The following is a 72,089-nucleotide window of genomic DNA, read 5'->3' on the forward strand; positions in this document are numbered from 1 at the left end:
GCGATGATGGTCGGAGTTCGCGTGTTGGTGTCTGCTCCCTTGACGAGATCGGCGAGGTAATTGCGGTTCATTTGTGGCAAGCACGTTGTGTGTAACGAGCGCGACCTTATAATTCCGCTGCTGCTGCTGCCGGGCGATATTTGGGTAACAGCGACCACAGTCCAGACACAGGAGGGAGGGGAGGGGGTCTCCTTAAAGCGGCCAATTTCTTATTTTACGAGCGGACTCCCGCTGGAGGCGGCTTGGCACGCAAATATCCATACTCTCCCGGGGAGTCCCGGATGAGGGCCTTGTGCTTCTGTTACGTTATCTAAGCCGCAACTCGAAACCTGTAAACAGCAACGGCATTTTCCGTCCGGGCCGCTCGCTCCGTGACCACATCAATCAGCTCCGGAGAGAAAAGAGCCACCCTTGGTGGCCAAGCGAAAGGTGGTAAAGGGCAAAAAAATGCAACCGCTGCTGGAAAGGAAAAAAACCTAAAACCCATTTTGTCCCAAAGGCTTATACAGATTGATGGACGATAAATATATTGTTTTAACCGGCTGAACCAGACCACGATATTTGCCACTACATTGCAGTGTGCGTGGGTCCGCTTGGCAGGAGCTCTCACTACGTGCATATGGCGCGACCAAAGAAGTGACAGCGTTGTATCAGAGGTGGCCAACGGGGTAAAGGTGCAGACCCTGCAACTGCCTGCTCACACGCCGCTGCCGGCGAGAGGGCCTCCCAACTCCAAAGGGTGCTTGGCCTACAGATGTCTTGGACGACATGGGAGTCGTTGTAGGTGAAACCTCACCGCACGCCGGCCCTCCCGATCGGCTAGCCGCGGTGTCACCCACGATTTAGACGCTGGCGGGGTTGAGGTAGCAGGCAGGGTGGACATCTCTGTCAAAGAGCTTTATAGCTCATCGGATTCCTCCAGTATAAATTAATGTTCTGGTTCTGGCCGGAGCGGGGGGGGGGGTGCAGAAACTCGCACCGGTGTTCCAATTGCCGCCCCAGAGGGCGTCGCGTGTGCTATCAAAGATTCGGAAGTTCCAGTGTTCTACCAAACACATCACGGCAGCATCCGCGAAATGTTTTTTTTTTCAAACCATAAAAAATCTACACACTCTATAACTGCATAACATGTACATTAACTACTGAAACATGGACAACACAATAGGATTGAATAAACTGTGGCGTTTCAGAGTTAACGCTTGTGATAATAATAATAATAACCCAATTTGTAATGGGCACACACATGTCGCGAAACGTACAAAACGCACTTCGCTCGCGATCAACGATTTGTGATATAAAATTGTCATCGTCGCCATCATCATCATCATCGGCCATGGTCGATCCACTGCTGGATGAAGGTCTCCCGAAGCCACCAACCATCTCTCACGGCCCTGCGATGCACTCATTAACGTTGCATAAACATACCACGTGAAACGCAACACTAGGAGCAAAAACCCCTCCTTTAATGAAATCAACAACAAAATATAATTCGAGCGCGTGACATGACGTTTCCGGCTTAGGCTTGTTAGCAAAAACAATTAGATTAAAGTGTCAGCTAAATTAATTATACCTTATTTATTTCGTACTGATATGTGCATGGTTCATAATTGGCCATCATCATCGTCATCGTAATCAGCCATGTCTATCCACTGCTAGATGAAGACCTCCCCCAAACTCCATCATCTACCATTCTTGATTTGAAGCTTTCGTGACTGCAGGAATCCATACTTTTTGGTTCTTTCGGTAAAGTCACGTAGGTATAAAATAAAATACAATAGATCACGACGTTTCGGGCGCAACACAAGCGTCCTTCATCAGGTGGGAAAGCATGGTCTGCTGATGCAGACTGTTTGGGGGAGGTCTGTTTTAAAAGTCTGCATCAGCAGCAGACCATGCTTTCCCACCTGATGAAGGACGCTTGTGTTGCGCCCGAAACGTCGTGATCCATCGACCATCTGTCTCTCGTGAACCTTGCGGTGCACCTGTAACCACGCGTTGACCGCACTTTTACTTCCCTTCAGAGGCAACGCGATCGGCGTGCTCCTCATTGCAAATGCGAAGCAAGCGCGACGCGCTGGAAAGGCATTTTGTGCGTTTCAGATTTTGTTCCATTCGCCCCGTCGACGTCCAGACTTCTGATCCCCAAGGGTCGCAACGGGGCTACGCGCGATGGCTGAAAACGCTCTGCTGCGGGCGCGTTGCGACTGACTCAAATAAGCGTTGATGCGTGATGGTATGACATTCATCTTCTTGGTTCTTTCGGTAAAATCACGTAGAAGGGAAGTAATGAAATAATAAAAATAAAACATAATAAAATAATTCTCACGACGTTTCGGCCACAACGAAAGCAGCCGTCCTCAGGTGAAGACCATGACATTCATGAGCCCTTTCTGGGATCTGATTGAGAGGCTGTATATGGTCCGCGGTGTAAAAATATATTTTAAAATCGTAAATCCAACTTGCTCACGTCATTGGCTGGCCTCGAAAGTGCCCTTCACGTGTGTCCCTGTGATCTCTGCGCGAGAGATTTTCGCGAGCAATGCGCGCCGTGCCGATACATCGATCCTTCTTCATCGTCGGCTGCTTGTCTCACTTTCGGAATTTGAGAATGGCAGATACTTGTAGCATATTTTAATTTCCGCACAGAACACTTCGTGAGTAGGTCCATTAACTCGTTTGACAGGCGAATCGGGCTGCGTTGACGATGTCCAAAATCGTTACATCCTACCTGCGTGGGAGCTTTCCCTGCCCTTCCACACTGAGAAGGGCAGGGCAGTGGCTTGCTCCTTCGCCTGTGACATCTGGGGGACCTCCTATTTCTCTGAAACACGATGGGTATGATGTTTCATGCGTGCAGAGATCTGCAGCTACGCGCACTTTTCAAGAATTCCCGTGACAATTATTGGCTTTTCAACCCATTGTTTGACGGCCCAAAGCTCACATTCTTCACACACACCCCAGTCCCTTTAGAGACAGGCAAAACTTATTAGCAGTGCCAGCGGCATCAAACGCACATCGTAAATAATAAATGACGGCTGTGACGATCACGGAACCGAGTGGACCTTACTTCACATGCACGCGGAATATATATATGCGTGTGTACGGACACTCAAAACCTTGCCAAACACCGGATCGTGTTTGTAAAGCACCATCTATTCTCGCTACACTTTACCATCTACTGGAATGTGTTGTAATAAATAGCAGTTTTCATCGCCTACAATGGCGACGAGCCTTTAAAGGCCCGTATCGTGTAGACAGACGGCGTTGCGCCAACATCTTCCGCCGCTGTCGCTAAACTAAACTATTTTCATTTGACCAGGTAAGGCCCCACTGACCTATTTAGCTCTTTTTTTTTTTCAGAAACGACCTGGCCATCGCAAATTATAGCTCAACAAAGTGGCTATATCACATGGACATTAAGAGCAGCCGAATACTCGAAACGCCGTGACGTTGATTCTAAATGTGGAGGGCAAAACCGGAGGACCCGCAGAAAAATCCACGCGACCACGGGGGGGAGAGAGAGAGAGAGACACGCAAACTCCAGATACACAGCAGCAGGCGTCAGGGGTCGGGGTCGAACCCACGACCTCCTGTGTACCAGGCGAGAGATCTCCCCTAGGTCAAGGCTGCCCCGGTGTGTCCTAACCGACCATGGTGATGGTAGCACGGACCCCTTAGGCCGGATTAATCATTGATAGTCGCAGGTACCCACGACATCACTTTTTCCACTCGCCGTGGCCCCTGCTCTTTGTTGCCGCTGCCTCTCCCCTCTCTCCTTCACCTGGCTGAACCCAACCCGATCCGCGGAAACCAGACGCCGCCTCCGGCCCGCGAGCGGAGCGAACGAGCGAGCGAGCGAGCTCCCACCCCCACCACCTCCACGCGTGCGTGCGGCAGAGCGCCTGTGGATAAACGAGCGCGAGCGCCGGGCCCGTGTGAAAGAGGTGGTTTTCGATTTCTCACCACGAGCGAGAATATGCCCTCTGGTCCCTCCAGTATACTGGAAGCCAGCAGTTGACAACCTACATCTCGTGACTTTGTTTCACGTGGCACGTGACCTCGTTTCATGTGGCCCATGAACCTGCTTCATGTGGCCCATGACCGTGTTCCATGTGTCCCATGACCGTGTTTCATGTGTCCCATGACCGTGTTTCACGTGGCCCGTGACCGTGTTTCACGTGACCCATGACCATATTTAATGTGGCCCATGACCGTGTCTCATGTGGCTCATGACAATGCTTCGTGTGGCCCGTGACTTTGCTTCATATATATTTGGACCTGGAATATATTGAACCTGGCTACACTGAGTTTTGGGGCAGTTATGTGGCCCACCAATAGCACGTTCGCCACTTGTTGCAGAGGTTCGCAACATGCGGCCGCCCTGGTTACTACTGCGGGTGTATTTACCATGATATCCTGTGGTCAAATTTTTTCCAAAATTGAAAAATGATTTAAAAATTACTTCATTGGGAAACGTGTAGCAATCATCGCCCACTACTGTTAAAACCTTAGAAGGAACCTCCTAAAAATAATCGTGAGACTCAATTAATCTTCCGACGTGAACGATCATTATTTCAGTGGCACGCTCAATTACTTATGTCAATGCAAGGGGCCTCATCCAGTGACAGGAGCGGCGGATGTGTGTGTGTTAATGCGTGACCCGCTAAAGCAGTGTTCTTCACTCATTTTCAGAGGGGCCCACTTTCGGAATTTGACAGGACGTCGTGTATTGTGGGGGGGGGGGGGGCGCACGTCAAGGGCCGCACCAAAAGCCACCAGAGACCACCAATGGCCCGCGAGGCTTTGCAATGAAGAACACCGCGCTAAAGGTAATGGATAGTCCTGTTCGGGCCCCGAGCGAGGAAAGCATTCCCCACCCCTTCCCCATACACGGCACAAACGCGCGCGCGAGTACACAGGCCAATGTCAAGGTGCCCTCGTGCTCGAATCAAACCTTTGCCCATCCTTAATAGGAACCCTATTAGGTTTGGGGAGAGCTTAAAATTCAACTTCCCTACAGCCTAGACGAGTCTCTCCGTTGTGACAACAACCTCTTGGCGCTCGATGGGCGTCGCGGTCGTTTTACGGACCCCCCTGGGAGGGATCACGGGTTGAGCCCACCCTGGCTGCGAGTTTAGTTCCGTGATCCCATGATACACGGAGCACCCCCCCCCCCCCCCCCAATGTTTAATTTGCTTGAGCCGTATTTTAGCCGTATTTTTCACCTGTGCACAGCGATAAACACACACGTACGTTGCGCTTGTTTCACACCGTGCGTAGCCAACCGCAAGGTGCAAAGATAAAATATCGCTAAATGTTATATTACGGGCAGAGTCGTTTGACACGTAGCACGCTTTCGACACCAATATTATGATCCGTAGTTGATTTTTCGGAGCGGGGGGGTCGGGTCGCGTGAGTAAAACGTGTGTCGTGGTACCCTCCTCCACGTGACGCAACCAGCTAATAAAGCCGTCGCTTCAACAAGCGTGCCAATGTATATGACTGCTTCGGTGTGTTGGAGAGAGAGGCGATCCACACATTTAACAATTGCGTGTGACGTTTCACTAGTAGTTACAACAAGCATCATCAGACAGTTGCCAGATATCTGAAAATGCCCTTCAGTCTTGGGCGGGAATATTGTTGTTAAAATGTGACAATTTTTTTGTGTTGGGCAAAGTATTAATTTCTGCTATTGAGTGAATACAATTTTCGCGATACACATTGTATACATTGTGTGAATAAATAGATGCAATTCAGTGACACAAGTGCCATTTTTTACTGAATCAGAGCCAATCTCCCATTTCTGTACCATAAAACATTGTTAATTCAGGTTTCACAAACGTAACTAAGATCGCTGGTGAATTGATAAAAGAGACCACGTGCCTGCCTGATGGTTCGAATCAACATGTGACAATTGGGTGTTGAAGATACAGGTCTATGCTATTTATTCAGCCATAGTCATCAAATTACAGAATATATAAAATGGCTACGGTGCTTGGTGGGCCAATCAAAATGAGCAACCGGTGTCACGTGACCAGGCGTGTCACAATATATATTTTTATAATTACCACGTGCTCCAACACCGGGTCACGGCAACAATCACATTTTCCAAGCGCTGATAATTTTCACGAATACAAATGAACAAGTTGTTTAGTCACAACATGGGCTTCACCAAAAAAAGACATCCAAACGTATGTCGTTTAAAAACGTTCAATGAAGTAAATAGGTGCACGCAGCACAAACCTTATACTTTAACGAGGTTTCTCCAAAATCGTGCAAATTCCAAAATCCACCGATTGATGTTGGAAGTTCCCAGAAATGTTCCACATAACAGAGAGCCAATGTGGGTTGTCCCGAGCACATAAAAAAAGATGTTATTACCCGCTTGGTCAAAACGGCAAACTTTCTACTCAACAATGGCCATCGATCAAGACTCGCCTGTACCTCCGCGAGAAAGTTAAGCGACGCTGTTCGTGCCATCAAGACTAGAGGGTAGGGAGGGTCACTGCTCGGGGAGGGAGAGATTGACGATGTCAGTTCTATCTTAAGACCACCTGGCTACACTCGGCAGATTGTGGAGAAAACTCTACGGCCACGGCTCACGATTTAGCCAGCTGTCACATCCACGTTTGGATCATCACGCACTCACGGAACAGATTTCGATTTCACGCGAAACTCCCTGGCTGGCGCTAAGCACCTCGCCCTGGAAACCTACGGTGTTTAACGGCAACTGTAAACTGAAAACGGTAGCGGCCCAGTGGCACCAGGAATGTCCCTTTTTGTCGTTCGTCGACTGACCTGGCTGCTGTAGTAATAATGACTGCATGTTATGGAGAATTCTGGAAGAACTTCTCGCAAGTTTTTACGTAAACCACGATTTTAGGCCTCGGAACTGGGCACGATTTACAGCCGCAACTGCACCGCAGTGGCGAGATGTTAACTACCTCGCCTGGTATACAGGAGGTTGTGGGTCCGATTCCGACCGTTGACCCGTGTGTATTTGGAGTTTACATGTTCTCACCATGGTCGCGTGGATTTTTATCCAGTCTTCCGGTGTCTCCCTGCATATTTAGAAACATGCGCTTACAGTATTTGGCTGCTAGAAATTTCCACGTGATGATGATAAGCCACTTCGTTGAGCTATCGTTGGTCGGCAAGGTTGCTTCTGAAAAAGAGCTGCATAGCTCAGTGGGGCCTTGCCTCGTGAAATAAAATTATAAAGTAAAATAATATTTTTTCCTTCTTTAATCCCGAACTTAAGTTCGACTCGGATTGGCCAAGTAAACAAAGTTCACGTGCTCTGTGGCCAATTGTGGGCCTCTGCGCGTCATGATAGAATTGCTGCAAATGCCTGGGGGATATGGGCTTCAGTCACGTGTTCCCTCTGAAGTAATGAGAGGCATTGCATTTCCGGCGGAGCAAATGTACAGACGCTTTCACAACTCAATGTGGAGCCACGTTGCACAATTTCAAGAGAGTATTTGTTAAAAAAAAAAAGCAAAACAAAGCTTGCTGACCCAAAATAGCCTGTTGTGTGTTAGTGTTGTCGGACGGACAATATATCAACAATTAATACAAAGTCTAAAATTATATCTTACCCTTTTTCCCAGTTGTATTCAAATTATGCTATTTGTGTCACACTATCAGAGTGGTCAAGTCAGAACTCTTGCAGAAAGTTGCATCACCCCGTGTGTTTGAAAACAGCCAGTGGACGTAGATAACGCAGAACTACTTGTGATATGCCCTGACGAAATCTTTACATCCACAGACTAGGGGGGGGGGATGCACTGTCTCAACACCCCGTTACATAAACAGATGAATGTTTGCCGCACGGCAGTCAAAGCAGTATTTGTAATTTTCAGAGCTGGAGTTTTGACAAATAAGTATGAGGCTGAGACCATCAACTCGTTACTGCCAACATTTAAACCCAGGATTTCGGTAACGATGGCTCAGTGTTATGACCCCTGCTCTCTCCCCAAACACCACAGTAGTTTTAAAGGTCAAGGTGTGCCCGGTCCACAGGGGATCACGAATATAGAATTACTCGATTTAATGAGGAGGGCCACAGCGGGGTCTAAAATACTCGTCTCCAGGAAGATCCCACATTGGGTTAGTTGACCAATACTAATGCCATCGTAGGGGTCGATTTTAGTATCATGGGATGACACCATATAACCTGGAAGGAAGCCATGACAACACCGGAGGAGAGCGTACAAAGCTCCACGCACACGATGGTCCTGCTTGCTGCGAGTATTACGAGTGGGGGCGCAGCGGTGACGAGATGTTAACTCCCTCGCCTTGTACGCAGGAGATCGTGGATTCGATCCCGACCGCTGACGCCTGCTGCTGTATATTTGGAGTGTTCGTTTCTCTCTCCCCCCGTGGTCGCGTGGATTTTTTTCTCGGGGTCCTCCGGTGTTTCCCTCCACATTTAGAAACAAAGTACGTTGAGAGTATTTGGCTGCTGCTATGCCATTTCCACGTGATCAGCCACTTCGTTGAGCTATAATTTGTGATTGCCATGTCGCTTCTGAAAAAGAGCAAAATAGCTGTGGGCCATAACCTGATAAAATAAAATAAAAAGTTTAGTTTAATAGTTTCATTGTTAACCGGCTCTCCCTCTACATAGCAGACATGAACAATATTCCCACGGACCACGCAAGGGGGCTCTAGAAAATAGCTCCTCTACAGCATATTTGGCTTTCACTTCCACGATGGCTCGGACGTCTTGGAATAAATGAATAGAATATCACCCGCACTTTAACCCACCACACGCGGACCTGCCTTGCAACTCGCATCGCACCCATTCACACCGTTTTGGTTGGGCAGAGGCGGCTTTCAACCGCCACGCCAGGACATCGTACTGTGCTGTATCCACAAGTCCGGGTTGCGCTATTCTTGCGTTCGGCGTCTTGCGTTAGAATTAACGACGTCCATTTCGGCCAGATGACAGGGTGGCATTAAGTCTCGCGTTCAACGCGTGGCACGAAAACACCGTGACAGGTGGAGACCACCGCGAGGAGGGGGACCCAACCGTCTCCCATATTCTTAGGTTTTTTCGGTAAAGTCACGTAGGTAAAAAATTAAAATTAATAAAAGTAAAAGAAAAAGAAAAAAGAAAAACGTCGTAATTTTTATTTTTATTTTACTTTTATTAATTTAAATGTTTTACCTACGTGACTTTACCGAAAAAACCTAAGAATATGAATCCTTGCAGTCACGAAAGCTTCAAATCTAGAATCAACCGTCTCCCGCCGCACCGAGATATAAACACGGGGGTGGGATGGGTGGGATGGGTGGTGGTGGTGGTGGTGGCCCTTGTGAAAGGCGGGCGGGCGGGCGGGGGGGCGGTGCAGCGAGCAGGGGACGTGGCGTCGAGTCTCTCTAAAGACGTCAACTCAGCCGCTGTCCGCTGAGCGAGTTGCTCGCCGCAGAATGCGAGCACAGAGGGCAGCACCACGTGACGGGTATCCGCCGTCTCAAGGTTGTCGGCTTAACGGAACGGGCTATTTTTTTAATTTTAACCAGGTACGCTACCGCTGAGCTATGGAGCGCTCTTCTTTTCGTTCTTTAGAAGTGACATGGCCACGAATGATAGCTTAACGAAGTTGGCTCACCATGTGCACATTTACAGCGGCCAAGGACTCTACATGCGTGACGTTGCGTGTGAGAGCATGCGCATCGTTGCGGTGCAGAAATACCCTCCCGTCTGTGCAAACGCACCTAACCAACTATGTTTCATTTTACCAGGTAAGGCCCACTGAGCCCTTTTTCAGAAGCGACCTGGTCGCAAATGATAGCTCAACGAAGTGGCTTATCACGTTGAAATGTATAGCAGCCAAATACTCTAAACGCACGTTAATTCTAAAACGTGGAGGGATAAAAACTGGAGGACGCGGAGAAAAATTCACGCGACCACAGGGAGAGGCACGCAAACTCCAAATATACAGCAGCAGGCTTCAGGGTCGGGACCGAACCCACGACCTCCTGTATACCAGGCGAGGTAGTTAACATCTCCGAGTCGCCGTTGCACCCGTGACTCCCCACTGTTTTTCAACCTCAGAGTCTCCCGATCTCCGAAGCGATGTGACTATTATACTTAAAATCCATGAAGGGTTATGTCGAGGCAGCTACAATGTATATATGGTTATTTAGATTATTTTCGCTGCTATACATTTTCACGTGATAAGCCACTATGCTGAGCTATTATTTGTGACCAGGTCGTTTCTGAACAATAAGTTAATAGCTCAGTGGGCTTTACCTGGTAAGATAAAAACAATGTTTCTTTTTACTTTAATATTTTTTACGAGTGATTTGTTTACCTTTCCTATACGATGCACTGCTTTCGTCTTCACGTATCGTTTTGTTGTTGTAATTTTTTTTCACCCGCCCCTACTGCTCATCGGATTCCTCCAGCTTAAATATTCTGACATTAATGTTTAGAGAGCGGCGAGTGCGACAACTTTGGCTTTGAACGATGCACGTGGAGCATGGCAGTACCCACGCTTCTCCCCTCCGCCCAATCACTACCCTCCTCAAGATACAATCTTGGCAAGTTTCTGGTTTCTGTCGGAAGATAATCTTTCAAGAAGCGCCTCGCGATTACCGCCAGGGATTTTTTTTGTGTGTCGCTCGCGGAACCAAAGCGCGAGTCGCGAGGACTTGGCGGCGTGCCTCGCGATTGGAGAAGCCGTTGCACAATCCTTCCGACGGTCGGGTGGGCGGGGGCATCTGACGCCTGGTGCCATCGTGCAGATAACAAGGATACGTCGTGAGGCTCAGTGAAAGCGCGGTGGATTAACGTGTACCCTTTTTTTTACTTGACAAACATAAAACTATAAAATAAACTTTTTTTATTTTACCAGGTAAGGCCCCCCCCTCCCCCCGCCGCTGGGCCTATATAGCTCTTTTTTTTCAGAAGCGACCAGGCTATATCGCAAATGATAGCTCAACGAAGTGGCTTATCTCGTGAAAATACATTGCAGCCAAATACTCTAAACGCGTGTTGTTTTTATTAAATGTGGAGAGAAAAATTGGGAGGACTCGAAGCAAAATTCCAAGCGACCACGTGGAGAAACACGCAAACTCCAAATGTACAGGGCGTAATGGTCGGGATCGAACTCACGCCGCCCTCCTGTATACCACGCGAGGTAGTGAACATCTCGCCACGGTGGTGCCCCAAGTGTTGCGGGTGTGGGGAATGCAATGTGGCGACGTGATGGCAGTGCCGAGTGTCACCCCGCTCGTGTGCGCGGGGTTTCTCCCGTGACTCTGGTTTCCGACCACACACCAAAGCCTTCTCTATAACAGACTCGCCAAATATATACTCGAAAGGAGGGCCCACCTAAAAACAAAAAAACCCTCGAGACTCAGCCTTTCCCGAGTAAACAATTGACACCATTACACTTCGGGAGAGAACATGATAGCAGTAATATTTATAGAAACCAAAAAAAACGCAAAGGATTACCAGTGTCCATAATAATTATATTTTTTTTATTCCTGGTTTTATTTTTCTCTTCAAAATGAAATAATCATAAATCACGTGCATTTTGATAAGAGGTTGTTTTTTGTTGCAAAATATGTACTCTCTCTCCGCAAATCTTAAGACCCGGTCGCATTCAATCATTCATGAGCAAAACAAATACGGGTCATAAAAACGAGTCAGAATCCGACTGAAAATACGTTCAATACAGTGTACGTTTGTAACAGTAAGAACTATTGCACAATAGATTACATTACAAAAAAATCACAAATTACAAAAAAAAACAAGACGATAAAGTGAACTAAATGAAAAGCTCTAAAGTGTATAAATAACAATAATTTGCACTTGTAAAAAGGCATCTTTCGCAAAACAGTCTCAAGGCACGGTTAGCAACAATATAATCATTACTTTGAGCTTACGGAGTTAATGTCACACACACACACACGGGCCTTGTTAACAATGTGCAAGCATAGGAAACGATTACAGTTTTCACATCTTGATCGGTCTCGATGGGCCGAGATCACGGACTGATTTTTTTTTCGCTCCCTCTTAAGGCCCCTCCACGCGTTTTCTGACGCGGCCGGTGCCCAGAGAGCCCTTCGCCCCGCCCTGTACCATCGCTCCCAAGGCCACGCAACCCGTTGCCCTGGCAAAACAGCAGCCCGTCCCGTCACTCGGTAGCCCTACCCCACAGAGGGCGTCCAGGTCTGACCTTCAAACCTTCGCTTCGCATTTACGTCACTCTAGACCAGTCGTTCATCTTCTTCTTCTTAACCTGGGGTGGCACGGCCAGATTTATTTTAAGAAGGCAAATCGTCGAAACGCAAATTAAGCAGGGGCACGTATGTAAAAACTTACATTGTTTCACCCAAACCAATCTATGTATTAACATTATAAAAAAAACATCATTAACGATGGGCACGTAAGTAACAACTAACATTGTTTCACCCAAACCAATGCATTTATTAACATTATTTTTAAAAAACATTAAGATTGAGATCGAAAGGGGTGCAAGGCTGCTGCAAAAGTGAAGAACCACTGCTCGAAATCGAAAACTCATTCCTTTAAAACTGCATTTTGTGTCCTGCCCCCCGCGCCTCCAACTTAGCACGATTGGCAACGCGCGGTGCCACGCGAGGTTCGAGGTGCGCGCGTGTCCGTCAACGCTCAACGGTTTCCACTTCTCGCCGCCCGCAGTTTCCGTAAACCCGTGTTGGGCGCCACCCCGCCTATTGCATTTTACCCAAAACGAAGCGCGCAACAAAACGACCCCTTCCCCCCCACCCCACCCCCAACGTCCGATACGCGCGCCGATCGACGCGAGCAAACGTGATTGCACCGGGCAAAAGGGATTCGCGCATCAGGACCGGCGGAAGGTGTTGGTGGGAGGGAGGAGGGGGACGACGAGGGTGGTGGCGGGCACAGCGAAATCCATCATTCTTGTTCTTGGCCCAGGCGTGCGAGCTACATCGGTGTCACACGCTCGGGAGTCAAAGCGGCCTTTATGCCGCGGGTTTCATTCGTGGCGACGCTCGGTCGTAATTACAGACGGCTCGCGTGCGCGCGCACGCACGCGCACACAGACACAGAGGCGGCTTCACTCGGAGTAGAAATAACCACGACCGTAACACGTTACGTCCAAACGAGCGTCTATTTACGTTTTGCACTAAGCTTCATATAGCGGCTGTGAAGGAACCTACTGGGTTCACTCATGGAAAATGTCATCATCGTCATCGTGGTCGTCATCGTCGTATAAGCATCGTGCTTGTCCCAACGTGCACCGAGCGTGGCACAAGCCGCTGTGGCGATTTCACTGCAACTTAGTGGCGAACGGCTGGTGTTGTTATTCCCCAGTATAGACTCCATACGGAGTCTGACATTTGTTGTGTAGCCATTACGGTCAATTCTTCTTGGTTCTTTCGGTAAAGTCACGTAAAATGGAAATAAAAAAATAATAAAAACATAATGTTTTTATTATTTTTAATTTTTTATTATTTGCATTCTACGTGATTCTTTTCGCGACACACAGAGAGAGAGAGATCTTCTTGGTTCTTTCGGTAAAGTCACGTAGAAGGGAAGTAATAAAATAATAAAAATAAAACATAAAAAAAATAGTGAGAATTATTTTATTATGTTTTATTTTTTATTATTTTATTACTTCCCTTCTACGTGACTTTACCGAAAGAACCAAGAAGATGAATCCCTGCAGTCACGAAAGCTTTAAATCGAAAAATAACGGTCAATTGTTTTAAAGTCAGGTTGTTTCACGATGAAAATCAGTTTTCATTTCTATTAATACGATCTAAATTAAACCGTGGTCGATTCCAATCATTTAAATCGATATGCCAACTTCACAACTTTTTGTATCCGTAAAAATACGTTTGCAATCCGTGGGCCTAACTGCCCTTCCGGGTTGAAGTCAATTACAATTCACCGTTTGTAATTGTAAGCAAAGAAAATTGTGGGGGGGGGGGGGGGGGGCACTGAATATGGGGGCGGGGGGGGGCACTGGCTGACTGTCACAAAAACATATCCTTTGGACAAATGCCGATCTCGACCACTCCACGCGATAAACACCCCTGAGTCATCTCGGTCCAGTTTTCCACGCCGAGCGCGAGAACGAGACCCAGCAAAGCAGCAACGCAGCAGGCGACGCTTCAGTGGCCGATAGCAGAAAAACACCGCCGAATGGCCCAAGCCGGCACGGCGGCGCTTAACACCCCCTCTGTGAACACGGCACGACGAATGAGAAATCGTTCTGAAGGCGATCTTCACAAACCCCCCCCCCTCCTCTCCAGCTTTCCCCAGCGCCACGGCAACTTGCCGCATCTCCTCGCAGCCCTTTGGAGGTAGAGGCCGCCACAGGTTTTAGGGTTGTCAGGTGACTCGAGCCTTGCACATCCACTTTCCGGCGCTTTGTTTTTGACATTTTGTTTTACTGCAAGGTTTTTATTTTCTCCACATACCCCCTCGACACACACACACACAGACGTGCGTGCACATACGTGTGTGTGTGTGTGCGCACCAACGGTATCGAGTAGTCACAATGATAACAGCGCCACAGTAACGGGCCATGCGCAGGTTTAAGGCAATCAGCTGTTGTTGTTGGGCGCATTTATTCATTTCATTGCACGTGCTCGAGAACGCCGCATCTTGGAAGACATTCCAACTTCAGTGAAACCTCGTGACAGCGTGCGCGTGTGGAGGGGGGGGGGAGAAGAAATCCTGTATTTTCCTACTCGATAGTGAAATTGCTTGATGTGAAAAGGACAAAAGAACGATGAGAAAAGATGACGAGACACGGATGACGAAAAGTGTCGAATGTTACCGGCCACGGGGGGAGAAGGGGGGGGGGGGTGTCATCGCTTAAAGTCGTCGCAACCCTACAGGACTGACAAACGAAATAAAATCAACCACTTTGGTTTCACTTCATCAAAACAGTCAAGATCACCCCCCCCCCCAACCCCCGATCTCCGCCTCGTTCAGCCCCCGGCTCCAACACCACCCCGAAGACCATCACGACCACCACGAGTTGCATGGCCGGCCCCCTGCCCAGTCCCCCCCAACACGTGGAGGTGGCGACCAACCTGCTGCTTCTGCTGCTAAAACTAAACAATGTTTTTACTTTCGACGCATGATGTTGTTCCGAACTAAACTGTGGAGGGAAAAACCGGAGGACCCGGAGAAAAATTCACACGACCACGGGGAGGGAGAGACACACGCAAACTCCACATATACAGCAGGCGTCACGGGGTCGGGATCGAATCCACGACCTCCTGCATACCAGGCGAGGTAGTTAACATCTCGCCACCGTGGCGTCCCCCCTCGGCTTCCTCCTCCAGCCGAGTAGGAACTAAGATTCAGAGCTGCTGCCCCCCCCCCCCACGTTGGGCTGGCCACTCGGAAGAGAGCCACGTGACCATCAAACGGCTCGCGCTGAAGAGGCCTGAGACCCAGTCACCCGAAGCATCTCGATTGTTCGAAGCGAAACAAAAATCAACCCCGTCCGTACCCAAAACAGCAGGACTAGATATCAAATTGTACCCCCCCCCCCTCCCCGATGACGCGTGTTGCAGTGACGTCATATCTGATTGTGACGTCACATCTAGCTGTAGCGTCACAGCGCGACGCGACCCAATGGACTGCGCCGCAGCGTATCCCATTGGCTGCGTGGCCTCGCTGGTACGAAGTGGGGGGGGGGGGGGGAAGAAATACATTGTAGCTAGCGCCAATTACCAAATAACTAGCAAAACTGCAAAGTCACAAGGTTAATATTGAAATGTACGTTGAAAAATGAATGCGTAATTTTGATTTGTGTTTTACATTGTTTTACGTAGTGAATCGCGTGGGTGTGAAGGGTGCGTTGATCCGCTGAACGCCGTGACAGAGATGCGACCTCGTGCAGCACGATACGCAACGTTGACCGGAGAAACAAATCGGCAAAGAGCTAAAGTCGCGTACACTTTTTGTCAGACCTTAAAACAACTCAATTACGCTCTAGAAATATACGCCTTGTTTTTTTTCCATTTCATTCTGTGTACACACACATATACATAGCACAAATTACCCAGTACAGGTCGTATTAAGTTATAAATATGCTGGCCAAACAAAATCTGCCAGCCAAACGTGAGATCGTTGTTGGGTCACAACGTACAGCTCTTAATTGTAATCGTATCGCCCAGTGCGCCAATGCTTTTAGCCGCGACCACCACCACCACCACCACTCAAGTGTGTGAATTAGAGATGGAAAGCTATTTATAACTTCCCCCCCCACCACCACCGTTTCCCCCCCCCCCCGCCCCATGGGGGGTAGGTGGGTGAGGGACGACGCCAATTCGAACTCAGAGTACACCTGGCCCGGACAGCGGAAAGACTTATCACGCTACCGGTCCTACCGTAAAAGGAGAAACGAGCAAAGATTAGGATTTGCGTGCGTGCTCGACAGCAGCTGGTTGCCTCAACGTCTCGAGCGGTGGGGGGGGGTGTCCCCGCACGCGGCTCTCTGTTCGGCTCGATGTCCGACGTTTTGGCACACGTACTGCTGCGGGCCAAAACGTTGAATTCCTGCAGCAGCACGTGGAGCGAAACGTCGAGGGGGGGGGTGTGGTGCTGGGTGGGTGGGTGACCACACATCGCGTGCCGAACGACGCGTGGCGGTACGACCCCCCAAAAGCAACCGCAGCGCCGTTTGACGAAATCTGTTGGCGTTCTGCGCCTGCGTTTGTGTCCGACCGGCGACCACTTGCGGACTCGTGCAAACACCGGCGGTTGAACACGATCCGGCGAACGCACGCGCGCACGCACACACACGTGCACGTGTGTGTTGTGTCACTACGCCGACTGAGTGAGCGAGCGGAGAGCGTGCGTGCCTATTGTGCACGCTCGTGCCACACAGCGAACGGTGGGTTTGACGGGCTCACAAGGGCAACGATGTTGATCAATTGCAATCTAACGCACGGTTTGCTTCTAGTGCCAAGGTTTCGCTGCCCACCCCCCCTCCTCCTCCTCCAACCACCAACACCCGCGAACACAGACGCGACCGTTCGTTCGTTCACTCGTGCGTGTAGAGGTGTGCACGCGAAGGTAAACAAACACGGGCGCAAAGCGCACAAAGACAAAGATCCCCCGCGCGAAGCCTTGGCTGTTGGGGCAAGTGCAAGTTTAGCGAGCACCCTATGAAGGCCGGAACGGCACACGAGTGGGGTGGGTGGCCAGCACCACGCCCGACCGCCTTTGTCTCCCCAGTGGCGATGTTTACACACCGCACCAGGTAATCGTTTGAGTCGACCTCGGGGTGATACGGGACCGGTTCAGATAATCGTCACTGGTGTTGGCCGTGAGCGGGAATTGAACACAGGTTGCCGGGTTCATAGCGCTGCGCGTTAACCACCACACAACCGCTCCCCACACACACACATGCGTGTGCGTGTGCGTAAGCACGACCTCTTTAAAATGAAAATCCAAGATCGTTCCAACGCCCAAAATCGACAAAACAAGAAGGGACAACTTCAGTTTTAAACAGACTTCTCCCACCGGCTCTCTCTTCATCCACACGGGGACAGAATCGTCGTGGATTTGTGTTTTTTTTGCATAAATTGTGCATAGGGAAAACTGAAAAACACAATTGGAGTTTTAATGAACAAATCTAGCAGCCAGCCCTTCACTTGGGTTCATTGCACAGGGCGCGAACGCAAACGAGAGACATGGTTTTATCGGAGCCAAACGTGTCCATGTCATTGCACAGACCCGCGGTGTCCAGTTACATCTGTAAAAAAAATTAAGAGCATTATAGCTCATCGGAATCCTCCAGTATAAATACATATTCTGATTCTGACAAGGGGGGGGGAGGGACGTTTCAAGAGTCGGCTTTTATTTCCCAAACAACTGCCGACAATGAAGATTTACCAAGAAGCCGAGAATTAAAACATACCGACATATCAATTATATATAGCCAAATCGATTATTGAGAGTCTCAGATGTTTAAACGAAGGCAAAGGTAATGCGAGGCGGCCGGGAGGATTGAACTGTACCGGACCCGGCAGCTATTCCCGACCACTGCAGATGGGTGCTCTGTGGATATACTGTGACATTCATAACCGACTGCGTTTGTAACCGTGTACTTCTAGCCAGAGGTAAAAAAAAAACGGTTGTGGGTTTTTTTTTCCGTAGGGCACTCGGGAGGTTGTGGGGTGGGGAGCGGTTATCTTTCTTGTCAGCGTGGATTCGATCTAAATGTAACCCACCTAAGCCTTTAAAACCCCCCTCTTGCTGTATTAGCTGTACCCCCAGAGGGGCGGATGGGAGGGGGGGCATACACACGAGATGATTCCGTGTCATCCCACCGTAATAGAGGCAGTCGATTGGATACGAAATGTCAGCATGTGGTGCCGAAACGCGAACCTTGGCAATCATCACTGTACATTTTTTTTATTGTGTGATGCATCGATTGATAAGGGTACGCTCGCACAAATGCACCCGTGTGAGAAACCGTTATCTGTGGGACCCCCCATTCTCTTGCCAGTATCAATATAAAAAAATGTCCTTAGCACTCACCGGCACTAATAAGATGTTCATACGCCAGATAGACACGTCGATTGCAAGGCATCGAGTCTGCGTCAACCACACATTATGCGTGTGATGAAAACAAACCATGCAATTGAAGGTTTTAAAGTTTAAAACACGTGGGAGGCTTTCGCGACCAACATCATCCATTAGAGGTTTTTGGGTTAGATCGTCTATATATACAAAGGCGTCATTAAGCCCTCCACCAAGCGGCACAGTCAACTAGTAACGTATGTCACGTAATTGCCAATTCGTTACTAAATCAGCACACACCGGTTAGTGCTGTACTACTGACGAATTGGCACGTTCTATTTACGTGCGAAACTTTACTAATTGGCCGTAAGGTGGTGGCGGGTTTAAGGACACATTTATATTTACGCGATCGAACCCAAAAACACTGTTATGGATAAAGTCCATAATGAAGGCCGTCTCTGGTATAGGCCAATCAGTTTCACAGTCAATGTATACATTTGCAAAGCATGTCGCAGTTGCAAGAGGCGTCAATTCGACGTTTCAACATCTTTAAACACCTCCTGTATTATTTCCAGAATGGGCAAAATAAAAATGTTTTTCGAATTGTGTCGTATGCTTGTAATTGGTTAACTTTAACACTACGTACAAAAAAACCTCCACAAGTGAAACTAATTTGTCTCGAAACTGCGTTCTTGCTCTGAAGAACGCTTAAATTATAGCCTTGCCGTGTTCAATGTAGAATGTGAGCTAATGGCGCCCACGCAAGAGATATAAATAAAATGGTGTTGTCCCCATTCGTGTTTGTTGTTTGCACGCTCGGATTTAGAACGCAGCGAGGGGACCCACTGGCAGAGCGCAAACGCAGGGGACTGCTGCATCCTTCCAAGCGGAGAACGGCTGCGTGACAATACGTTGCAAAACCAAGGCACACGGCCATTTGTGCATTACGTAACAACAAGAAACAGCATATCCTGCATTTAAAAAATGGCAGTCGTCCTCTTTGCCTTAGGTCACCATCAGAATACATTTGAGCACGCGTGGCTGACTGACTGGCAGCAGCAGCAGCAGCAGCACCTATGCAGTGGTAGACACCTTGTGGACTGCTGCATCACTGCTGCACTCCCACCACGTCACATTTGGACGTACTGGCGGTACACACCGGTGCAGCAAAACACACCGGTCCTCATTAAAAAAAATTATTAAAAAAAAAAAACACGCAATTTGAACCGACATTCGTCTTCAGGCTGCTTTGACATGACGAGAACGGATTTTGACGCACCACCACCACCACCGAAATGATTATTTCTGACCGGGAGTTGCGAATTGCGAGGAAAATAAATAATTGTGAAAATTTTGCTTAGTTTTTTTTTTTACCGCGCACCACCCGTGTACCTCCAATACGCTCATTTGGTCAAATTGATTTTGATGGTCACCTATGATAAAAAAAGCCCACAATGCACTTCTTCAGGAAATGTCGTTGGGGGGGGGGGGGGGGTTCTTCTCATAATAAAGGTTTTTGGGTTAGATCGTGTAAGTATAAATGTGTCGTAACCCTCCACCACCCGACACAGCCAGTAAAGTTTGTCACGTAAACAACACGCGCCAATTAGTTAACTACTTCAGCCCACAGGCGTGTTGGGAGAATAAATCCACAACATTCACAATTTGAAAACAACGTTTCGCTGCTAATTACATCCAGCATCAATCGGCTGATTCGCCTGAATAGTCACGACAACATTTATACTTATGCAATGCAACCCAAAAACCTTCCTTATGAATAATATTGGTAGCGAAATTCTACGTGGGTTTTTTTGTTGTTTCATGATACACAAATGGCTGGGTTTTTTTCCCCCCAATGACACTTTTTTTGCGTTTCATCTCCAAGTATAGCTATGGCTTGACGACCGTGTGTTTGTTCGCAATGGGTTCACGTGACCGCTTGCAGCCACAAGGGGAAGCTACCCAATCACGGTGACGACGATAGGGGGAGGGGGGTGGGAGCAGGCTGGGAAAAACGACAAGGGCAGTTGTGCCGGATAATGCTTTGACGCATGTATGCAGAACTTCTTTCGCACCGTCCGCAGTCAACCGTGTTCATCGGAGACGCGGATTAGATGTATGACAGAAGAAACGCACCGATCATCCGGAGTGTAGGTTTCTTTAAGAAAACAACGTTGCATTACGTATTACACCATTCCCCCCCCACCCCCCTTTTCACCGCAAACGCTAAACAGCAAAAAATGTACGGAACATTTACGCGCTACTTTCAAAAGTCGAAACGCTTTAATCCACGTGCGTTCAGAGCCGAAGGCGCGCGCATCAACATCCTCGCACAACTTTCACAGCCGCACGCTGGCGGGCAATGCGCGTTTTGATTTAATGCATAAAAATGATCACAGCCGGCAAAAAAACAATACAACGCGGGTCTGCGTGCCAGTGTAGCAGCAGCAGCTGTTTCTGAGGCGCGACCAATGCACGGCAGGTGCACAAGCCCAGGTGAAATGCATTCAATTCGACTGGATATTGGAAATGTTTCCACAAGGGCCGGCACGTGATCAGACCACGCAAATAAGTCTTCTTCCAACTTCAGGCCTTCTCGGAAGGCAGATTTCACCCTGTGCATAAAAACACACAACCTCCACCACACATAACAGTGACATGTGCTCACACACACACAAAACAACGATCCCCTTGTAAGCCTACAAATGAATGTCGATGCAAGGGTTATTAGCGAGCACCTATTAAGGCCAGCACCGTGCACGGTAACATTAATTTTTTCCCCAATTCTAAGGTCTACAAAACCTCACACCAGGTACTCATTTCAGGCTCAGGTCGACCTCTTTGGGGGAGGGAGGGCCCAGGACAGGTTCAGATGTCACTCGGCACCGACATTTACCGTGGCCAGGAATCCAACTCGGGGTCACTTGGATCATAGCGCAGTGTGCCAACCCACTGCACGACCTTTCCCCGCGCACACACACACACACGCAAAGTACATTCAGTGCGTATTTAAACGTGCTTCAGTATTTTTCGAGTATGTAGTTACAAACATGTAGCAGATATAATTTATATTTTCAATAATTTAACTTTTTTTTTTAAACCCCATCATATTTCTGTTCGGACTCTGTGCATTCAGAAATACAGTGAATTGCCGCGTACACTCGCTTTACAGTGACAGAGTGGTGACGCTAAACTTAAACTTAAGACTTTCATATCCTCGGGCTTTTTTGTCAAGTTCCATGGCCTTAGCCTCATGAGACACAGTTTGCACGTACCAAAACATCAAACGCTTCATGGACAATATATGTACTGTACAGTACATAGGCATATGCATTGCCATGTATAAAAACCACACTGAAACTGCACGGAATATTGTTTTTTAAAACACAGATCTCGATTAAGGCACTTAATATCATCAAGTGACTATGTTGGCACAAGAATATATATTTGTTTTAGGTACAAATTACATAACAGCAACAAAGAAATATATTTAAAGCAGGAGAAAAAAAGATATTATTTCTATCGGTTAAAACCCATGTTATTTTCAATCTGCGATTGAAGGGGTAAAGAGGTTCTGTTACACGCTTATTTTTAGAAGCAAAATAAATAAATATTTATAGGGCCGACAAATGCAGGGGGGTGGTCGAAATTATTGGAACTCGTAGAACATAAAGGGCAAAGTCGCATAGCCGGCCTCGCTTGTGGAGGAGGTAACAACACTTCCGATTAGTGCGGCTGGCTACGTACGGTGCGAAAGAAGTTCAACATACACGTGATACATTCGGATCTGTTCACAGCCGTAAGTCCGCTACCCAGCCGTGCGCCAATAGGCTACGGGACACAACAGCCAATCACAAGCCCCTTCGAACACGCTGGAGGTGGAGGGGGGGAAATGCTTGACCGTGCTTTAGAAGTGAACTTGCGTACGCGATATTAATAAACGATTAGCATGGTTGGCTTGCGCACTGTGCGAAAGAAGTTGAACGTACGTGCATGCGTACAAACGCTTGTGCTGCGTCTGTAGGGGTCCAAATTCGTGAACGTCTCGCCTGAGAAAGTGACAGCTTAGACCGTGCAGAAAATACCACACCGGGTGTGGACGCTTAACTGGATTGGGAGATGTGCGGCCGCTCGGTTACGCAACTTTTTTTTTGTCGTTCTGTGCAAAAAAAGATAAAACCTGCCTGTTTTTGGGCATGACAGCCACGTAGAGTGACAGCCAAGTAGCAGTTGTCGTTCAACCCTTCCTCCTCCAATCTCATGAGAATCGCCCGGGGCACTTTATTTAGGTGGGAACGGCTTGATAGTGATGACGGGCAGCCAAGTGCAACAGTATGAGCAGAGGCTGGAATTGAACCGGGGGGGGGGGGGGGGCATGCCGACATTGCCAAGTTCCTTGACCCAGAAATAAAAAAAAATGCCAGGGATGCAAAAAAAACACCAAAAAATTAAATTTGCATTTCACACGGGCATGCCCTATATCGATTTTAAAACCTCTTTCAAGCAGTTTTAACAATAATTGTGAAAAATAGATGTTTGCATGGATAGCACTCTGTATAAAGTATATAAAACCGCCTTCATTAATGTACACGTGCATGCATAACACACATACTTGTAGTGTAATATCTATGACGCCAACTTATATTGCAACAGAATGTGCCCTGTGGACGTTGAGAAACTGCTGGTAAATTTCACAGATTTAACAACACGCGCGTCCGCACACGCGCGCAAAAGGCGTGCTTGCAAGCACTGAACGAACAAAGCTCTTAGGCCTTATCCAGACAAACGTGTAACAGTGTGTGGCCACGTGTCGTCCCTTTAGAACCACCAACTGAAAAAAACCGTTGAGAAAACGTGGCCATCCCAGCGGCGGACAAAATGGCCACCATCGCGGTCAGTTCCTTTTGAGCGGGTGGTCTGGACAACGCCATGCACAGTTCACCTCGCCAAGGGTGTGCCTCTTCATCGACGACAGATTCGAATTTAGAATTCGTATTTCGGTAATTCATCTCCGCAGGCATAACCCATCCCTGCTGACGTAACTTCCTCGACTCCGGGTATTGTTTAGCCCCAGTTTAGATATCAGAGCTGGCTGCCAGATGCCAATGTCCGAAATTAATCTCGGTTGCGTGCTGCTATCGGGTTTTTGGGAAGCGGGGGGGGGGGGCAGTGGGGAGTGCGGAGACACGTTTCACATTCGCACGGGAGCCAGTGTCGGCAAAGAAGCCGCACACACACACACAGGGACCTCTTTGTGCACGAAAAACAACGCGGGGCTTTGTCGAGCCGCGTCGAAAAAGACGCTCTCCCGGAGTGAGAGAGAGAGAAACCGAGTGAGTGAGAGCGTGCGAGTGAAAGAAAGGGAGACTTGCGAGCAAAAACATTTCGCAATGTACACGCGATCGTCGTGAGAAACGAGGTGGTCACGGCGGCGACGGGTAAAAAGAAAACAAAAAACGGACCCACAGGTGAATTGTCCTCTTCGCACAATTTTTTTTTGGACTCCAGCTTGAACACCTTTTTCTTTGTTGCACGAGCTAAAGTACGACAGGGAGTTTATTCCTTTTAAAACAAAAGATCACATCGAAAGTAAAAAGACACGTTTCATAATAATAATAATAGTAGTTAGTAGAGTTTTAAAAAAAATAGCATGCTAGACCAAAGATCTAAAATGTAGCAGCATTTGGCAATAAAAGTACAGATGATCTTCTCCCACGCTGGGGGAGACTTCACCAGGACAGTCAATGTTTTTTTTGCGAATCGCAGGAGGCGACCCCCCCCCCCCTCCCCTTTTCATCCAAGGACGACTAAAAGTGCCCGCTCACGGCGAGCCACCACGAGCCACGGCGAGCCACGGCGGCATCGACAGGACAAGGCACATGCCGCCCCCCCCCCCGCCCAAAAGCCGTCCCCATTCAGCTGTCCGGCCCCGACCTCCTTGCCGAGCTGCAACCCGACTTCAGACCTGATTTGTTTTTTTGTTTGTGTTTTTGTTGAAACACAACCATTCCGTCGCGTTCTGCAAAGAGGTGCGCAATAATTCATTTGCGGGGACCGACTCAGTAGTACTTGGCTCGCGACACTCCCGCCTCGGGCCACAAGGGTCAGGGGGCCCGTGGCGGGTCGGTCACCCTTTGTGCGATGGGACGTGCCCACCACCTGACAGCGGTGGCAAGTCCGCGAGCGGTGGCCTTGACGAACGAGCGTCCGACATCGTCGCGTTGCCCTTCCACAGTGAACCGCGCCGAGCGTTGCGCGCTCAAATCTCCGACTCTCGCCGCTGCTGGGCCTCGTCGAGTTGGACGGTGGCCTGCGACGGCCGCCCCTCGTGCAGGCCTGAAAGTGGCCGCACGAGGCTCTTCTGCTCGGCCACGTCCGGCACCGGCGCGCCACCCCGGCCCAGGTTCAGCTCGTTCTCGTACGAGAAGTCGCCGCACGGCACCACGTATTTGTTCTCGGCGAGGTCCTTGGAGCTGCAGAGCGGCGTCGCCACCTCATAGGTGTCGTGGAACTTTGAGAAGTCCACGCGGTAGTTGTCCTTCTCCTCGGTGAGCAGGGGCTCGAAGCGGTGGCCCCACAGCACCTCGCTGGACAGGTAGGAGGTGCGCGCCTGAGTCGTCATGGCGGTCGCCTCCACCATGCCCTCGAGGATCACCACGATCTCGAAGTCCTCCGCGTCCAGGTCGCGCTTGCTCATCGCGTACAGCGGGCTGTCCTCGTCGATCACGTGCACGATCATCACGGGCGACACCAGGAAGATGCGGTCGAGGCCCTGGTCGTAGCCCACGTTGAGGTCCTGATGGTCGAGCGGGATGTACTCGCCCTCCTCGGTGACGCGCGGCCGGACGAGCTGGGCGCGCACGTGCGCCTCGACCAGGTGGCTGCGCCGCAGGTTGCCCACGCGCCACGCCAGGCACAGCTTGCCGTCGCGCATGGCCACGATGGCGTGGCGGCTGAACACGAGCGTCTGCGCCCGCTTCTTGGGGCGTGCCATCTTCGTCATGATGGCGCCGATGGCGAAGCAGTCGACGATGCAGCCGGCGACCGACTGCAGCACGACGAGCAGCACGGCGGCCGGGCACTCTTCGGTGACGCAGCGGTAGCCGTAGCCGATGGTGGTCTGCGTCTCGAGCGAGAAGAGGAACGCCGACGTGAAGCCGTCCACGTTGGCGACGCACGGCTCGCCGTCGGGGGAGTCGCGGGGGCGCGCCGTGTCGCCGTGCAGCCACGCCAGCAGCCAGAAGCCGAGGCCGAAGGCCAGCCAGGACAGCACGAAGGCGAGCGAGAAAATGAGGAACATCCAGCGCCAGCGCACGTCCACGCACGTCGTGAAGATGTCGGAGAGGAAGCGCCGCGGCCGGTTGTCCACGTTCACGAAGTGCACGTTGCACTGCCCCGTCTTCTTGACGAAGCGGCTGCGCCCCGGCGTGGGCCGCCGGTAGAGTTTGTTGCCGCTCGGGTGGCCGTTCTGCGCGGAGACGCCCTTCAGTGCCATGCCCTCCTCGGCCTCGGAGCGAACGACGCCGTACATCTCTGGACGCAAACTCCTCACCATGCGATCGTACATTGCTGTGGCGTCGCTTCGACACCCTCCGTGGTTCACTACCGATGGAAGCGGCACAAGTTGCGGCGGCTTGGCCCGGTAGATGCCAGGGTGGTGTGTCTCCCCCCCCCCCCCCAGCCGGCTTCCCAAAGCAGTTCAAATTCCAGCCGCTCGCTTAAATTGTCGCGTCGACAGAAACGCGATTGTTAAGAGCGCGCGTTTACCGGCTCCGCTTGCAGGGATCGATCTCCGCGCGCATGCAGATTGAACGTCGCCAAAGTTGGGTTTCTAAGAACAAAAAACAAACAAAAGGGCATTTAAATATGATAAAATATATATATGGTGTATATGGTATAACGGACTTTTAGATAATATTTCAAAACGGGTCAATTGCAGTTCTTTTTTTCAAACACAAATAAAAGACGCTTCACTACATTTCATTGTCAGTGCAAAATACTTTTTTTTTTTTAATATAAATTTGGTAGGATCCCCCTGCCACAAGTGTATGCATGCAGAACTTCTAACTTTCTCACCGTACATAGCCAACAGTCTCCCCATGCAGATTGAACAGATAGATATTAGCAGAATCTGACAGCACTCCCCCCTCCCCCCATGCACCGATTGTAACCGTGTTAAAACACCGTTACAACCCCGTTTTAACGCCGTTATAAACACACCGCCTGCACAGGCACATGGCGGAACACTCCACATCCCCTCGCAGGACAGCGCGCACTCCTGAACGGCTGTATCGCGAGGCGAGGGTCGCGTTACCGACTGACCAATCAACTTCCATCTCAGGTGTGACAGCACCACCCGAGCCTGGGTCAGTCGCTGTTGTTGCTGGACAATCACCATCCATCATCGAGAGGTTCACCTTGACAAGCCCGGAGGTAGCTCCAAATGCCCCCACCCCCGAGTTAAATAAACGATGTCATGGGCGTGGAAGGTGTTGTTGCAGTGAGCTCCAACCCCTCCACCACCACCCTCCGCACTTCAACGGCCAGTTGCCCAGTGTCCGAGCGCCGCGGTCACCCCGAGATTATCGGGCCTCGCCACAATTTCCCACCGCCGTCACATTCCCAGCTCTACTTTACTCGCGAATCGTTAAGATGGCACGGTTCGCGCGCTGGACTTGCAAGTCCAGAGGTCGCCGGGAGAGGGGGAGGGGTGGGGGTCGTTCGGCCTCCCCGTTGCGGCCGCTGTAAATGGCTGCACCGCAGTTGGGTCGAGCGGCAATTAAGTTACAGAAGCATACAAAAAAAACATGTCAGTGGATTATTGCAATCGTATGCAAACAGACAAGGGTACGGGTCGGGGATTGGTACGGTTCGCAAATGTGCACGATCCACCGACCCCGCGAGGTGCTAGATTGACAGCATGTGGTGCGCCACCACGCACTGGGCTGTGTGGTATCGCACAGGCCTACGACGACCACGAGTAGCAAAGAAGCCAGGCCAGTGGTGGGCAACCTGGAGCCCCCCCCCCTCTCCACCCCTCCTCGTGATGGCCTCGACTCAGTGTGTCTCGAGGGTGATGCGTGGGGGTCACGTGGCGAGTGCACGAGCCCACCGATGTGACGGAGGCGGCCGCACGTGTGGGCCACACTAACCCAGCGTTCTTCACCGCAACGCCCTCCACCCCCCCGGCTATACACAAGTGTAAAAAAAACACCACCTATCGTCGTGCCGTCAAAACTCAATGGGTTTCAAATGTGTCCAAATAAATATTCAGATTCTGCAAGTGCCCCCGCCCCGCCCCTGAGAAATCGTGAAGGACGCCGCACGAACTAGTCGACGTTTGCCCATCACTGGGCCTAACCGTGCGAGAAGCCGCAGGTCGTTTTAGATACAGTGCGATGCAGACAGATACTGTACCCCGCTGGGATTTCTAATGACCCTCTTTAGCTCCTTTCTGCCCATGTGGCCCTCTTGCAAAGTGGAAAGTCAAATAAAAGAGCTGCAAGCTTTCTTCTCTCTCCCTCTCTGACTAGGTAACACTGTTTGCTCACCAGTCCACTCGTCTCCACGCTTGAGGTTTACAATCCGATCCACCATCATATTCACACCCACCTCCTACAACCACCCCACACCCCCCAAAGCCATGCGTGTAATAATCTATTCCTTCCGAGGAGTAAAAATTAAATGCCGGTGTAAAAAAAAATGTATTCATTGCACAAACACAAGTGTACAAAAATAATACAGACGTGAACAAAAAGAAAATTCTCGAAAAACCGAGACAAAAGGATCGAATCCTTTTCCAGAATCGAATTGTGACCCCGACAAATTTGTACAACCACCGAGGGAGCAGCGAACCTCGGAAACGAACTCGAAACATCCGAAACCTCCGATTAGCACGATTGGCTACGTCAAGCGCGAATCAAGCTCACCACACAGTGACATACCCGAGTGACCTCGCAACGAGGTTCCAGTGTTACAGGTTCGATACGGGGGGGGGGGGCGGCATCGTCGAAATATCACAACCGGCGAACACGACGCTCCGAAAATAACACCGCTCCTTGCACACCAGCCACGCGGGGGCTTCCACACACCTGCACCGCACTGGGATGAATCTCTCTTTTGTCAAACCCCGCCACCCCACCACTGCCCCAAGGCAATAATTAACATTCAAAAACTGTACAAAATGCATACTTGGCGCATTAAGCCAGTGTAAACGGAGGTGTGCGTGAGGTTATCACCTCTTGCAGATACCAAACGAAAAAAAACACATCATGGGAAGAATATCTCTCGGCACTGGAAAAGGGCAGAGAACCGCCTTGTTGATTTCCCAGGAAAGGCTAGCGACCACCACGGTGAGGACGTCCTGGGGAAAGAGACAACAACAACAACAAAAAACCCCAGAACAGGTGGCAACAGCCCTGTGCTGGCAATGTTGTCATGGTACCACGTCGTGACACCGCAGCCGCGCCGTTCCGGCGGGTGGCACCGTTCGTACCGCGGCGGCAGGCGGGGAGGGCCACTACATCCATGATGAGCCCGAAAGTCTCCACTGCCACCAAAATAATGCTGGCGTGTCCCAGCCTCTCGTCCTTGGGTTTAATTGTGGGTGGGGGGGGGATGTCCATAAAAGGCATCTTCCATTTTTTTCAGCTCGGTTGATGAAACAAAAACAAGGATCGCCTGTATAGTCTTAACAGACTGTTGGGGCAAGTGCTGTTAGCGAGCACCTATGAAGGCCGGCACGGCACACGAGGGGGTGGGTGGCCAGCACTACCCCCGGCCGCCTTTGTCTCCACAGTGGCGATGTTTGCACATCGCACCAGGTACTCATTTGAGGCCGAGTCGACTTGGGGGAGGCCCAGGACCGTGAGCAGGAATTGAATCCGGGTTGCCAGGTTCGTAGTGCAGCTCACTAACCGTTACACTACCGCTTAGCGCTAAACTAAAACTGAACAAGCACAAATGCATGGTAGTATGTAGATTTTATCATGATAGTTTCATCCATTGTGACTTCAAATGCAAATTGGGGGGTTGACTCAGGTCATCATCCCTTCGAGGTTGATAAAGTGAGTACCCGCTTTGTGGGAAAGTCAACAGCAGTTGTGCCGAACTAGTAACTAATTGGCAAGTTTTGTTTACGTCACAAACCTTGCCAATTGGCTTTGTCGGGTGGTGGTGGGTTTAACGACACATTTACACTTACGCGACCTAACCCAAAAAAAACCCCCCTCTGTTATGGATATAACTGGTCACTGTACGTACACTCACTCGCGCGAGAGATATCACTTCGATTTTCATGAAGTTACAACAATCGATGCGATCGGCGCCCATGGGAGGGGGGGGGAGTCGTCACGTGTTCGCTTTGTAAGCATTTCGTCGTGTGGGGCATGTAAACTGCCCTACAACAGGTTGTCAACGGGCGCCTCCAACACGAACGAAACCCGCACTTCGCTACTGACGCCGCACAAAGAAGAGCAACCATCGCAGTCCGCACCTGCGAAGTGAACGTCTCTCCTCTCAGCTCTACAGAAGCATCACCCCCGCACCTCCTATTAACACTGTTGGCTACGTACGGTGCGGAAGAGGTTCACACGTACATGCTTTTCGCACACCTTTCATGATTAAACCACCGCATGTGCTATTGTACAGGCGCAGATCACGCCCGCTTAAACACTTTACTAATTGGCAATTAAAGCCAAGGTTGACGCATTTCAGCAAAGGGTCAGACCGATGCGCTGCACGCAAACGTGCCCTGGCCGTCGGCCAGATGAACGGCACGACCAATGAGCTGGGGCTGAGACGTCAACAGGCGCGGTGGGTCCCGTGGGGCTGTTTGTGCTGCAAGGTGGAAGGAAAATTTGCGGTGCCGTTTTCAACGAAGCGCAGCAGTACAGTACAACGTCGCATATCCGTCTCGGCTGGGCAAGGAGGTAGATTCGGGTCGGGCGTTTGCGTGGAAAAGTCGGATTCGTGGTCATCGATGGAGAACGACCGTTACGCCAGATACCACTGCACTGCATGGCTAAACGGTTCTTTGGTCAGGTCGGATATGTGACGGTCGGATATGTGACGTCGTTTTTGTGCTCCCATCTCAATGGAGACGTGCACAGACCACGTGACGTTTTCAAGGCGAGGGTCGTTGTCCAGGCCCGTAAACGAAAATGAGCCCGCAAAACGTGTTGAATCCATAATACCGCAAGCTTTCACGTGTTGAATCTCCCGTTTCTGGGCTGTAGCAAGCACTAGAAATTCCACGTTCCTATGGCAGAATTAACGCTTTGTCTATTGGATGGCCACCGTAGAATTTCCACAACAATAACAATGATCGTCTCTACCAACCTCCTGCCGTCTCGATCTATACCATTGCAAAGGAGATAATGAACTCAAAATATACTCGTGTGTGAAGCATTATATATTTATTTCTAACATTCCCCAAATGATTCACTTCAGTTTCTATCGCATTTAATATGGTAACATTCAGATCTTGCCAAAGTCCAAACATACCCACGTGCACATTTCGTTCAGGAGCTCATCCAAATTCCCCCCGATTCCAAAGCAATTTCATATAGTGGGGCGTGGCATTACAAACGGTCTTCGGTAGATATGACCGCGCATTGTGTCACCGTGAAACTAAAATTTCCGCACGATACGTAGCCAAACATTATCATCATGATCACCGCGTCATTCTTTTTTTTTATCCTTTATATTAAGTTCACTTGCTTGCGCGCTTACGACCGTGCAAATCTTTCGGTCGTTTTTTAACCCACTTCCCGTGATCCAATCGAGCTGACGTTTTGCACACAGACTCGTTGTGCGTGACAATTTATTTTCGTTAAACATTTTTTCCAAAATTTTACACTTTTTAGGAAAAAATGTATTATATTTAATTACCAATTGCTTAATGGTGGCAGGCAATCATCTGACCCATAGGTGGCAGCCATCTCAAGCCAGAGGACGAGAGGACTCTAGCCGCCACACATATAAAGGATTTATAGTGAAAAACTTTGTTTTTACGGGTTAATTTTTTAGTCATCACCACCACCAACTGAGAGGCCACTGGGAACAAGCGAGACCTGGCGCAAGAGACAAGAATCTGCTTGGAAATGTGCACCGTTTTACTAACTTTTGTGTTACTTAGTCGGCAGTTAATCAAATGGGGGTTAATCAAAGGGGGTTAATGCGGTTACCAGGAGCAATCGAAAGACATCCCGGGGCATCAATGTCGAACAAAAGCCACCTTTCTCTGCTTCACGGGAGTTCAATTAAAGCAGGAAACAAACGGGCGTGCCCGTTTTAGCACCGATAAAAATGCAACGCATTCTTTAATAACACCGCGTCTAAATAAATAATTATATACTAATAGGAAACGTTTTGAGCAATGGCGCTTATTCAGAGCACGTCAAGAAGAAGGGAACCACTGCCCAAAACTTGTACCGTTCTTTCTTTTAAGGCCACAGTTTAGCTTTGTTTACGACCGTGTTGACCTTTTCTGCTGCTCCTTTTGTTGTTAACTGTGCACCAGTGACAACGCAACAACGGCACTCACCAAATCATTGTAATCCACAATAGAGGTTTCTGGGTTAGATGGCGCAAATATAAACACGTGTTGTCGTTAAACCCGCCGCCACCCGACTGCTAATTACAGGAAGGTTTGGTCACGTAAACAGAACGTGCCAATTCGTAACTAGTACAGCACACCGGTGTGTTGAAGAGTAAAGCCACAACACTTAGATCCACGAGTGTTTATGTTTGCCGACAGTGGCCAATGGATTTACAATGCCAATTAAGTCTCAACTGCAAGGCTGAATTTCTTACTCTTTGGTTCTTTCGGTAAAGTCACGTAGGTATAAAATAAACTACATTAAATCACGACGTTTCGGGCGCAACACAAGAGTCCGTCATCAGGTGGGACAACCACAGCAAGACAAATTTCTGAAGTGGACAAAAGGGGTGCTGCTTGTATCAAGAGGCTATATAGGTAAGGGGGGGGACCAGGGAGGAGAGATAGAGAGGGTGGGGGTGTGGGGTAGTGCGAATGGGGATGCTGCTTTACCAAAAGAACCAAAGAGTATGGATTCTTGCAGTCACGAAAACTTCAAATCTAGCTTAATTTCTTATTTGAGATTTTCCGGAACGCCGCTAGGCTCCCTTTGAGAAGGGTTCGTCGGTGTAAGGCACTACAACTAGAGCACAAGGCATGCCTATACATAAGTGCTATGCTGTATTACCGTCCCCTATAAACAGATAATCATATTAACAGGTGTATGGGAATATAGGCTACACAATGAGGACAAAATAAGGCGAAAGGGGCATGTGGTGCCAAATGAATTCTAGAAGATTTCCGGCCGAAACGATGCACCGAGGGGTATTTACTCCAACCAGGCGAGAACGCCACGAGGCATCGCATCTACTAGGCACAGGTGACCGAGGTCAACAGGGCGTCAAAGGTCAACAGGGCGTCAGAGGTCAACAGGGCGACCGAGGTTAATGTGCATCCCCCCACCAACGCAAGCCAAGACAACTCCAACAGAGGATACATTTAAACCAGAAAAAACAACGGAGCTAAAGGGAAAAAAAACACTTTCTAAGAGTGCAAAAGCGTATCCAGAAGCAGCTGAAGGAATAATATCATGAAAGAAACGGAACCAAAAATGTAAACGTAACTCTAATACCAAGACAACAATTGGCATTTATTTCACCATCGATCCAAGAGACGACGTTGCTTTCCATCATGGCCACACACACCGAGGGGACGGGGGTGGTTTATTCTCGTTAACCGAATTGAATTCCATTTTTTTTATGCTAGAAACATCCAAGATCACAAAAAAGGAGGGGGGGGGGGAGGAAAATATCTTCCCTTGACACACGGGGGATTTAAAGGCATACGGCCAACACTGACAACGAAAAAAACCTGACGAGATAGAGAGAGAGGGTGTGTGAGGGGCATGAGTAGGACCGTCATCTCTCGTTAGGGCAAATTTGTGTGGAAATTTCCACTGACCGTGTTCGAACGAATAAGTTGGTTGCATTAAATCATTAACACGTCAAGCGCCTTTATATAACTTGACCGCGTTATTAGTTTATTTGTACAGCACAGTCCGTCTGCCCCTTCAGTATCACGACGGTTGTGCTTTGGGATATATATTTTTTTTACCGTAATCGCAGTTCCACGACTGCCTGGTCATTAAATGACCGGCGACTCGCGCAAGCAATTCGCAGTTCGCGCAACTTCCTTGCTAAGGATAAGCAGGGAGAAAACAAATATAAATATACACAGGCCAACGTGTCGGTCAATGAAACCTTGGAAAACGCACTTTGCACCGTGCAGAGGAAGAAACGAGAGGACCGATTCGGAGCGCGCTTATCGCCTCGCCTCGCAACGCTAAGCCGAGGAGGCTTCAATCCAAGCGCGTGCGCTCACCACTGCGCCACCGTTCTCCTGGCACCGCACGTGTGCAAGTGAACCGGCAAATCTTCATTCATAGAAACGTTTTCGTTTTTTTTTTAAAACCTCACAGCCGTCGTGAAGCTCAACACTTTACGTAACTTTCGATTTAAAGCTTTCGTGACTGCAGGGATTCATCTTCTTGGTTCTTTCGGTAAAGGTCACGTAGAAGGGAAGTAATACAATTATAAAAATAAAACATTATAAAATAATTCTCACGACGTTTCGGCCACAACGCAGGCAGCCGTCCTCAGGTGAAGAAACAGGTCTGTCGAGAAGACAGCGTCTGAATGACAGACCTGTTTTTTCACCTGAGGACGGCTGCTTGCGTTGTGGCCAAAAGTCGTGAGAATTATTTTATTATGTTTCATTTTTTTTATTACTTCCCTTCTACGTGACTTTACCGAAAGAACCAAGAAGACTTTACGTAACCGTCACGGGGATATCCACGGCGCTTAATGCGTTTAATAAACAATTGGGCGACACGGCATTTGTGTGCCGTCATGTCGCGATACTGTATACTGCAAATGCTTTGCCTTACGTAAGCACGCAAGGGTATACATGTCCCACCATATATTCATACATACATGATGAATATGCCCGACGCACAGAAGCCAAAGAGATGCATTGTTAATAATTTACGTGTTGAACTTCTTTCGCACCCTACATAGCCAACCGCACCAACCTCATTCACAACACACACAGAGCAGTTATTAATAAGTGAGTTTACGATCTAGACTTAAAAGCGCATGGAGTTCCTGTGGCTTCCGAATATTAAATGTGCAATTGCCCATCAGTGTGCGTGCCCAATAAACTCACGTTATTCAGGGTACGCACAGCCCTCTCTCTCTCTACCTGTTCATTTACACAGCGTTAGACGGCTGAATAGCTGTATGCAGATATACTTACACGAGACACATTCAGGTAACTTTTTTTTACACACGCACAGGTGTGCGATCCACATCCAAACAAAGAGACAAAAATCCCCCCGTATGGATTTAACAGGCTGCTCGGGCAAAGTGGTACATCCAAAAGATAAAGATCCCACGTATATAGTCTTAAGAGGCTGTTGGGGCAAGTTGCTACATCAATCAAACACACGCGCGCGTATGCCAGCCAGCTGATAGGGGACTTCTACCACAGACGCCGCAAACGTTCTTCACTAGACCCGTCGCTCTCGCACGCGCACAAACTCATTCTGGCAAGCCCGACGTGTTGACGACACCCAGAGGACTGAAACATTATTAAATGCTGCTTAATGATATCGCCATAGCTTCCCTTGCACGCGTTCTCTCGGGACAGCTCACAGAGGTTTGAGTAACCATTGGATAAACCTCCCCGCCACAAACCACAACCCACCACCATCTCCCCCCCGCCCCCACCCCCAAATTAAGAGTAGATTTATTTTCTTGTACGCAAAACAAAAGAGAGAATACACGATCTTACCGTCTCTTTTGGTTTGTGGGTTGGGGAAGTGTTATTTATCAGCAGCTTTGTAGATTAAAAAGAAACCCCACACCACCAATACACAACGCTGCTGTACACCCACACACGGACGAAGAATCCTCTAGCGTGTGGATGCGACGCCTTCGCTTTTATAGCCGCGGAGGGTGGGAGGGCGTGGTGTGGCGTGACGTCACGGCGGTGGGCGTGTCCGCCGTGAATGGGCGGTGCCTCTGTCGTGTAGCCCCGCCCCCTTAAAAGTTAAAATAAATCATTTAAGAGGTTGACACACGCAAGGCTGTCTGCTCCGATTATGCTATAGCTGCAATTGCTGGCCAAACGTCGTACTCTACAAGGCACCGGTATGTTGAACTAGTCACGAATTTCGATTTAAAGCTTTCGTGACTGCAGGGATTCATCTTCTTGGTTCTTTCGGTAAAGTCACATAGAAGGGAAGTAATAAAATAATAAAAATAAAAATAAAACATAATAAAATAATATAATAAAATAATATAATATTAATATAATAATATATTAATATTATATATATATTAATGTTGTATTTTTATTATTTTATTACTTCCCTTCTACGTGACTTTACCGAAAGAACTAAGAAGATAGTCACGAATTGGCACGTTTTGTTGACGTGAAGAACCCTGACTAATTGGCTGTGTCGGGTGGTGGTGGCTTTAACGACACATTTATATTTACGCGATCTAACCCCCCCAAAAAACTATATTATGGATAAATAATTAGAGTTTTGCCAGTTGTTTAGTTTTGCCTTACGAGTTTATTGTGTTTGATATTTCTTCAAATAGGAATTATTACCCAATATATAAGCGAAATGTATTTCTGCATGTAAATTATTATTTTTCAGTCCATCAGCCGATTTATTTTGCAGACCAATATTATCAAGCGCCCTTCGTTTAGGCACGAAACGTCTGGATCGCCTTCGAACCTCTGGATCTCATCAGCAGTCAGGCTTATGTGTGAGTACTGCAAAATCTTGGGATTATTCAAGTCAACAGGTGAAATGTCGACTTACATTGCAAGGCGGATTTCCCCTCTCTGCTCTACGTCTCAGAATCCGAATCCGATTCTTTCATTTTTTTAGACTGGAGAAATCCGATAAGCTACGAAATCTCTCTTTTTTTTGTTTACAGATGTCCAGCCTGGGGCGTGAACTCTTACTCGTGCAGTCCACTCTCGCGTCTCGTCTTGACGCGGTCACGTCTCGGCTTGGTTACAACCCAAGTGTTGCCAAATCTCGAAGCATTCCTCCGCTGGCAAAAAGGTGCACTCTCTGCGAAGACTGCAATCCGTGCGTGCACCTCGTAAAACTCACATTTATAATCATCTTTAGGGCATGTGTGCGTGTGTCGGCAGTGGTTAAAATGGCCAGTATACGGCGGTATACCGTGACGGCAACGTCCAACAACGCCAAACAGTCATCGCCAGCCTCCTATTCCTTATCCGCAGAGGGGAAACGGCAGTCAACATCACACATTCTCATTCAGTTCTCTCCTTTCACTCCACTGGACTGGCTCCCCATCACCAGCAGGGCCACTGCACCTCTGCTTTGGGTCGTCCACCCTTTCTCTCTCTCCGCTCTTGTCCACCTGCACTACAGCTTCTGTCACCCTGCACTACAGCTCCTGTCACCCTGCACCACAGCCCCTGTCACCCTGCACTACAGCCCCTGTCACCCTGCACCACAGCCCCTGTCACCCTGCACTACAGCCCCTGTCACCCTGCACCACAGCCCCTGTCACCCTGCACTACAGCTCCTGTCACCCTGCACTACAGCTCCTGTCACCCTGCACCACAGCTCCTGTCCCCCTGCACCACAGCCCCTGTCACCCTGCACTACAGCTCCTGTCCCCCTGCACCACAGCCCCTGTCACCCTGCACCACAGCTCCTGTCACCCTGCACTACAGCTCCTGTCACCCTGCACCACAGCCCCTGTCACCCTGCACTACAGCTCCTGTCACCCTGCACCACAACTCCTGTCACCCTGCACTACAGCTCCTGTCTCCCTGCACCACAGCTCCTGTCTCCCTGCACCACAGCCCCTGTCACCCTGCACTACAGCTCCTGTCACCCTGCACTACAGCTCCTGTCACCCTGCACCACAGCCCCTGTCACCCTGCACCACAGCTCCTGTCACCCTGCACCACAGCTCCTGTCACCCTGCACTACAGCTCCTGTCTCCCTGCACCACAGCTCCTGTCTCCCTGCACCACAGCTCCTGTCTCCCTGCACCACAGCTCCTGTCACCCTGCACTACAGCTCACGGTGGAACTCTAAGCAGCAACAGCGCGACCCACAGCCCCGTGCTCCTCCTCTCTACACCGAGGAGCAGGAGGCCGTGGTCACTGCCCCCGCATCCTTGCTCCGCGGCAGCTCTCGCGCCGTCTGAAAAGAAGCCATAAACCCACTTCACATTCGCGGCAGCATTCACTTTTAAGAGACACTTTAATGCCCCACACACCTCACCCCATATCCACACGTCAGTGAAATATTGCATTATTATTATTGTAATAACATGGACTGAAAGGACGAATAGGCTCCATATCCGGCACTTCAACATTTAAAATTGGACCACTCCGTATTGTGTGTGTGTGTGTACATTGTGTGTATCCATGCGTGTGCGCGTCTGTGTTTTGGTGTCACCACACCTTGTGGTTGCCTGCAATCGCCTTCCTGGCATTTAACATTTTTTTTATTAAACCAGGTGTCCCGGTTGAAAAAAAAAAAGAAAAACTTCTCGAAAAACATGATGTAGGGCTGATGCTTTGCCACTGGCAAATTCCCAAGTGAACATGCTAACAGGTTCTTTGGAATGTGCCTGGTTTTGCGGTAAAGCTCAGTCACTTTGTGCGACGCGTGAACGACATTTCTCAACGCAGTCAATGACAAACTCCACCCATGCCCCTTCAGAATTAAAGAACTACAAGCTAAATAAAAACAAACGTACGGATTTTATCATAGCAAATTTCAATGATCCATATCTTCTGGGTTTTGGTTTGGGCAAGGCCATGTGGTGGTTTTATGCCAACATCCTTGTCATTAACCCTCCACAACCCAACTGGATTATCGCGTTCACATAGATATTACGTACACGTGGCAATGTGTTCATCAATTTAGGAAATAGATGGACAACACAACTGATTAATTACTGGTTTCATCTTTTTCGATACACATCTGAGTACCACAACCGTCATTGTATACTGCTGCCATTCGGCAGAAGTAGAATCAGAATCTGTATTTATACTGGAGGAATCCGATGAGCTATGAAGCTCTTTATTCACAGATGCCCAGTGCCTGGGTTGCTTATATTCAGCAGCCTGCCCACCAAACTGTGGGGCTGACTTCGCCACAGGTTATGGGAAATTCAAGCATCTTGTGTTTTGTGTGTGTGTATATGTATGTTATGTATGTCCAGCGGTGTGTTGCGGTTAGCGCGCTGCGCTACGAACCCAGCGACCCGAGTTCGATTCCCGCTCACGGCCAACACCAGTGATAATTATCTGAACCGGTCCTAGGCATCCCCTAGGTCAACTCAGCCTGGAATGAACACCTGGTGCGGTGTGTAAACATCGCCACTGGGGAGACAAAGGCAGTCGGGCGTGGCGCTGGCCACCCACCCCCTCGTGTACCGTACTGGCCTTCATATGTGCTCGCTAACCGCACTTGTCCCAACAGTCTGTTAAGGCTATACGGGGGATCTTTGTCTTTGTCATGCATGTCCATCCTGCATTGCTTTATTTCTGGCTGCTGAATTGCCTTCGGAAAAAGAAGTGCTTGCGTATGGTGCTGGGCTGCACGTTTAAAATAGGATCTCGGGTGGCCGGGTGGCTCGGAAAAACTGAAGTCCGTGTCGTGACACTGACCCGGGACCTTTTTTCCAGCCTGCGTTCAAGCCCCGTGTTGACCCCTCGGGTAAAAATTATCTCGCGTCCGAGTGGGTTTGATTGTGTGTGGCTACAAATGTACCTCTGCAAACCAGCAAACTGCCTTTAATCTCTGAACACACGGATCAACGGTAAAGTCGGTTAATGAGGATCGCAGTCACACGCTGGGAGCTGGCTCCTGACACCGCCGTGCAACTGAGAGAATTATCGCAGTAGATGCATCACAAAGGCTGGATACAAAGCGACCTGCTGAGCAGTTTGATAAACAGGACAGACCACAAATGGGTGATGCTTGTCAGTTTAGAGGAATTAACCGCCTGGCTGAGAGGAATGAATAATTAGTTTAGAAAGAATGCGCACTTCGGAAGGAGGGGGTTGAACCGGGAGATGTTGATGCGTAAAAAGAAGGCCGATAGGTGTTCACGAGGAGACCTCAAAGCGACTGATGAGCTCTGTGCGTATCGAAGTCAGGGAAGTGGCGATATGTAAACATAGAGCTGCAATTAAAATCTGCAACAAATGATGAGAACCCCCATCACAGGAGAAAAAATAGTGCAAGCCGGAAAAAGAGAAACGCTGGAACAAGACTCACGAAAATGTCCTCTGCGCGCGCGTGTGTGTGAACGAAACGCTCTCAGCCTCAAGCAAAGAAGTGCAATACACATACAAATCGGTTCGAGCGGTTAGAGTCTTTGTGAGATACGTGCGCCTCCGATTAGCACGGTTGGCTACGTACGGTGCGAAAGAAGTTCAACGTACATGGTTCGAGATCACTGAAGAGATGGGAGGAGACGCACCTGTTGTACCATCGCTGAAAAGGAGTGGCTTTAGAGGCACTTGGGTGGAGCGTGCGGAGAGGATCGCGGTTGGATGGGCAGCTGAGCGGCACATTGGTTACACTCGTAGCTGACAGCAAGAAAGAACCCGGGTTCGATTCCCGACTGGGGCACCTTTCTACGTTGAGTTTGCATGGTCTCCCCTGTTTCCTCTGGGCTCTGCGATCTCTTCCTATAACTATAACTATATATACTCGTTGTAACTTACTAATAGGGTTTTCCCCTTTTCTCTGGAAACAAAACTGGGACAAAACACCCTATTAGTATATTTTGGTACTGGCAAAGAAGGTCTCATGATGTAGATGCTTACCCCGAGCTCTCATTACTCTGATAGTGCGTTGTCTTTGAACTGTGCGCCTTTTGGCGTCATCTGGTCGAACACCATATGAGACTAGGCTCTAAGAAAAGCTGTCTCTGGTGTGGACCAATCAGTTTCAAGGACAATGCATAAATTATCAGAGTATTGTTTTTTGTTTGCATTTGACTGCAAGTCTTGTGGTTAATGTTAACTTGATTCCTTGCAAAGGTGTCAGTTTTGTTGCCAGAGAAAAGGGGAAAGACCCTATTAGTATATTTTGGTACTGGCAAAGGAGATCTCATGACGTTGTAACTTTTATTGGCCAAAACATCCCGGTGCTGAAAAATCACTTCCAAATCATCCAATTTACACACAGCAGCAACATCGTCCCCTACTTCGAAAACTTTGGCCAGACCCTACTGAAAAAAAACAGCCTTGGGACTAAGAGTGAAGCTTTTCTGGGTAAACAAGCTACAACAACCAAATGGATGAAGGTGTGGGGCTGCTGTAAACGAGAGCGAGCATTGGACAGACGGGATCAGAGGTTAGACATATCTGTGATGAGACACAAAGCCATCACGTGTTTGTGTAACATGTTTTTAACTCCATGATGCAGTTTTTTTCTGGGTTAGATCGCGTAAATATATAAATGTGCCGTTAAACCCGCCACCACCAAGGTTTGTCACGTAAACAAAACGTTGCCAATTCGTTGCTAGTACAGCACCACCGGTGTATTGGAGAGCAAAGCCACAACATTTACAATCTGAGTACGACGTTACGCCAGTAATTACAACTAGCATCATTAGGCGACAGCCAGATTTGTGGAGAAATCCTCCCGTTTCGTTCCTTAAATAGCGGGGTAGGTGTTATGACGTCACCGCTGAGCACTTCCTGAGTCAATGTGGGTGGGTGGGGGAGATTAACGGCTAATAAACTGCAGCGTAAAGTGTCTCCGTCACTGCGGGGAGGGGGGGGGCAGTGTTTGGCAATTGCTGAGGCTTCAGATTTCCACAGCACCAACAAAAGCCTAGCGAGAAAAACATCATCTTAGAGTCGGCGTTTGCACTGAAGGGCCATTTCCGTAAGGAAGTATTTTTTTGGGGAGGGTGGTTAGATGGCGGAAAATATAAAATGCGTCGTTAAACCCGCCACCGCCCAACGTAGCCAATTAGAAAGGTTTGTCACGTAAACAAAAACGTGCCAGTTCGCTACGACTTTCGGCGCACCGGTGTGTCGGACAGTAAAACGCACGACATTTACCATTCGAGTTACGACGTTTCGATGGGGAGTACAACCAGCCTCGTCAGGCGATTCGCCAGAATTGTGAAGAAGTCGCCCTGTTTCGGCCTTCAATAGAATGGAGGATGATGTCATCGCTGTGAGCCTTTCAGGTGCGAAGACCAGAGGGGTGGGAGGTTAAATATTGGCATATAAATCACAATGGATAGCGTTAACCTGAGAAAATGGGGTAACTTTTTTTTGGTTAAAAATAATGCAATTTGTAACGCGCGCAAATTTGCGGACGGAACGGCCGCATTTCAAAGGCGCGGAGCCAAGCTCAGAGTCACTCGAAAGTCAGGTTGTAGAGGTGAGTTGTTAAGTGTCTCTTGAAGGAGTCGATGGAGGTGATGCTGCGAATGTGCAGAGGGGATGGCGTTCCAGACTGTGGGGGCAGCCACCGAGAAGCGGCGCATAGCCGTGACCGTCCTGGATCTTGGCATCGAGAGGAGGTCATCAGTAGCACTGTGAAGCAATCTGCCGTGCGCTGTGCTGCAAGTAGTCACGAGTGAAGAGAGGTAAGGGGTTGGGTTATTAATTACGCGACCTAGTCCAACACAACCCCCCTTCATCATGGTTATCGGTCGCGAAAGTCTACTCGCGTCTTAAACTCAGGAACATCGTGGGGGGACGGGATTCCTGAGGCGTTTCTCAGTCCGGCGTTATGCTCTGTCAGCGTGCGTGCGTTTCCTTGTTAACGGCAGAATTCCGACGATGCAAATGGTGCCCTGTCAATGACAATGGCGGCCATAATGAGGGAAACGTATCTATGGGCGAAGTCAGTTTTTGTATTAAACTTTTTTGCTTCTCAAAAAACCTCTGCGCGCACAGGTGCGTGCGCGTACGCATGTTTAATGGTATGCACAGCGTTTGATAAAAGACCGGATTTCATTCAAGAAGGCTCTCATGGTACAAACTGTGGAATTTCCATAATTGCCATTGGGGTTCACACACTTTTTCTCGGCACTGTTCGTTGAACTTCTTTCGCACCGTACGTTGCCAACCGTGCTAAGTGGAGGTGCGGGGTTCCCGAGCATCTCGGCTAACCCCACCTGTTACCTTTGCCCCAGAAACGTCTCCTTCTCTGATTGGTTGTTATTTTAACCGTGCCCGTACCCGTGATTCCCTTTCCTGGCCAGCAGGTGTCATCCTGTCATTACAATAGTATAAGACGGTGGTGAGGCCGGTGCTGTTGTATGGGGCCGAGTGCTGGGCCACAAGACAGAGGGAGGACCGAAGCTATGGCAGCCACAAAGATGAGGATGTTGCGGTGGATGTTGGGCTAATCAAGGACGGCGTGAGAAAGGAAGAAGCGAGAGGAAGACTCAAGGTGGTAGAAATCACAGGGAAGGTGAGAGAGAGGAAAGGCTCTGGTGCGGTTCGGTCATGTGGAGGGACAACAGAAAAATTATGTGGGTCAAAAGGTGGCGAGTGATACAGGTGGAAGGAAAGAGTTGAAGAGGAAGGCAGAAGATGTCGGGGTGGGGCGATGTGGTGCGATCGGTGGCCCGAGGAGCGGAAAGAGAGATGGCGCAGCACAGGGCAGCGTGTGGAGAAGGTTGGCAAGGACAGTGGGACAAACGAGTGGAAGATGAAGGCGAATGAACACATTTAAGCGTGCACTATCCTTGTCACATTTCATTCATTGCCTGGCTTCCTCGGGAAACGGGTGAAAACAGTGTTTGTAAACACATTCACTTGCATCATTGTTGTGAGCTGGTGAGAGATTAGGTGTGTGCAATGACGGATGTTGGCACACGAGCTACTCACATTCAACTACTCATAATTCTACACCGTTTTGCCTCGAAACATAAATTACGCTTCAGTGAAAGGGCCTTTTGATTACGGGACAGGCAGATGACATTAAGTAGGGTTGAACGGGCATTTGATGTTTTGGAACCAAAGTAGCGCAACGGATTACATACAGTGACATACAGTGGCAGGATATATGACCAGTGCGCACACATTTTATAAATTTAAGACGACATTTAGAAAATATCTTGTTTTTGAATATTGTATTCAATGTGCACTCGCTTCCTAAAGAAGAATAAAAAAACATGTTAAATAACGTGTAACTCATGCACCTTCGAGATATCTACTGCGTGGCAAGTGCAGTATGAATAATACTTGATGACGACAATGACGTTGCATGACCATTCAAGTATTGCAACGATGCGCTATATATAAATCTCTATATCGATGGCAACGAAGATGGGTCGGATCTCATCGCAGCACCACTCTCACTTGAATGCACGATCCCCGTGGCATTGAGGCAGCTGTTTCACACTCCCCTCTGCTGTCCACTCCGTGATGTTGCGCATTTGGCTGTCTTTGGCCCACGCCCCACCACCGCTCCCCATTGTTCGGGAGAAAGAGAAAATCTCGCCCTGGATGACAACCATGGGCGTGACGTTGAGTCACCCCCACCCACCCCCCACCCACCCACCACCCACCCCAGCCCGATACACGGCAGCTGCGAGACATCCAGGACGTCGCACGTCTTCATCACTTGAACACGCGTTCCAGTCGAGAAGCCGGTGCGTGTGGACTCGTCACGAGTCATGTTGCGAGTTCACACTTGCGGCTTTATATATTTCCACACACGCCCACGCCCCGTGTGTGTGTGTATGTGTGTGTGTATGTGTGTGTGTGTATGTGTGTGTGTATGTGTGTGTGTATGTGTGTATGTGTGTGTGTATGTGTGTGGTAAAGTTCACGAGCGTGAACCACTCCTCGACTGTTAAGGTCGTGCGCTGTGTTTGGTATTTTTGTTTCTGCCGATCAAACGAATCAACACAATGGCCCACAGCGCTCCTCCCGAGTCGTGAATAAGTTCTGGGCGCCGCTTAATTTCTCACTCGATATTTCACAGAACACTGTAAGAGCGGCCAGCTTAGAGGTAGGGATTAGAGTGCAAGTTAAGCCTATCCATAATACAGGAAACCCCCCGATTTACGTCCCCCCCACCTCCCCTTTACGTCGTTTCGCAAATACGTCGTCACTTTATTAATACCACGAACCCGATTTGCGTCGTCTCAACCTCCACACTTACGTCGCTGACTGCGTCGTCGTCCGTCCCGACGTCTCGTTTACCCGTCGCCTCTCAGCCTCCTCCTCCTCCTCCACCGCAGCCTCCCTCCCTACCCTGTACATCGCTTCCACTTATTACGTCGTTTCGATATGCGTCGTCGCTGCCGCACCTTTCAGGAACGCATCTACTGACGTAAACCGGGGATATTACCGTAGTGATCCTATATCGTTGTCACCCTATACTCCTATAAAACATATTCTTAGGTGTTTTCGGTAAAGTCACGTAGGTAAAAAATTAAAATTAATAAAAGTAAAATAAAAAATAAAATAAAAATCACGACGTTTCGGAGGCAACACAAGCTTCCATCTTCAGGTGGAACCGTCACAGCACGATAGCTGTATCAAGTGAAGACGGAAGCTTGTGTTGCCTCCGAAACGTCGTGATTTTTATTTTATTTTTATTTTACTTTTATGAATTTACATTTTTTACCTACGTGGCTTTACCGAAAAAACCTAAGAATATGAATCCTTGCAGTCACGAAAGCTTCAAATCTAGAATCCTATAAAACACTTTGAACAGATCTGTGAAACGACACCAACGCAATATAACGAGGAAAAAAATTAAGGCCGCGAGATGGATGTGGCGTGCCAAAGATTAATTCGTGGAACGGAACAGCGTTCCCCCAAATTCCACGTGTGTCGGGAAGGACCGGCTCCGATGTGCGGGTCAGTGAGTGTTCACACCTTGAACCTCGTTCCGCATTTACACAACAATGACACCTGGAGAATCCGCACATGGATGTCCCGTGGGGCTCTGCGCGTGCCACACCTTGAACACACTCGCGCTGGAATCAACGGCGACTGCAAATTCTTTCGTCGTCGTTGTTGTTTTAAACTAAACTATGTTTTTTTTTACCAGGTAGAATCCACTGAGCCATATATCATAGCTCTTTTCTCAGAAGCGACCTGGCTATCACAAATGATAGCCCAACGAAGTGGCTTATCGTGTGGAAATGTATAGCAGCCAAATACTCTATAAACGCGTGTTTGTTGATTCTAAATGTGGAGGGGGAAAACCTCGGAAGACCCTGAGGAAAATCCACGCGACCACGGGGAGAGAGACACGCACACTCCACATATACAGCAGCATGCATTGTCAGGGGTCTGGATCGAACTCACGACCTCCTGCATAGCAGGCGAGGTAGTTAACATCTCCTAGCCACCGTAATGATGCTGAGAGAGAGACACACATAAACTACAAATATACAGCAGGCGTCAGGGTCGGTATGGAACCCACGACCTCCTGTATACCAGGCGAGGTAGTGAACATCTCCTAGCCACCGTGATGATGCTGAGAGAGAGACACACACACAAGCTCCAAATATACAGCAGCAGGCGTCAGGGTCGGTATCGAACCCACGACCTCCTGTATACCAGGCGAGGTAGTGAACATCTCCTAGCCACCGTGATGATGCTGAGAGAGAGACACACACACAAGCTCCAAATACACAGCAGCAGGCGTCAGGGTCGGTATCGAACCCACGACCTCCTGTATACCAGGCGAGGTAGTGAACATCTCCTAGCCACCGTGGCACCCCAACGGCAGGGTAAGGGGCCCATCGTGTGACGGGCTGATCATCGCGTGACTTGGGAACAATCGCCAAAGGGAGCCGCTGCCCCATGATAGCAGTAGTCTCAAGTGCTGCTAGCGAGCACCTATGAAGGTAGTGTACCGCTTAGCGCGCTGCACTATGAAGCCGGCGACCCGAGGCTGTCTCCTACTCAAGGCCAACAGCCAGTGACGATTATCTGGACCGGTGCTGGGCCTCCCCTAGGTCGACTCAGCCTCAAATGAGTACCTGGTGCAGTGTGTAAAAATCATCGCCGTTGGGGAGACAAAGGTGGTCGGGCGTGGTGCTGGCCACCCACCCCATCGTGTGCCGTGCCGGCCTTCATAGGTGCTCGCTAATAGCACTTGCCCCAATAGCCTGTTACAGGCTATGCGGGAGATCTTCGTCTTTGTTATATGGTACGAACAGGGTTGTGGTGCAAAGTGTTGTATTTACAGCTGGAAGGGCTACAGGAAGAAGCACCTCGAGTGCTCCTCCACGCTGGCGAGACTCGTCTGGGGAGAGGTCGGAATACCCACAACTGTACCCCACCACAGCGATCACACGATCGACTGCGGCATTCTCACGAATACTGCCCATCGACTAACTGTGGCATGTTCACGTACACTGCGGGGTAGACACGTGTGTTAATTGATATACCGCCCCCCCCTATATTACTCATCAGCCATGATCTATCCACTGCTGAGTTCTATATAATATTAAAGAAAAAAATCATTACAAACAGATCACCGCCATCGTCAACTCAACTTATAACACAATTTATTTACCGCGAATTTAGCTTTTTATTTCCCCGTGTTATGTAAAACGAAGACGACTTCCCCATTCCCTTTTTAAATCGTCAAACTTCCTGCGGCTACATGACCAGCGGCGAGGCCGAGGCAATGATATTTCACACCGATGTGCACGTTGCCAAATGTGGCGACACCTCTTGTCATCCTTTGCGAGAGCCGGCGTTGAGTCGACTCTCTACTGAGAGCCAAAACCCCGGCAACTTTTGTCATGGAACACATTTCGTAAACAATATTTTTTTTTTAAACACGTCTACCTATCTGCTGCCAGTTGACAGTAGCTATATGGTTACCGTTTTAGTATTTTCCCATCGAATGATAGTATTGAATTTGTCAGCGTAAATTTATTCATATTCTTGGTTCTTTCGGTAAAGTCACGTAGAAGGGAAATAATCAAATAATAAAAATTAAACAATAAAATTCTCACTACGTTTCGATTGCAACACAAGCAATCATCATTAGGTGTGAAAACCACAGCAAGAAATATTTGAAATTTTCTTTACAGAAAGAACCAAAAATATGAATCCCTGCAGTCACGAAAGCTTTAAATCGAAAAATAAATGTATTCATTAACTTGGTGGACGCATCTTTCTCGGCGCCTCTGGACAGCGTAGACGTTTCAGAACGCCGTGATTTTTATTTTTATTTTATTTTTGTTTTACTTTTATTAATTTTAATTTTAATTTTTTAATCTAAATATACAGCAGGCGCCAGGGTCAGGATAGAACCCACGACCTCCTGCACACCAGGCGAGAGAGTTAACATCTCGCCACCGTGACGCCCACGTAAGTGACCACAGTCTCCGCAAAATGACCGGGCAGTGTTCAATTTTCCATTGTGCGTCATCGCCATCATCATCATCATCATCCGGTATCTGCATCGGCTGCCGCTACTGCAGCCATGGATTGTTGAAGTGGATGCGGTTTCGGGCCCGAGAAGCTTCGTTTGAGTTCGTGGGCGGCTCTTTTCGCGTGGAGGGGTTCGTGCGCGGCTCCGTGCAAGCTCCGTTCGGCAGGCGGTGGTCAATTTTACGCGAAAATGAGACGGACGTCGTGGTCCCTTTGAAAGCTCGCTCGCTGAAGTCCCTGAAATGACCTCTCCGCGAACGCAGATAACGACCTGCGATGGGAGAGAGGTTGGGGGGGCGTGCCCGTTAAATCAAAAGTTCACTTAATCCGGAGACAAAGTTCAGAGGCACGGCTTGCTCTCCTCTAGCAGGTTTCTTTTTTGTTTTACATCGGCAATGCGTGAAGACGACGGTTCCCATCCCCACCCCGCCCCGCATCAGATGCTCGACGCGGTTTTGCTAATCTGATTAGATTTGAAATCTTAGAACAGGACAGCCTCCCTTGCGGCAGTCTTGATTGCCAGGCACAGAACAAACAGTCGTGCATTACCGACGCAAACCAGAACAATTCTCTCTTCCACTTGTGCCGACTGGAATAGAATTGTGGCTCATCAATTACCAACGACACGGCCCCACCATCGAGCAAAAACCTGGCCTGCGAAAGTGTCTCTCTCTCCTCCAAACAAAGATTCTCCCCGTGTAGCCAAAACAGACTGTTGGGGCAAGTGCTGTTAGCGAGCCACCTGTGAAGGCCGGCAAGACACACGAGGGTGGATGGCCAACACCATACAATCACAAAGACCAAGATCCCCCATGTAGCCTAAACAGACTGTTGGGGCAAGTGCTGTTAGCGAGCCACCTATGAAGGCCGGCACGGCACACGAGTGTGGATGGCCAGCACCACACAATCACAAAGACAAAGATCCCCCGTGTAGACTTAATAGACTGAAGGGGCAAGTGCTGTTAGCGAGCCACCTATGAAGGCCGGCACGGCACACGCGGGTGGATGGCCAGCACCACACAATCACGAAGACAAAGATCCCCCGTGTAGACTTAATAGACTGTTGGGGCAAGTGCTGTTAGCGAAACCACCTATGAAGGCCGGCACGGCACACGAGTGTGGATGGCCAGCACCACACAATCACAAAGACAAAGATCCCCCGTGTAGACTTAATAGACTGTTCGGGCAAGTGCTGTTAGCGAAACCACCTATGAAGGCCGGCACGGCACATGCGAGGGGTTGGGTGACCAGCACCACAAAACGCACGTACACGTACACACACATGCCGAAAGGGCCAACATTTCAAGAGTATACATACAGGTGAGTGTCTAGTTTTCACTGGCCTGAACCAGTTGGTATTTACGAGATCTAAGGGGGGATGGGTGGGGGGGGTCACTGCTGGACTCTTTGAAGCGTGTGCTTGTGAGAGTAAGGGCAGATGTCATTAAGTCTCAAACATCCCTGGCAGGACAGATTGAACAACGTATGTACGTTAAACTTCTTTCGCACCGTACGTAGCCAATCGTGCTAAGGGGCCATCCATTTAGTAGGTACGCAAAAATTTGTCAAAACTTGACCCTTCCACCCCCTCCCTGTACGCACGCCGACTTTTACCCCCCCCCCACCACCTGCGTACGTACGATTGATTTCCCCAACCCCCCCCCCCCCCGAATTCGAAAGAACGGCCGATATTTAATCGACGCAAAAACAATAAAGGATTAATAATCTTCTTGGTTCTTTCGGTAAAGCCACGTAGAATGGAAATAATAAAATAATAAAAAATAAAACCTAATAAAATCATATAATATTATAAAATAAAATTATAAATTAATATTTTCATATAATGATATTATAATATTAATAATAATAATATTCACGTGTTTAAGCAAACAGATAGCAGATAGTCCACCGCCGGACTATATAACTCTTTTTAAGACAAATGTAGACAAATTATTATCGAGGCTTCACCCCCGCCCCCCCCCCCCCCGTTTCCTATGCGTTCGCACATTGTCGGTAGACCCCCGAAACCCAAGCGACGCATTGGGGTTAACCCCCCCTCCCCCCTCCATGCGAACCTACTCAATTGATGTCCCCGTAATCGGAGGTGCGCGAGGGAAGGACAACAAACTAACACACACAAAGGCATTTCTAAAGTAAATGAGTTCGTCAATTTAGGTGATGATTTCAAAGTGCACACATCTCCCGTGGCTTCCTAATGTCGGAAGGAAGAGCGTTCCAGACGGCCGCAGGAGCGCAACTGAAGGCGCGCGATGCTGTCCGATTCATAGACGCACAACGTATTTGTTCCGCCGTTCCATAGATTATATTTTTATCACGTGAGCATGCCTCACTTGAATCCAAAACATTAGTCGCTGTCGCACGTACTCTGGGTTCTTGCTGTCACGGAATTGCCTTCAACGCGACGGATCACTGCCGTGTTGCTAAAGTCTCCAGGCGATACTACGATGTTATCATTTCCTGTCGTTGGATACGGGCTCCACAATCATCATGTACTCGGCTGGTTTTACGAAATATAGCTAAACCACGATTATCGCTGCCCATTGATGGGGGGGTGTTCTTCTCTAAAATATGTTATTCCCTCACCAAAAATAGTTGACTAAAAGTCCAAACTCGGTCATTGAAGTAAACAAAAAATAGTATGGTTTTCTTTTTCGGTGTTAAAGTAGTAAAGTAGTACTTATCGAGATGCCTGCCAGGGTATTCGTGACGACATGGTGGTAATTTGAAGTCGGAGAGTCGAGCAAAAACCGAAAACCGAATCTAAGTTACTTTTGTGCGTTCATGAAAATGCACTACGCCGTAACGAATCAAAACAAACCAATTAACATTCCATAACAATTATCAGACTTAGTCGAAGCCATACTTTGACGATTACGCTCTCGGGTGACGCTACCGTTAAACCAGAAAACTAAATTTCCATTTAAAGCTTTCGTGACTGCAGGGATTCATCTTCTTGGTTCTTTCGGTAAAGTCACGTAGAAGGGAAATAATAAAATAATAAAAAATACAACTTTAGAAAATTTAATTCTCACGACGTTTCGGCCACAACACAAGGACGGCTGCTTGTGTTGTGGCCGAAACGTCGTGAGAGTTTTATTTTATTATGTTTTATTTTTATTATTTATTATTTCCTTTCTACGTAACTTTACCGAAAGAACCAAGAAAACAGAAAACTAAAATCGTCATAAATGGCAGGAAAAACAAATTAACGAAGCCTTCACTTACAAATAAATATGTACCTCGGTTTGTCTCTCCGTAGCGGACGGCGCATCGCTCGTGTGAGCACCACGATTTGTGGCAAACCACAATTCAGTCAAACAAAGTCCACCACGTGTTAGCCCCACATGGTAGGCCGCACGAATGAAGGTGACGTGAACATCCTTCGACTGCCATTCACGCCCATGCCTTAAGTCTTTTAAATATCACAACGCGACAATCGATAACGTTTATAGACACTCGAGGCTACATGCATGGGAGCCGGCAATGGAGCTTCTCCACGGGAAGTCTTTGAGTTGCTATTTTTTGAGTGAAGATACGAAATAAAAAAAATTCTTCTTACCAGAAGTTAACCTTTCGAGACCGTTTTGAACCGAGACGATCAGTAAACCGGTTCAAACCGTTTTGGGTTCACCCGAACCGTAACCGACCGTTTCGACTCCGTCTTTGACGCCAGAATATCGGTCGGTTTAGTGTCATTATTTCATTTAGTTGTTGAGCCACTGCAATGCAGAATGTGCCCTGTGAACGTTAGGGGTTGTTGTAGAGGGGTATTGGTCAGGATAAAACGATACAGCAAAAAAATGTGTGGACTCCACCTGTTCCATCCGTATGGGATCTAGCGTTTCCCTCTCGCACGCGTGAGTTTTTCTCCGCGCTCTTCATGTACAAACACTCATTTGATTGGCCCGTAACACCTTCAATGTACAGAGAACCGCAGAACCTTGGTGGCGAGAAGGTGGAGTCAGCTCACCGCGTGGCTGCTGCTGCTACCGCTGCCTTTCCCGCTGATCTGTGGTTCTCTCCTCGTGCCGACTCTGAGTCGCCATTCTCTCTCTACGAGAACACCGTGTGGCGGTGGACGGTGGTGAACGTGGTGGTAGTGGTGGTGGTGGCAAAGCGTTACAACGTTGAAATCATTATTAATCTTCACCTTAAAAACTCATCGAGATGCACAGTGTGATCTCTTGCGTGAAGGAGACCAAGCATCCATCATCAGAATCTGAATCTTTATTTATACTGCAGGAGGAAACCGATGAGCTATACAGTTATTTTTCACAGATGTCCAGTACAAACAGTACAAAAACATGACAGTAGTGCAAAGCACAAAAAAGGTAAACAAATAACGCAAACATAAACGAACACAACTGAACCATCCGCACCCTACTCGGGAAAGCCCACCGAGGTATTCACTTATTTTCAGAAGCGACCTGGCCACAAGTGATAGCCCAACAAAGTGGCTCATCATTTGGACATTTACAGCACCAAAATAATCTAAATGATCCCAATGCATGTTTCTAAATGGGGAGTGAAACCCCGACCACGGGGAGAACATGCAGACTCCAAATACACAGCAGGCGTCAGGGTCGCGATCGAACCCCCGACCTCCTGCATACCTGGCGTGCAAGATAACATCACACCGCCGTGGCTTCCCTTGAATGAATAAATAAAACACATGAGATCAGAGTGCATCATCAGATCCCAGGCTTCGACAAGGAGGTGAAACAAAAACAGGTCCCAGACCACATCAAGACAGCAGACAGTTTCTCAAAAAAAAATGTACATTAAAATTGAGCTCTCAGTACATTCTGCTTCGGAATATTTTTAGAAAGAAACGCTGGCCACAATAATGAAAAAAACCCTAATTCAATCGAGTCACCTTCATTGCAATACCAGTTGTTATTGTTGTATAACCACCGGCGTTGCCTTGTAAGGTTATTGTGAAAGAGGTAGGGGGCAAACCAGTAGTCGTGATTATGTGGCAGTGTGAAAGGTTTTGTCATTTGTACACACGTTACATTTTTCATGCCCAGGGGCCACCATTACTGACGGAATTTAGTGGTTGGAATTAACAACAACAAAAATCCCCTCCACCCATGTCCAGTAAGGTAATTAAAACAAAACAACCTTAACACCTTTGTAATTTCAACGCGTGGCCGAATGCATTAAATGCCAAGCCACGTGGCCCACATTAAAAGTGGTTGGAGAGCTGTTCTGAATGTCCTTCCAGCACAAGGGAAAAGAGTGGCCCCAGGAAAAAAACCCACTCACAAACCTCTTCAGTGGTTTCTTTTTTTACATGGATTACAATTGAGTGAGCTTTGTAACCCCGTATCTCACTCACGATGGGCTTTGTTACGGTTGCATGCTGGGCTAATTTTTGTTTCCATGGAATATTTTACCTGAAACTTGTGCCGGATAGAGGTGGGCTAAACGGGCGTGGCACGGGGTAAAACAAAAATCAATGGGCTGATGGATGGACAGGGCCGTTTATAGTGGCGGGGTGGGGTGGTGCAGGGCCGGGAGCAAACCACACCGTATGGGTCCCGCTCCCCACTGACCCGACGCCTTCAAACTCAATCGGAAATATTGCATCTCATACCGTGACATCGAAGTGTGGGGGGCGCCCCCCAAACCGCGGGGCCCGGGTGGTAACCCAGATTCGCTGTGGTACGCTAGGGGGGAGGACGGCTCTCTGTGTGTGGATTCATCGCGGCTGTGAACGACTATGTTTGATGTGTGTGTGTGTGTACACACGTACGCGCGTGCGTGTACGTAGCCTATACGCCGGCTCGTAATTATGTAACGCGATCGAACTTCACGCCAACTATTCTCAGAGCCAAGGAAAACAAGCCGGGGTTCTCAAGGCCTCGACACAAAACAATAACTGGCCTAGCCAATGGAAAAGCGCCGAATGTTTCGCTGTCCTTGCTGTTAACAAAGTGATGTCAATCAACGTCATGCGAGAGGCAATCGCGAAATCAGGTATTTTAGAATTTAGAAAGAATCGCTTTTCTCCAAGGAGAAAAAAAGCCTCTGTAATTTGCCGATGATGCTCGTGTATTATTAACCCACTGTCAGTCACCCGTGTCTTTCACATTCCCTCCTCGCTGATTCACAAACAAGTTTTGTCTTACGAAAACAATTCCATGCGCCGAATTAAAATAATAATAATTCTGATGAGTATTAGGAGTACTTTACAGCATTTGAGTCAATCCACTGATGGATGATTGCCTCCCCACGCCCCGTGCCAGTCATGTCAGAGGTCGGGGTTGTTTTAACATACTTCACTGCAGGCATCAACTCCCCCAATGATGCCAGGGCCCGGAATTAAACTCGGGTCGCCAGGCTCGAGCACCAACGCGGCGTCCCCCATCCCAAAATCGATCGTGACTCCATTTATGTATCGATTCAAATTATCCCCCAAACAAAGTCAGTGTACGCGTATGGGTCTCGATGTCAGTCTGTGGGTTTCCATGGAAGTCTGTGCATCTCTGTGTTAGTTTGTCTCACTCAATGGATCTGCATCCAAGTCCACGTACGTCTGTGGGCGACGATGCAAGTCCGTGGGTCTCTGTGTAATGCTGTGGATCTCTGTGTGAGTAGGTCGTGTAACCGCTATGGTTATGTTTGTAAGCACACGGGGTCTCTCTATGCTAGTCTAAGGATGGAAACAATAATAATAATAATTGTTATCACTTTTCGCTTTAACACGTAGGCTTTCACGACCAATATTATTCATAATAAAGGTTTTTGGGTTTGGTCGCGTAAGTATAAATGTGTCGAAACCCTCCACCACCCGACACAGCCAATCAGTGAGGGATTTGTCACGTAAACAAAATGCCAAATTAGTTCACTACTTCAGCCCACCGGTTTGTTGGAGAGTGAATCCACAACATTTACAATCTGAGTAGTACGACGTTTCCGCTGGCAATTACATCCAGCATCATCGGGCGATTTGCCCGATGATGCTGGATGTCGTACTCAGATTGTAAACGTTGTGGAGGGTTTCGACACATTTCTACTTACGCGATCTAACCCAAAAAGCTTGATATATGAACGTTTTCGCTTCTCCACGCTGGAGAGTGCGTGTTGTTCAAGTGGCCGAGTGGTAACCAGAACTGGTTCAGATGTCACACTCTCCATTGGCATTAACTAGGGCCACGGACCAAACTCGAGTGGCTGGATTCCCAGCGCGATGCACTGAGCGACCGCTGCATCACAGATAGACACGAACCAGATCAGATTAAAAATCGGAATATGTATTTATACTGGAGGTATCCGATGAGCTTTACATCTATTTGTTTTCACAGATGTCCAATTGGAGCAGGTCAGAACGATAGGAGTCCAAACTATAGGAAATGTCAAATCAAGGTAAAGGCGTAGCTCTAGAGAGCCACCTCCAGAGGGTATTTGGCCTACTCTTCCACGCTTGCCAGACATCTTGGGGGAGGTGGTAGTACCCACACTTAAACCACCCCCACATCTGAATTGAACGCGACTTTGTTATTCGTCAAGGAAATTGATTCCCTAACAAAAAATAGTTTTCAATCGTGGTTCAAACGGGTACAAACCTCTTATTTGCAGAACGAATTCACTAAATGTGCCGACCAACAAAAACACAATTGACCAGAGGGGTTTGCGTGCATGACCGTGGTGAATGCTTGGACATTGAAAAAAAAGAAAGGCACGTGGCTAAGCAATTGTAATGATTAATAAACACGCGTTAGACACACGCACGCGCTGTGCTGAGTGGCAGGAAATACAACAACTCGGTGTTCCATTAACAGAACACGTAAAAGCTGTTAACATTCTACAGCATATTGGTGCCATCTGCATTCGCTATGTCAGCTTGCCGCCACGCGCACCGTCACAGTCCCATAATCAGCGGGTGGGGTGGTGGTGGGGGGTGACAATCATACATTCCCCGAGCACAGTATGTGTAGATTTTTTTATCGAAAGTTTACGATCGGCGTTGGAGACATCGTCGCCATGAATCCCGTCATCTGCAATGTTTCACATTTCACCGAGTCGAGCGGCTGGTTGCTCCTGAAATCGGTGGCGCACCGAGAGGGCTTCAGTGGCCCTTCCTCGCCGCTACGCTCGGGGTCCAATGCGCCAGTGTTGTGCCCTGCCCTCGTGCGTTGGCAGTGCCAGTGCAGTGTGCGGCGTTCACATTTGACGTGAAAACGTAGCGTTTAGAATGTTTTTGGGGTGTTTTGTCGGTTAGATTGTTTTGTCGTGAATGTTGTACGGGAGTGAGAGGCCTGTCAGAGTGACCCCGTACTGTGGCGGAGTGAGATCTGCCGCGGTCCCTTTGTTGTTCTATGTAACAAAAAAAAATGGCCTGAGAATGCGACAAATTAATAAAAGAAATTCGTCCAAAAAAATGTCCTCGTATATTTTTTTTTTTTCAAAATACATTTTCAGAAGAGTCGCTCAATGTCACCGAAGAAGTCCAGAGATTTTTATCGCGACACTTTATTTTAGGATTGGCGAAAGCCCCGGCGACACATCGGCGACGCGGACTGATTTTGTTTGGGAGTTTCGCTGAAGCGCGGTCGATTCAGTTTGCGCGAGTTTGTGTTTTTTATACTTTTTGGTTCTTTCGGTAAAGTCACGTAGTTAGAAATAAAATAAAATAAAACAAATCACGACGTTTCGATCGCAACACAAGCGGTCGTCATCAGGCCTGAAACGTCGTGATTTATTTTATTTTATTTCTACCTATGTAACTTTACCGAAAGAACCAAAGAGTGTGGATTCCTGCAGTCACGAAAACTTCAAATCTAGATTGTTTTTTTACTTGCAAGGTGCGGGTCTGCGCGTGGCTCCATCCCCATTTTGGTATTTTGCTCCATAATAGAAGCTTTTATGGGGAGTTAGCAGAGGTGGGACAAAGTCATTGTTATGCAAGTCCAAGTCGAGTCGCAAGTCATCAAATTCATGACTCGAGTCTGACTCGAGTCCAAGTCACATGACTCGAGTCCACATCTCATAGGTGGGACAAAGTCATTGTTATGCAAGTCCAAGTCGAGTCGCAAGTCATCAAATTCATGACTCGAGTCTGACTCGAGTCCAAGTCACATGACTCGAGTCCACACCTCTGGGAGTTAGTTCCCAACCCCGCTTTGTCAATCCATCTTCCTTTACTGCATCAAAACTACACCACGTACAATAAACCAATTTTTCATTTCAAATTATTGTCGTGCTATGTACAATTTTATAATTGCCGTAAAGCGCCTTAGTAAAGGCCTTTGCTAAAGTGCTATATAAATCTCATTGAGATAAGATGATCAATATAAATGTGTCGTTAAACCTGCCACCACTCGACACAGGAAATTCGTAAGGTTTGTCACGTAAACAACACGTGTCACTTCGTTACTAGTACAGCACACCGGTGTGTTGGAGAGTAAACCCACAACAACATTGACAGTTGGAGTTCGACGTTTCGCCAGTAATTACATCGAGCATCATCAGGCAACAGCCAGAGTTGTGCAGAAATCCTCCGCCGGGGGTCTTTCGCGAAACAGGACCATTTATTTTTCGATTTAAAGCTTTCGTGACTGCAGGGATTCATCTTCTTGGTTCTTTCGGTAAAGTTACGTAGAAGGGAAGTGATACAAGATATATAGTCAATGCCAGTGAGTGGACTGCGGTCTGAAAGTCACCGTAAACGTGAACACAATCAGTTAAGATCCGAAATGGTTTATTACGTCCTTCCAATGATTGCTGAGCCAGAATCCATCTTCTCGGTTGCAATTGTCTCTGTGTTTGTATATGTGGATCGCCTCATGAACGAATCTCTCATGGTAGCCAGATGGCTTGCAGAGAACCTCTGTCTTGGAGAAGTCAATGTCATGTGAGCCCACTGAATTGTAACAGTGATCTGCCACGGCTGAGGTGTCCGTCCTACCGTGTTTCAGGTCTGCTTTATGTTCACGGATGCGGTCCGAGACATGTCGTTTGGTTAACCAAACTATATATCTTGTATTACTTCCCTTCTACTTGACTTTACCGAAAGAACCAAGAAGAGGCCCATTTGTCCACACATCTTGTGTCGGGTGGTGGCGTGTTTAACGACACATTTATATTTACGCGATCTAACCCAAAAAAATCCTCTTATTGTGGATAATGTCGGTCGCGATAGCCTGCCTCGTGTTAACATAACCTGTCACGTTGCAAATGGGGGGGGAGGGGGTGGTGAAATGGGGAGGGGGGAGGCACAATTTTGAAGGATGCAGCCCATGTCAAGCAGTGCTCGGCACCCATCGGCAGAGCCTGCTAATTAAACACGGAGGTAGCAATGGACAAATAACGCGGTGATGATAACCGCAGACATTTGTTCGATGGAGAGCCCATCGAGACTGAAATCCATTGGGGGTGAGGGAGGGTTTGTTTCTCTTCACGAGAGACAACATTGATGAACAACAGAGGAAATGTCATCGTTCAGAATGAAGTCCTTTTATCATTCACGCCAATTGAGAGGTCGCGGTGGTGCAGCGGTTGGCACGCTGCGTTGTAAACCCCACGAACCCCCCCCCCCCCAGGGTCGAGGGAGGCTGACGTCAGCCGAGAGTGACCTCTGACCTAGTCCTGGGGCTCCCCTCCATCACCATCTAACAACGACCAGCGTGGTGAAGTATAGTCAATCCTGGCACGATTGACACCGCGTGCGGAGGCCTTCATCCAGCAGTGGATTGACAACAGGCACGCGTGTTTTATTATCATTACTATCATGTTCACGTCGCAGGACGCACGGTGCGTTTAACAAATGATGCGTTAGGTTTGTTGTCAGTTGTCGTGGCTGTGACGGTTCCACCTGAAGACGGAAGCTTGTGTTGCCTCCGAAACGTCGTGATTTTTATTTTAGTTTACTTTTTAATGTTTTACCTACGTGACTTTACCGAAGAAACCTAAGAATATGAATAGGTTTGTTGTCCTTTCCCCGCACCTGCGATTGGCACGGCTGGCTACGTACGGTGCGAAAGAAGTTCAACGTGCACTGCGTTAGCAGCGGTGAACGAGCACAAACAACAAAAGAGAGGTTTTTTTTGGGTTTCGATCGCGTAAATATAAATGTGTCGTTAAACCCGCCACCACCCGACACAGCCAATTAATAAAGCTTTTGTCACGTGAACAAAACGTGGCAATTCGTTACTAGTTCAGCACACACCACCGTATTGGAGAGTAAACCCCACAACATCGACAATTCGAGAACGACCGTCATCACCAGTAATTACAACGAGCGCCATTAGGGGACAGCCAGAATCTGGTGTTGTACTCCAATTGTGAATGTCCTGGTGTTTACTCTCCATCACAGCGGTGTGCTGGACTATTCACGAATCGGCAGGTTTTTTTTACGTGACAAACATTACTTCATTGTCTGTGTCGGGTGTAGGCCTCGGCAAGGTAAGGTAAAAGTGTAAAAACAACGAGCCTACCTTTACCCTACCTTTTACCTTACCACAATACAATCACTGTACCCTACCTTTTACCCTTTAGCAGGTCAGGTAAAAGGTAAAAAGCAACGAGCCTACCTTTTACCCTACCCTTTACCCTTACCCCTTGGCATGTCGACACCTTTACCTTTACCCTTTTACCCGGTAAAAAAGGTACAATTACCTTACCTTGCCGAGGCCTAGTCGGGTGGTGGCGGATTTAACGACGCATTTATATATTTACGCGATCTAACCCCCCAAAAAAAACCCTCTATTATTGGATAATATTGGTCGCAAAAAGCCTACCACGTGGTAAACCGCCGAATAACAAACACAGCTCAACACATCCGTCAAGAATAACACCGCAGATTGTTTTTAAACCAAATCAAAAGTTATACAACATGGGCGACGTTTCGGGCAATGGGCCCTCTTCACACCGCATAGAGAATACACGTACAATTATTTATTTTATGAAGATTGACATTTGGAGGCGCTCCATTCGTTCCGTGCACTGTTCGGTTTTTTTAGTTGGGCACTTACCGACGGGATCCAGAGTTTATTTCTGCCGGACTTTACTCAAACGCTGGTGGTGCAATCTACTCTGTTTTTAGTTGTCAAAGGGGGCATTGCAGCCTTGCGAACAAACAAGATCGACAGTGAACATAAGAATGTGCATTTTTATAGCCATGTGTAAAAAATTTTATGTAAGATCACCGTGCCCTGCATATGCTAATTTGTACCTCTTGTATAACCCTACACCACTCGATAAAGCCAATAAGATCAAGTTGTCACATCGCGGGCCAATATGCCAATTAAACTGAACTATACTATTTTTGTTTTAATCAGGTAAGGCCCTCTGAGCTATGTAGCTCTTTTTCAGAAGCGACCTCGCCACAAATGAGAGCTCAACGAAGTGGCTTAACATCATCACGTGGGAATGTATAGCAGACAAATAATCTAAACGCGCGATGTTGATTCTAAATGTGGAGGGGAAAACCAGAGAACCCGGAGAAAAATCCACGCGACCACGGAGAGAGAGAGAGAGAAACGCGAAAACTCCAAATATATAGCAGGCATCAGGGTCGGGATCGAACCCACAATCTCCTGTATACCAAGCGAGGAAGTTAACCCCTCTTTCCACCGTGGCGGTGATTTTGGTTCATCAGCAAAACCGGCGGAATGTTGGCAGTTTTTAAATACGACGTTTCACTGTTTAACAAGAGCTCAACCTCCATGTGACAGAGATTTAATTAAAAACAATCACGACAAGAAGAAATGGCAGAATGTTGCTTGGGCTTTTCAACATTCCGCCTTCGGATTTTGCGAGGAAAAAAACAACTTAAAGAAATGTGCATATTTTCACAGTTGACAACTTGATTTGATTGGCGGCGTCGGTGTGTTCGAGATTAACACATTGGCATGATGAATGACGCAATGATCTACCCACAAATATTAAGCAATTATAAATCGTGGCATTTGTCGTGAAAGCCTACGTACAACGTGTCCATTGTGTGGGTAACACATGCGATCTATTTTAAACTAAACTATAAAACAGTTTATTTTTTATTTCACCAGGCAAGGCCCCACTGAGATGTTATAGCTCTTTTAAAAAGCTACCTGGCCACAAATGACAGCTCGACGAAGTGGCCTTATCACGTGGAAATGTATATCAGCTAAATGTGGAGAGAAAACCCGGAGGACCAGGAGAAAAATCCTACGTGACCACGAGGAGACAGACACGCAAACTCCAAATACACAGCAGCAGGCGTCAGGGTCGGCCTCGATCCTACGACCTCCTGCATACCAGTCGAGGGAGTTAACATCTCCGAGCCACCATGATGATGATGAGAGAGACACGCAAACTCCAAATATACAGCAGGCGTCAGGGTCAGGTTTAAACCCACGACCTCCTGTATACAGGGTGAGGTAGTTAACATCTTCTAGCCACCGTGATGATGATGATGATGATGAGAGAGACACGCAAACTCCAAATATACAGCAGGCGTCAGGGTCGGGTTTGAACCCACGACCTCCTGTATTCCAGGCGAGGTAGTTAACATCTCCTAGCCACCGTGATGATGATGAGAGACAGACACGCAAACTCCAAATATACAGCAGCAGGCGTCAGGATCAGGCTCGATCCCACGACCTCCTGCATACCAGGCGAGGTAGTTAACATCTCGCCACCGTGGCATCCCATGAGGCACCATCCCTTTCCAAGGAGGTGTGCTGTCTAAGCCCACGTCGTTTTCTTTACCGTTTTAATATTATTATTCGGGTTTTTCGGTAAAGTCACGTAGATAGGGTCAAAGAAAATAACAAAAAATAACAAAAATCTACGACGTTTCGATCGTAACGCAAGCGGTCGTCATCAAGAGGAAAGAAGAGAGGAAAGCTGCTGAGGCAGACTGTTTTAAAGGGTCATAAACGAAGTGGGCGGGGCTATTGATGTTAATGTGAGAAATTAGCAAGTTAATGGGAGATCTGAGGACGACCCTCACGACGAGCGCGCAGAGGTGGCTATGTTAACGTGAGAGAAATTATCATTTCGATTTAAAGCTTTCGTGACTGCAGGGATTCTTCTTCTTGGTTCTTTCGGTAAAGTCACGTAGAATGAAAATAATAATAAAATAATAAAAAATAAACATAATAAAATAATTCTCACGACGTTTCGGCCACAACGCAAGCAGCCGTCTTCAGGTGGAGAACAGGTCTTGCGTTGTGGCCGAAACGTCGTGAGAATTATTTTATTATGTTTTATTTTTATTATTTTATTATTTCCATTCTACGTGACTTTAGCGAAAGAACCAAGAAGAGAAATGATCATGTTAATCGCAGAGCCGTCGTCACCTCGGCGCATGAGGTGGCCGAGAAATGTAACCCATACTCTTTGGTTCGTTCGGTAAAGTCACGTAGGTAGAAACATAAAATAAAACGAAAAAATAATATATCACGACGTTTCGATCGCAAACACAAGCGGTCGTTCTCATGGCGAGCGCGCCGAGGTGGCTTTTTTTTGTTGTTTTATATTTCCATTATTTTATTATTTCCCTTCTACGTGACTTTACCGAAAGAACCAAGAAAATAGAATGTGTGGCTTAACCTGTTAATGCAAAATCAGAGAGCCGCAAATAACAACAAACATCGGAAGGTAGGATGGAAACATCACAGCCAGTTATGACTTAAACTGGTTAAAGACGTCCTTCCAATGATTGCTCAGTTTGTACCCATCTTCTCGATGGAAATTGTGTCTGTGTCTAAATATCTGGATGGCTTCATGAACGAATCTTTGTTGATAGCCAGTGGGTTTGCAAAGTACCTTCGTCTTGGAGAAATCAATTTCGTGTGAGCCCACCGCATTAAATGAATGATCAGCCACGGCCAAGGTATTAGTCCTACCGTGTTTCAGATCTGCCTTATGTTCACGAACACGGTCCGAGACATGTCGCTTAGTTTCCCCAATGTAACCACTGCCGCAGACACAGCTTAGTTTGTAGACGCCGGGGTATTGCATGTCATGGATCACATCCTTCACAGATGGGATCAGATCACGTTTTAATATTGCCTTTAAGCATCATATGTTCTCTTCGCCGCGTGTTTCTCTTTCTCTCTCGCAACATATTATTAACCGCGCGTGCATCGCTCCGCGTTTGTTTGCGCATTACAAACATTAAAAAAAGGATCCCTCCTTTCTGGTCACAAATGACAGCTCAACCGTTGTCCTTTGAAATGAAATCGAAGTAAAAAAAATAATACCGGTAGGAACCACCTGGTTCCACCAGCCCACAGGGGATTATTGTGTCCGTCCGTCCTGCATCCAAAAATGGGAGGGGTCGGGCTGGGTGGAGAGGGGAGGGTGGGGAGGGGCTGGGCGGGAGAGGGTGGGGCTGGGTGGGGAGGGTGGGAGGGGTGGGGCTGGGTGGGGAGGGGCTGGTCACCCCGTGGTGCCCTTATAAAACTCAACGTTTAACCTACTCACGCCGGCTTGTGCCCACCCTCACAGTCGGCCATATTTGCGGAATACACCACGCCACCGTTGACTCTAGCCATTGACCGAGCAACCCAACGTTCCTACACCAGCTCCCTCCGCAGCAGGAATGTGTTCCCAAACCGCCCGTGGCTGGCTTAGCCTGCACGGTTCACCGGTGGCCCAAACTGCAATGCCCCGACCCAAGGACTGTGGATCCGCACGCTTCGCGCGAGCCGCGCAGTGCGCAAACCTGAGAACACGCGTCTCGTGCAAGCGTCTTGCCACGACGCTTCGTCGACGTTCGCGCGGTTGGACACATGGGGGGTGGAGGGGGTGTTGGTTTGCAGCGCGTTCCTCCGCAGGAGGGGGGGGCAATGCAACACCGTTGCCACTCATCCTCTTGGTTCTTGCGGTAAAGTCACGTAGGTAAAGAAAAGAATCAATGAAAATAAAATAAAAAATCAACAATAAATACAATTAAATCACGACGCTTCGATTGCAACACAAGCAATCGCCATCAGGTGTGGACACCAGGGCAAGAAAAGTTAGACTGTTGCAACTCCCTCGCCATTCTCAAAACGCGCGGCGCTTTAAACCCCGTTCCTCGCGACGCCTCTTGACCCCAGAGCCCTCCCCTCCCTCCCTCCCTCTCCTTCACAGTCCACGCGAAGTGTCCAATTCGTGCTCGTGTTGTCCGTGATCCACGCAATGTGTTGGCCTTCTTTACGTTCGGCGCACTGCGCTCGCGTCGTCTCGCTCACCTCTCTTTCCCGTCGAGCTCCTCCAATCGCGTTTGATCCAATCAATCTCTCGGTTTTTTTTTTGGTTGTGTCACTCGGTTTAATTCCGTGCGTCTACACCTCGCAACTGCCTGTTGTCAATCAACTGCTGGATGAAAGGCCTCCGCACGCCGTGTCCATCGTGCCAGGATTGACTATACTTCACCACGCTGGTCGCTGTTAGTTGGCGATGAAGGGGAGCCCCCAGGACTGGGTCAGCTGTCACCAGAGGTCGCAAACGAGTTTTGTTTCCTTACCCGTACCCGGCCGGGTACGGGTACCCGTTCCCTACCCGTACCCGTACCCTACCCGAAATGAGTGACAAACGGTGACTCACCAGTGACTCGCGGCCTACCCGTACCCGTACCCGGCCGCACCAGGGTCGCAAACGGGTACCCGTACCCGGCCGGGTACGGGTAGCCGGGTATCGGGTAGGGTACGGGTGTCGGGTACCCGGTTGCTACCTCTGGCTGTCACTCTCGGCTGACGTCGGCCTCCCTCGAACCTCGGTGAACTTTTCGCCTTTTGTTTTCCCATTCTCCTTTGTGCAAAGCGCCCACTCTCTGGTGCGCGTGCGCCAGACAGCAGGTAGCAAGCAACCCAGTGCCTGCAGTCTCGTTTGGGGGGGACACTGTTTCGTTTGCTTTTCGTGATCAAGTTCAGTTTTTCAAAGGCAACTCCTCTAACCTTGCTTCGCGTCCCCCCATTTTACTCCATCGGTTTGATCTCGGCCCACAATAATTAACTGCCCTGGGTTAAGTACGTGCTGGTGTTGAACTTCTTTCGCACCGCACGTAGCCAGCCGTGCTAATCGGAGGCGCGCGCGCACACACATAGACACACACTTCTGTGAATTCACAACTTTCTGTTGTTCGTTCGTTTGTTTAACCACTCATTGAGCGGCTTAAGTACGAAACCAAATATTTGTAGTGGCTTCTATTTCACCATCGCTACCCCACGCTGGCTCTCCGGCCTCTCTGTTTACCTGCTATGTCCAAGGGCCATTGTCTGTTGTGTCGTTTCTCAATCCGTTCGTTCCGGTGAGGGTCGCGGCGGCAGCATGTTGAGCAATGGGTGGGGGGGGAATGTCCAGACCTCCCTTTGCCTGGCGACAGACTCCAGCACTACGTTACTATACACTACTATACATTACTATACACTGCTACACTACTATACGCAGACTCTAGGTCGATAAAGCCGACGGATTGATTGGGGAATTCCCATGCATTCCCAGGCCAGCGTGTCCTGGGCCGGCCCCAGGGCCCCCCCCTCCCGTTATGTATGATTTTCTTTTAAGGCCACGGTGTCATTGACACAGACCGTGTTGAGCTTTAGTTCATTAACACCGCCGCCGAACCTGCGGCGCTAGTTTCAATCGGTGCGTGCTATCTGCTGTGACACGTGGATTCGAAATGACGGACATTAGTGCAGATAACAAAAACTGTTTTTGTACGAATGTTCAAACACACGCGGAGACGTGCGTGCTTTTATTTACATCGCGAGACAGAAAGGGAAGACGTGGATTAGATGACACAATGAGGGTTAAAGACAATATTGAAATGGCGAAGAAAAGTGAATTGGCTGAGATAGCACGCGTCTCTGGAAAGGATGGTGACGACCAATGGGGTGCCACGGTGGCGAGATGTTAATTACCTCGCCTGGTATGCAGGAAATCGTGGGATTGATCCTGACGCGTGTATATTTTGGAGTTTGCATGTCTGTCTGCTCGTGGTCACGTGGATTTTTCTCCGGGTCCTCCTGGCATTCCCTCCACATTTAGAATGAACATCACGCGTTTAGAGTTTTTGGAAGCTAGAAATTTCCACGCGATAAGCCACTTCGTTGAGCTATCACTTGCGATAGCCAGGTCGCTACTGAAAAAAGAGTTACATATGATAATTGTTTTTTTACCATTTTATCTGGCAACAAAACTGACACCTTTTTAACAAGGAGTCATGTTTGCATAGACCACAATACCTGCAGTCGTAATGCAAACAAAAAACATAACTTTGATAATGTATGCACTGTCCTTGAAGTTGATTAGTCCACACCCGAGACAGCTTTCCTTAGAGCTTAGTCTCAAATGGTGTTGGACCAGATGACGCCAAAAGGCGCACAACTCAAAGACAATGCACCATCAGAGTATGAGAGCTCGGGGTAAGCATTTCCACCATTGGAACCTCATTTGCCAGAAGAAAAAATATGATAATTGTTTTTTTTACCATTTTATCTGAGGTCCCAATGGTGAAGAGCTACATAGCTCAGTGAATAAAATAAAAACTAGTTTTAGTTTAGTTTTCGGTGGAGAATAGTGACGGATGGGAGCCTAAGTATGCAATGCGTCTCAGCGCACGCCCATCGGAGAGACGGAGCGTTCAAATCAACTCGTGCGCAGGTGCGAGGTGAATTATTGCATCGTGAGACTACGATGGTTGCCGGCAGCTTGAGAAGAATTTAATCCAGCAGTGGAATAATCGTGGCTGGTCACGGTGATGAAGAGCTTCGTTGAGCTATCATTTGTGGCCAGGGTCGCTTCTGGAAAAGAGCTATGTAATTTTAATTTTGTACCTACGTGACTTTACCGAAAAAAAAACTAAGAATAAGAAATAAGAGCTATGTAGCTCAGAGGGCCTTACCTGGTCAAATAAAACATGGAATAGTGAGCCATTGTGGTTAGTTAAGTGCGAGCCAGGGAATTATACCCAGAATCCCAGTGATGCTCCCTCAACTCTCTGATACGGGCAGAGCAATTCGCTACGCTGAGCCATTAGTGAATATCTGAGAACACAGACACGCCTGCTGGGATTTCAGAACAATCAACTCGTGCTGCTTAAAACATTACACGCGTGGACGGTTTTATATAATTGCCAATTAATTTATGTAACCTGAATGTAAATACGACGGATTAGTGTCAGCTGAGATATTAAAGCTTTGACATAAGTCAAAAAGGCAGTTTTTATTTAATCAAACTCCCGCACTAATCTTGCCTTCTGGATATACGCACCCATTTAATGGCATGTGTTTGATCGTGTGGCTCTTTAAATGGAAATAAACACATCATTGTTAGCTCGTGGCGTCTGAGCCCACACAGATTATTGCGTAATGGTTACGTGCGTGGGTTCACCCCTAACCTAACCCTAACCAGCTATCCTGGCTTAATGGTGCGCATGGTCCACTTGCAGTCCAGAGGTCGCAAGGGTTTATTTTAAATCCCACCACCTACGTCGCATTCAGAATGTGCAACATGGCTAGCAAAACACGCGGGCCGGTCCATCGGCGGGTCAAGTGCGGTGGGATCAAGTGTGTGTTACGGTACGCCCACGTGATCATCGTCACAAATAAACAAACAAAACGAATAGACCAAAATACCACTCGAGAGATATTTTTGTTGTTGTTGTTATTCCCCCAGCAGAAGCGGCGGCACACGCAAGTGATTGCACGGGCCCTGTACCTTTTACAGTTTAACCGAGAATAAAAAAAAACGGTGGGGGGGGGGGGCACGGTGGAGGGGATGGAGGCACCCACGCGGGTGACTTTGTCGCCGTGCCACAGCTGGATGTGCCCGAGATGGAGGCGGGCGCCCTCGGCACGAATTTGCCGAAGACGCCCCAAGCCGGCTGAAACTTTCGGCACTTTTTTTCGATTTAAAGCTTTCGTGACTGCAGGGATTCATCTTCTTGGTTCTTTCGGTAAATTCACGTAGAAGGGAAATAATAAAATAATAATAAAACATAATAAACTCATATAATAATGTAATAATATAATAAAATAATACAATAATATAATATCATAATATAAAAATTTACGTTTTATTTTTATTATTTTATTATTTCCTATTCTACGTGACTTTACCGAAAGAACCAAGAAGATTTCGGCAACTTATTCCGAAGAGCAATGGAAATTTAAACCATCAAAAAAATCTGTTTTTCCCCCTTTGATGACCGAAAACAAAACGACAAAAAAACACCTCCGCGTGAAGTTAAATCGCTCGAGGGAGCAATTACGATTACCATCGCGGCGGGGAATTAAACACGAGCCTCTTCTTCTTAATTGGCCTGACCTGCCACGTGGGCGAACGGTGAAACAGGGCGCTTTAACCCGGAACACAACACGGGCGGAAACAAAGTTGACAAGCAAAGACGGAGAGGATTACAAAAGCCTCCCCGCTAGTGGGTTGTCATCAGACAATGTTCAATCCACTCCTGGATTAATGCCCCCCCCCACCCCCTCCAATCAGCCGCAATCGCTCACGATCCTGCCATGTGTACGAATCCAACTGGCACCTGGACACGAGCTGCATTCAACGCCCCATCACCCCGGTGGCCGTCCAACCTATCGCATTTGCGATCCATTCCCTGGCTGTCGCTCCGTTATTATCCTCGCCCATCGGCGTGCGTCTCCTTCCAGAGCGGGGTGTCTTATCCGAAGCACCGTTCAGAATCAAAATCGGAAAATGTATTTCTACCGGGTGTCCACTCACTTCTCGGAACAGTTTTGAATGCTGCCATTGACCTGCGTGTGTTCTGTCGTCCATGTGTATTCCTCTTAATGTCTCTCCGAATGAAGGGAATCATTCATCTGCTGTGTACAGTACTTCTGTTTAAGATGCATATTGTTTGTATGTATGTGGAACTTCTTTCGCACCGTACTGTATTTAGCCAACCGTGCTAATCGGCGCTGCGAGCGAAGGACAACAAACTGAACACTGCATTGGCAGTGATGCACGAAGCACACCAACAACAAACTCAACACATTCATCAATCATACTGCCATTCATCAATAAAATGCAGCCTATGTATAAATCTTGTTTGTCCCTTACGAGGCAGTGTTTCTTGAGAAGCTGCTGGAGTTGCATCATTTGCAGTTTTCAAAAAAAAAATTCGGTCAGGGTTGATCGCTAGACCATACTTCAGCACGCTGGTCAGTGCGGGTTGGTGAAGAGGGGGGGGACCCGGACCGGTTTTGATATCACTCGCCACTGATGCTAGCCGTGGATGAGAAATGAACGTATGTCCAGAGGTCCAAATCTCCAGAGGGCAATTCAATACGAGCCACTAGGACACCATTTCCAAAGCGCTGTTATTAAAATTCCTAAATATTTTTCGGAGAAAAATGGCCATAAGAGATGTCCTCGTTGCAATATAATTGTGCACGTTCGAGGAATTACGTTCGTCTTCTTTGTGTGGCCCATGAAGAGCTTCCTATTCGAGCTTCGGTCGTGAGAGTTTCAGCCTGAGGGTTGCTTTAATTGCACATCACGCCAACCCACGCGGCGCATTCGCGTGCAATTCAGGGACGGCTGGGCGAAATGACACCCTCGGCGGTTTCAGAGTTTGTAGCCCCAAGTCGCACGCAGGCAAAGGGTCATTCTGATCTTCCATTCGCGTAAGTCCGCGGTTCGTGCCGGTCCGGTCGAACGCTGCCCATTGCTTCTATGGGAGCTGGAAGCCGGGCAGTGTGGTGGTGGTGGTGGTGGGGTCACTGATCAGGTGTTTAGAGGAAGGTCAAAGTCGGGTAGTGTGGTGGTCTGGTCAGTGACCAACTGTGGCACGTTGCTTGGGACGTTGCTTTAAACCCACGAGTTGGGTGGCGGTACCATGATGAAATTCGCAGTACGCACAGTTTGTGCCTCGTTTTCCCGAAAAACGGCTTCCTCAGTCTCGGCCGCGGATGAGACTTTCGCTGTTCAGATCGCCGTTGCTTGAACGGGGTTGGGTCAGGTGTAAAAAGACACTCCAAAATGACGCGGCCGCAGGAGTTGTTGAGATGACAGATGGCAGCGGCTTGGGGAGGCCTTCATCTAGCAGTGAAATAACCATGGCTGATGGTGATGAAGAACCAGAGAGGGCGGCATCTGCGTGGGGTGATCTGCACCCTGATCGCTGATTTCAAACGATGGTTTCTATGCAAAAAGGTAAAATGGGAATCCCAGCACGATTTGCATCTCAAGATAACATCACACTTCTTACACACGTTTTTTCTGTCAAAGTCCTGTGATAGCCACCAACTAACTCACTCAAATGAGCCATGATTGTATGTAGCTTTCTTTTAAATCAGGCAGCAGAAGAAAAGCAAGTAAACTGGATAATACCGCATTCATCGTTGTTAGGACTCATCAGTATAGTATAACCATCATTGCCCTGGCTTTCCATAATATACATAATGACACTATGTTATTGCGCCTTATATTCCAATAGTCAAATTAACAGATGTATAAAGGTTCAGATGTGAGGACTCACAAATTAAGGCGAGATATCACGTGGCTGGATGCCACATTGATTCTTGGAGCAGCGATCCGGACTGTTTGGTCTAAATTGGAGTACATGCGTGTGAGAGTACATGCGTGTGAGAGCACATGCGTTGCATGTGAGGGCACGTGCATCGTTGCAGCGCCTGTGCAAACGCACCCAACTTTTTTTTTCCAAGTAAGGCCCACTGAGCTATATAGCTATTTTTCAGAAGCAACCTAGCCACAAATGATAGCTCAACGAAGTGGCTTATCATGTTGACATTTATAGCAGCCAAACACTCTAAACGCGTGATGTTGATTCTAAATGTGGAGGGGAAACCGGAGGACCCGAGAGAAAAATCCACGCGATCACGGGGATAGAGAAAGAGAGAGACACGCAAACTCCAAAAAAACAGAAGGCGTCAGGGTCGGGATCGCAAACACGACCTCCTGTAGACCAGGCGAGGTGGTGGACATCCCCTAGCCACCGTGGTAATGATGATGATGATGAAAGAGAGGCACGCAAACTCTAAATATACAAAAGGTGCCAGGGTCGGGATCGCACACACGACCTCCTGTATACCGGGCGAGGTGGTTAACATCCCCTAGCCACCGTGATGATGATGATTATGATGAAAGAGAGGCACGCAAACTCTAAATATACAGCAGGTGCCAGGGTCGGGATCGCACACACGACCTCCTGTAGACCGGGCGAGGTGGTTAACATCCCCTAACCACCGTGGTAATGATGACGATTATGAAAGAGAGGCACGCAAACTCTAAATATACAGCAGGTGCCAGGGTCGAGATCGCACACACGACCTCCTGTAGACCGGGCGAGGTGGTTAACATCCCCTAGCCACCGTGGCACCCGGCAGCAGGCAGCCGCCGACGGACCCAGGGCACGCACTGAGCGCCGTGCACCCATCGCGATCCAATCCGCGCAGTGACCTGCGGACAAACGCACCGAAACGAAACACCGAGAGTGACCTCCGGGTAAATTTTGAAATCTCGAGCATCTACGGCCAACTCAGTCACACCACCCCACCTACCCGTATCACCCCCCACCAACCCCCCCTCCCCCCCCCCGTATAATTCCATGCCCTGGGCTACAAGAGGACGCCACCAAAAACTGAAAACATTCCTCCACCGCGTTTTACTCGTTGCACAATGGGAACAGGTCTCGGCTGGTTTCAGCCGCTCGCGTTCGGTTGCAAGCGGCTGACTTTGTCCACACGAGGTGATGTTCACTCCTCGAGACGGCAAATCGGAGAACCCTCCACCCACCCTCCCCTCGCTGCACTCGTGCAAGCGTTTGGGGGCTTCATTTTTAAATCGGGCAGCAGATGGAAAGCGAGTTGACTGCATAAGCATACTCGTTGGTTATTTCGGTAAAGTCACGTAGGTATAAAATAAAACAACATAAATCACGACGTTTCGGGCGCAACACAAGCGTCCGTCATCAGGTGGGAAAGCGTGATCATCTTCGTTAGTACTCATTCAGTATAGCATAGCCATCATTGCCCTGGCTATCCATGATATGCATAATAATCCTATGTTATTGTGCTTTATATTCCAATAATCATATTAACACCTTTTTATATTAAGTATACGTTATGATAA

The 72,089-nt window shown here is 48.4% G+C and overlaps 1 protein-coding gene across 1 annotated transcript; it reads right to left on the minus strand.

Moving 5' to 3' along the window:
* Nucleotides 1–24,499: 24,499 nt before the first annotated feature.
* LOC144940783 (ATP-sensitive inward rectifier potassium channel 12-like) lies at nucleotides 24,500–35,504 on the minus strand. Its single transcript, XM_078867185.1, has 2 exons — nucleotides 35,409–35,504; nucleotides 24,500–26,348 (listed from the first exon to the last, which is right to left on the minus strand). The coding sequence occupies exon 2, from the start codon at nucleotides 26,082–26,084 to the stop codon at nucleotides 24,777–24,779; it is 1,308 nt and encodes a 435-aa protein (XP_078723311.1). The 5' UTR covers nucleotides 26,085–26,348; nucleotides 35,409–35,504; the 3' UTR covers nucleotides 24,500–24,776.
* Between the last annotated feature and the right edge of the window lie 36,585 nt (nucleotides 35,505–72,089).

The sequence above is a fragment of the Lampetra fluviatilis genome, chromosome 23 (genome assembly GCF_964198595.1).
Source record: "Lampetra fluviatilis chromosome 23, kcLamFluv1.1, whole genome shotgun sequence".
Classification (NCBI taxonomy): Eukaryota; Metazoa; Chordata; class Hyperoartia; order Petromyzontiformes; family Petromyzontidae; genus Lampetra; species Lampetra fluviatilis.

Excerpts from the sequence above, each read along its gene's own strand:
- LOC144940783 (XM_078867185.1), bottom strand. The coding sequence starts at position 26,084 with ATGTACGATCGCATGGTGAGGAGTTTGCGTCCAGAGATGTACGGCGTC.